The 64520-nt window shown below is 40.4% G+C and overlaps 2 long non-coding RNA genes across 3 annotated transcripts; both read right to left on the bottom strand.

The window, feature by feature from the left end:
- Positions 1-19326: 19326 nt before the first annotated feature.
- On the bottom strand, positions 19327-28098 carry LOC137300526 (uncharacterized). The gene is made up of 2 exons (XR_010958124.1): positions 27738-28098; positions 19327-20968 (listed from the first exon to the last, which is right to left on the bottom strand). It is a non-coding gene; the product is annotated as an uncharacterized lncRNA (long non-coding RNA).
- Positions 28099-29860: 1762 nt separating this feature from the next.
- Positions 29861-60688, bottom strand: LOC137300407 (uncharacterized). 2 transcript variants are annotated; one of them, XR_010958079.1, is made up of 4 exons: positions 60395-60688; positions 39618-39713; positions 33899-34042; positions 29861-33496 (listed from the first exon to the last, which is right to left on the bottom strand). It is a non-coding gene; the product is annotated as an uncharacterized lncRNA (long non-coding RNA). The 2 variants fall into 2 exon arrangements; XR_010958080.1 differs by lacking the exon at positions 33899-34042 and having other exon boundaries at positions 60395-60682.
- Positions 60689-64520: the final 3832 nt, after the last annotated feature.

Genomic DNA, 64520 nt, shown 5'->3' on the forward strand with positions numbered 1-64520 from the left:
CTGCCGGGCGCCAAACCCGGAAGAGGCTTTAATTGGCCTCATTGGGGTTGCGATCGTCACAACCCGCCTACCTCCCTTCCGAGTTTGGCGCCTGCAAACCACCCCCCCTCCCTCGGCCCCAGACTCTTCCTGCCGGCATATTAAAATTGTGCCCAATGTAACAATTGCCAGAAATGTTGCCAGCTCTGTCTCAAATGCTCTTCTGCTATAGTAAACTGGACAGTAACTCGGCTTCTCTTTGCAAGTGATAGTTGTTTCTTTGAAAGTAATATTGAAATCTAAGAAAGTGAAAGATCACTTTTATAACAGCATTAATTTTATCAGTTCATTCTGCTCCCAGAGCACAGCAAGCACAGTGGGATCGTAGATCAAAATATCCACAGAATGGGCTCCTTTGAGGGCTCAGCTGGGTAAATACACCACCCAGAGCAGGCACCGTTCCTCCTGTCCTTGTACCAGCAACAGAAAGATTCCAGTGAGCTTCGACAAGGGCATGACTGGAATTCTGGGAATGGACTGGCTGACTGAGTGATCCAACATCCACATTCCCTCCTGACCACCGAGTTGGGTTTATCTCCATCTTGGTATTAAACTTCTGAGAGTCCCTAATAAGAAAAACAATAAGAGTTCTGCCCTTTACAGCGCTCTGTAAACCATTTTCCTTTTTTGGGGAGAAAAGCAAAAATAACGCAGTCGCAAAATACACATTTGTGATCAAATGAAACGGTACAGCACAAGCATGGCAAACTGTGAGCACTCACCAATCATTTGCACATCCAAATCATATCTCCATCATAAATTGTTCGATTGTCTCCATTTGTTAATATCGCTATGGATGTTGCTTCCTCTTATGTGCTCCACCTCCTTCCTATGTCCTCACTGCATTGAAATTAAGACTCATTTTTTTTATTCCTTTATGGGATGTGGGCATCCCTGGCAAGGCCAGCATTTATTGCCCATCCCTAATTGCCCTTGAGAAGATAGTGGTGAGTCACCTTCTTGAACCGCTGCGGTCCATGTGGTGAAGGTTCTCCCACAGTGCTATTAGGTAGGGAGTTCCAGGATTTTGACCCAGCGACGATGAAGGAACGACGATATATTTCCAAGTCGGGATGGTGTGTGACTTAGAGGGGAACATGCAGGTGTATTGTTCCCATGTGCCTGCTGCCCTTGTCTTTCTAGGTGGTAGAGGTCGTGGGTTTGGGAGGTGCTGTCGAAGAAGCCTTGGCGAATTGCTGCAGTGCATCCTGTGGATGGTACACACTGCAGCCACTGTGTGCCAGTGTTGGAGGGAGTGAATGTTCAGGATGGTGGATGGGGTGCTAATCAAGCGAGCAGCTTTGTCCTGGATGATGTCGAGCTTCTTGAGTGTTGTTGGAGCTGCACTCATCCAGGCAAGTGGAGAATATTCCATCACACTCCTGACTTGTGCCTTGTAGATGGTGGAAAGGCTTTGAGGAGTCAGGAGGTGAGTCACTCACCGCAGAATACCCAGCCTCTGACCTGCTCTATTAGCCACAGTATTTATATGGCTGGTCCAGTTCAGTTTCTGGTCAGTGGTGACCCCCGGATGTTGATGGTGAGGATTCGGTGATGGTAATGCTGCTGAATGTCAAGGGGAGTTGGTTAGATTCTCTCTTGTTGGAGATGGTCAAAGCCTAGATGTTGTCCAGGTCTTGCTGCATGCGGGCAAGGACTGCTTCATTATCTGAGGGGTTATGAATGGAACTGAACACTGTGCAATCATCAGCGAACATCCCTATTTCTGACTTTATGATGGAGGGAAGGTCATTGATGAAGCAGCTGAAGATGGTTGGGCCTAGGACACTGCCCTGAGGAACTCCTGCAGCAATGTCCTGGGGCTGAGATGATTGGCCTCCAACAACCACTACCATCTTCCTTTGTGCTAGGTATGACTCCAGCCACTGGAGAGTTTTCCCCCTGATTCCCATTGACTTCAATTTTACTAGGGCTCCTTGGTGCCACACGGTCAAATGCTGCCTTGATGTCAAGGGCAGTCACTCTCACCTCACCTCACCTCTGGAATTCAGCCCTTTTGTCCATGTTTGGACTAAGGCTATAATGAGGACTGGAGCCAAGTGGTCCTGGCGGAACCCAAACTGAGCATCAGTGAGCAGGTTATTGGTGAGTAAGTGTTGCTTGATAGCACTGTCGACGACACCTTCCATCACTTTGCTGATGATTGAGAGTGGACTGATGGGGTGGTAATTGGCCGGATTGGATTTGTCCTGCTTTTTGTGGACAGGACATACCTGGGCAATTCTTCACATTGTCGGTTGGATGCCAGTGTTGTAGCTGTACTGGAACTATCTCCTACTATCTCCTGCTTTCTCCTACTCAAAGTGATTCTTTCCCTGTATTCTAAAGCTTATTTCAGTCTTTTCTTCGTTCTACAATATTAATGCAGGATTTTAAATGTCAAGTTTGATATCATTTGATATCATTTGCCCTTTTGAAAGTTACTATTGAATGTGCTTCCATCACCCTTTCAGGCAGTGGATTCCAGATCATAACAACTCGCTGCGGAAAAAAAATTCTCCTCATCTCACCTCTTGCTGTTTTGCCAATTACCTTAACTCTGTGTCCTTTGGTTACCGACCCTTCTGCCACTGGAAACAGTTTCTCCCTTGTTCATTAAAGCCCTTCATGATTTTGAACGCCACTATTAAATCTTCCCTTAACCTTCTCTGCTCTAAGGAGAACAATCCCAGCTTCTCTAGTCTCTCCAGATAACAGAAGTCCCTCATCCCTGGTAGTGTTCCCGTTTATCTCCTCTGCACCCTCTCCAAGGCCTTGACATCCTTCCTAAAGCGTGGTGCCCTGAATTGGACACAATACTCTAGCTGGGTCCTAACCAGTGATTTATAAAGGTTTAAGATTTAATTGCAATTTCTTGATTAGTAGAGAGAAATTCCAGAAAAATGTATTAAACATTTGCACACTAAAAGCTCATAACGTAATTTCAGGACAATGAACATCCATTGCCATAAGGTAAAACTTCATATGATCATGTATTCAATAAGTCTTACGATGAAACACCTGCAACAAAAGGGAATTGGATATTTCCTTGAGAAAGAGAAATTTGTAGGGCTATGGGCAAAGAGCATGTGATTGGGACGAATGGGCTGAATGGCCTCCTTCTGTGCTGTATGATTCTATGAAAAGTGTCAAATTTTACTTTCATTAAACTGATCAAATTTGACTTATTTGAAATAAAATTGCATCCAATTCATTTTAAGGAACCAGCTGGGAGTGAGTGAGAGGCGATTATTTGTAACAAACCCTAAATGTGTTTATGATTTTCCAACAAATAGCACACAGACATTTCCCTGAGGTGTTTTTAATCCTTTGATGATTACCTAGCACAATATTTGTCAGACAAAATCAAAAGGCAATTACAATTTTAATCTAAATCTGTGCACGCTGACCTACTTTGGCTTCTGGTCCACCAATGCCTCAGTTTTAAAATTCTCATCCTCGTGTTCAAATCCCTCCATGGTCTCGCCCCTCCCTATCTCTGCATCCTCCTCCAGCTCTACAACTCTCCGAGATCTCTTGTAGCCTCTTCCCACTTCCTTCACCTCACTATTAGTGGCCGTGCCTTCAGCTATTTAGGTCCTAAGTTCTGGAATTCCCTCCCTAACCCTCTCCACCTCTTCACCTGTCTCTCCTCCTTTAAGATGCTCCTTAAAATCTACCTCATTTACCAAGCTTTTGATGAGCTGTCCTAATGTCTCCTGCTTTGGCTTCATGTCAAGTTTTGTCTGATCGCACTCCTGTGAAGTGCCTTAGGACGGTTCACTACTGCTGTTGTAGTCAGAAAATAATGGAGGTGTGTTTCAAAAAGGCTGAATATGGAAGATTTATAATTCACTGGTTTCTTTTTCATGAGTGGAAACTGGCCCACTAATGTACTATTGCTAGCATAGCAATATTCTGCCTGTGGCGTAAACATTTCTTTGTCCTTTATAAAATGAAGGCAATTTTAAAACAGTAGGGGCTGATTTTCTCTCCTGTAAGCAGCAATTCTATATTTCTATACTTCCCCTGGGTGACGTGACCTAACTCCTAATGGTTGCGAATTATTCTGATGAGGTCACTTGTGAGGTTGCTGTGCTGTGCACAGTCATTTCTACCTCTGTGTAATAAGACTTTTATTTGCAACACTGCAAACCATCAATGTAAGAAATCACAAAAAACCACATTAAGGCCCATAGCATAAAGTGAATTATTTTAACATTCAAATTGGGAATGCAGAAATTCAGGGCTATCATTTTTATTGTCCTTATAGTTTTTGTTTAAGAGCAAAATAGGTTAATAGCACACATAAATTTTGTCAACACTATATTAGTTTTTCTCAATATTTATTTTTACGGTGGAAAGCAAAACCCTTATCCAACTGAATCTCCTGCAGAAACACTCGGGTAGGTTTATCCCCGATGGGTACCTGACAGGCAGGCCGCACCACCGGGGCATGGTACCTGAGAGGAAGCAGCTGCCAGTGCTCTTCCTCCCCAGCACCATTTACCATGACCCAGGGAAATCTGGGCACAGGCTCTCCCCGAACTGGGCCGTGCAACAGAAGATCTGGGAGGAAATAAGGGCACAGCTGCCAGCCTCTCGTGCCCACTTCCTAATCCACCAGGGCTTTCTCCTGGGACCACAGTCCACGGGGCTCATGGGGCAGGCCAATGCACCAAGGTTCTTCAGGAGTCTCATTACTGGGGGACCCAATGACTGAATCTGCAAAGAAAAAAAAATGAGGCAGGAATGCTTCCTTCCACCTCATTGTATTTCTAGGGCTTAAGCAGGCACAGACCCACTTAGACGGGTTGGGGAAGCCCCAGGAAAACTTAGGGCAGCAGTGGTAGGGTGGAGACCTAACATAACAGGTCTCTGCCGTTTTTCCTCTTCATTGCGCCTGGCGTACACCAAACGCCCATCAGCCTGCCTTCAATACTGTTTGATGTTCGAGTAGCAAGTGCCCGACATAAGCTATATTTACGGTGAAATAAGACACATGGCTCTAACATAGAATATAGAGATTACCATAAAACTCGCTCGTGTGAGAAAGTTGTTACAAGATCATAACAGTGATGTAATCACTGTGTTTGCATATCCGCATGGTTCCTACAATAAAAATGTAAAGCTCACAATCGGTAAATCTAGCTCCACAAACTTGTCGGGTTGCTTCGAATATTCTCACAATCTTCTTTGCTGCAACAGTGATTTAATCCTCTCAAGTCGCTATTTGTTAGAGAATTAATCTCTGTATTTAGCAACCCTCCTGGAGTATAATGCAGTAACTATGCTGCACTCACTCCAGCAGTGAGGTACCAATAAAATACTGAATGTTTTATGGGTAGTAAGGATTACAGCAGCAATTAAAATTTCCTTAGAAGCCCTCTCATATTTCTCTCGAGAATAACTCAAAGGTTACATTATTTTGCTTGAATGTGTACCAGAATTTTATTGCCTCTTATTAATACTTTTATGAAACTACAAATGTTTGATTTGGCGCATGGATTTACCCAATACTGTTTCCAAATGGAATGTACATACAGTACTAGAATATATATTCCTTATATGCATTGGTAAAAAATATTTTCACTATATTTTTATATATGTGTGCTCAACAGAGAGTGATTTCCAGTTCAACCTTTCTTCGGACTTTTAACAGTTCATAGAGGGCATTTTTTTTTGCACTTACCTAAAGTGAATCAGAACTTGGGTGAAATGTGAAAATTCGAAAGAAAATTATTCTATTTAGCTCCATAGCAAATTGATTTACTTTTGACACAGCTAAACCCAGAGTTCCCACTGGATTGCGCTGGCTTTTTTAGCGCCATCCAGCCGACTCAGCGCAAAATGTAAAGGAATTTCGAACTACAACAGGCGTAATTTACACCCAGCGATAGTCGAGTTTCCGCGATGTTTTGCACTGGCTAAAAAAAAACGCTGAAACTTGCCCCGCCCACAAAACTGGCCACGCCCTCACCCCATTCGAAACAACAAGATTGGTGAGTTTCCGCTGAATGCGCCAGTCTGCGGCCGTTCGAAGGGGGTTTTTAAAGTAAGCTTGTTTTCTTAAGCGCAAAGGCGCTAGTAGGCATGGTTTAAACGGTTTTAAATATAAAAAATATTAATTTACTAAGAAACTGACTAGTGTATACCAATGAAAGTAGTAAATGATTCAGTGTAGTTTTTTTGAGTCATTTTCAGTGATTTTAAATCAGGTTACTCACAGGCAGAGGACTGGGCGCCTTTATTAAAAATGCTTATTTTTCGTCATAAGCCCATTTTCAACTGTTTTAATAAAACTCCACCAGGTTGCCACTCATAAATTCATCTCTTAAAGACATCTCTTAAATTCATAAATGAATTAATTTATTATAAAAAAAACAAAATAAAAGATTACGCTCTGTTAAGCTGCCAAATTGCGCTGATTCATGGCAGATTTTACATTTGTGATTATGTTAATGCATTTTAGCAGAAACTCGGGGTAATTTACATTAACGCAATTTTTGGGCGCAATTTGCCGGTTCCACTCAAAGCGGAAACTGAAGGCCTGGGTGTGTTTTTCATTGCTGTTTAGCTGCAGCCATTGTTGTGATGATCTGGAATGCACTGCCTGGGCCGTGGAAGCAGATTCAATAATAACTTTCAAAAGGGAATTGGATAAATACTTGAAGTGGAAAAATTTGCAGGGCTATGGAAAAAAAGAAGGGGAATGGGACTAATTGGATATCTCTTTCAAAGAGCCAGCACAGGCATGATGGGCCAAATAGCCTCCTTCTGTGCTATATCATTCTATGATTCTATGATTCTAACCATGGTGAATACAGATTTCAAAATTCACAAAAAATCAGGCGAGAAGCTGAAACCGTCACGTGCTTTTCGTTTTCTGCACTAATCCCTTTATTTGTGTCCAAAAACGCTTAGTTTATATCGTTTTTTAAAATCTGCTTTTCCTCGTCACGGCCTTGTTAATAAGCATGCAGAGGAAAATGACTGTTTTTCCATTGTGGGCAATTAAAACTGTCAGGTAGGAATCAGCTCACTTGCTGGAGTTAATTTAACCATGGGGAAGGTAAATTCATTGGCAGAGTACCTGCTCATGAAGGATTTTGCTGCAGTTGTTCCATTGATTGGTTCAGTGTCGGCACGGTTGGATAGGGATGCATATGAATAAATGCTCTGCTGGAGACTTGAGGCCTGAATTTTCCTTAGTTTCACTGCCTGATTTCACGTGGTACAAGTGAGGGCAAGGGCAGGAAATCAGCCAGGGCCTCATTCTGCCAGCTCCCCACCGATCGTCGCACTTCTGGGATTTACCTCCAGACATGATGGTGCACTTTGAACGTGCCCAGACATATATGGGCAGCTGCAGTCAAAGTAGGTGGTGATGATGGACTGATGCCATGCGTCACATTTACCATTATTACCACCACAGTAATGTTGGACACTATGAATCCCAACATGTTACTGCCATCCAGTGTTGCTAAGGGCCAGCAGAAGGCCCTTTAAATTTTAAATCCCCTCCCATGAGACGTTTAGTTGATTTTGGACCAATTGTTTCACTCCTTCCAGCTGTGACTTTTAATTTTTTTAGGGAGAACGGGCCCCTCTGCTTACACTGCCCCGCAGACAGCTGACCCCACTCTACTGCTGTAGATGCCCAAGGCCTATAGCAGGAGTTGGTAACTCAGACAGCTGTGCAGATGCTCTTGATCATTGAGATGAAGAAATCCATGAGCTCACACTTAGTATGAGAGGTGAGGTGGAATGGGTGAGGGAAGAGGGTTTGAGGAAGCAGTTTCTTAACAGTGGAAACAAATTATGGATCATTCTTGCCCTCCAGGATGATTCTGGAGTAATAGGAGCTTTTGGAGAACGAACACAATAATGCTTGACATGATCCAGCATAATTCAGTGGTGCTTGACAAGACCATGCCAGGTGCATTCTCGTCTATATCCCTCAGATTTAAGGGTACAAAGTTGGAAGCTGTGCAACAAGGTGGGAGATGATGTGTGACTTGGTGGGGAGAGAGCATCAAGAGCAGAAGTGAGGGAACTATTTACCAGATCAACAGGAGCAATGGTATCAGGGTGGATGGAGGGTAGTTTAGTGAACTGATATATTTCAGCAACTTTTTTGTTGTTTCGCACAAATGAGATTTGACACTCAAATTGAAATGAAGTGGTGTGAGTAATGTGGATGTAAAACAAAAAGTTCAGATATCGATTGACGAGAGCTGTTGCAGTGCCTGCGTTGTACAAAATGGAGGCATGTTTTATATTCTGCTCTATTCTCCTCTGTGTCACTTTGTGCCAAGATAATGGGACTCAACAAATAAACAGCAGGCATCAGAGAACCTGATGGAGTGGGGGTGGGTTATGTTGGTCCGACGTCTGGGTATATTCGATTGCGTGGGCACAGGGAAATCAGGTGGGGAGGAGCACAGGCTTGTAAGGAAGTCCACTTGATTTTCCGAACCAATGACACAAAACCAGGGAAATCTACCTCGTTCCTTGTGACTACATTTCAGTAACTTATGTTTAGAATTTTAGTTCAAAGGAAGAAGTCTGGTATTTGAACCTGGTCAAAGTGACCAATCAACATCCTGTGTGACTGTGAATGTGATGTGACATCCCTCCTTCTTCTCCTCAACCTCTCCGCATTGTTCAACATTGTCAACTACTCCAATTACTCCATTGGTTTCTCCTCTGTAGTCTAATTCTCTGGCACTGCCCTTGCTTGAATACCTTTTCCATGTAGCCAGCATATTTTGTGCAATGGCTTTTCCTCCCATCTCCTCTTGGTCACCTCGTTGACGTACGCCAAGGTTCCATCACCGTATTATTTCTTTTCCACAATATGTGCTGCCCCTAACAACATCATCCATAGCCATGGAGTTAGCTTCCATTTTTATGCTGATGACATCCAGCTCCACTTCTCCAACACCCTTAACTCCATGACCTACAATGTGCTGTCCAACTCCTTGTCTGACACCAAATCGTGGATGAATGAGAAATGTTTTCAATTTAAGAATGGCAAGATTGAAGCCATCCAGTTTGATTCCCACCACAAACTCCACACCTTCGTCCCTGTTTGTACCCCTCTTGCGCATGCTGAACCCAACAGTGCACAGATTTGGTGTCCTGCTTGACTCTGAGCTGAGCTTCAAATTTCACATCCAATCCATCGACAAGATGGCCTATTTCTACCTCCGCAATATTGTTCTTATCTCACCTCCACTGCTGCTAAAATATTTATCCATGTCTTTGTCATATTCAGGCTCAATTTCTCCAATGCTCTCCTCCCTGGCTTCCTGAGTTCCATTTTCCAACTCGTGCAAAAGTCTGCCACCTGCATTCTATTCCACACTATGTCCTACTCCTTTATCAGCCCTATCCTCACCACTCTCCACTAACTGACCATCCCCTAATGATTCTGAATTAAATTTCTCATGGCTATGCCCACCACCGCCCCCCCACCCCCCACACACCTACCTCGGCCATCTCGGCCCTAAACTCTGGAATGCTCTCCCTAAACTCCTTGAATCTTTCTGCCCTTTTTCAAAAGTTTCCTTGATACCTATCTCATTCGTCATGCTTTCAGTCACCTCCCCAACTCAGCCACCTCTGCTCAAGTTTTGTTTTCACTTTTATGATGCATTTTTGGATATCTACTGTCTTAAAAGTACAATATAAATGCAACTTATTGTTGTTAAATTGAGTTCTGCAACAGATGTATTGCAGGTACATACGTCATGGATTAAAACAGTCCAAGAAAAACGTGTGGTTTAAGCTCTATTTTGGAAATGAATGGAAAATTGAATCCTCTATAAAATTCTTCATATTTTCCCCGAGAGAAGCACATGATGAGCTCATGGGATTAATACTATAAAGTAAATTGGTGAAGAAAGCAAAGATGACAGTTTATTCAAATCACATCATCTCCAACTGACAATGTTGAATTTATCAACATAATTGCACTTTCAGTTTGCAAGAATACATTAACACTAAAATTGGTGTCATTGACAAATATCTTGTCAACGCAGTTTCACATCTTTATTTAATGCTGTGCGCTCTTTTTAATTCGGACCATCCTCGGGCATCTTAAATTTGTGAGACCTACTGATAGCTCGAAACTGCTACCTGGCTGGAACAGTATGTACTCAACTGCTTACATCACAAGCAGTGTTGACATTCTAAATTGAAACATGGTGTACATCATCTCTTTTACTGGCATTTATGATGATCATAAAAATAGTGGCCATATATTTTCCATGCAGCCGCAGACTTTTATCATCCTGTGAACATTTGCACGAAGCCAACTTTTAAACTAACTGTTCTGCATAATAATTTAAACTTTATTGCATTTGGAGCAACTGTCAACCAAATCTCAGCCATTCGTAACAGCCTATGCTAACGTGCTACTTCTTGAAATTGCCACTTTAGCATTTCACAGTGCAGCCACCAACTTAACAAGTGTTCCCACAACACCAATCCCAAAGTACTGTGCTCAGGCAAATGGAATGGTCAATGAAGGTGGAGAGATCTGAAAGCTGCATCATATAAATCCATAGAGGTATTAAACTACTTTACACATCAATAATAATCCCGTTCCAATGCCATTTATACACTAACAAAGTTAACTTTGTTTCTTGTACCATTGTTATAACTGCCCAGTTCTGGTCACCAAGGCACAGTGAAGACATTCAAGCTTTGGAGACAGTGCAGAGAAGAGCCATGAGACTGATCCTAGTTCCAGGTTTGAATATGAGGGAAGACTGGAGAAACTTAAGCTTTTCGGCCTTGAAAGGAAGCATCTGAAAATGATTCTATGATCTTATAAAGAGATAGAAGATAGTAAATAGTATGGAAAAGGTAAATCCAAACCATTACTTGAAATTAAATCACAAGAGAAGGACAAGGGACCACTGCTTCAAACTAATTGAAGGTAAATTTATCAGGAAATACATCTTTACGCACAGTGGTCAACACTTGGAATCGATGTCCAGGTAGAACAGTTGAGGCGCAAAACCCTGGAATCATTTAAGAATCAATTGGATGCTGCACTGGCGAGGACTTTAAGATCACTCTAGATTGATGAACAAGATAGGCTGAATGATCTTTCTTATCTGTAATTATCTTGTGAATTTACATCATACTTGTGATAGAAATAGAATGTTTGATGGTAAGTTGTGGCAAAAGATCTGTTGCTTGCCAAAGGGAACTCTTTTATATATATATATATATATATATATATATAAATATATATTGTTGCGAAATGAAATTATCCTATAAATTACCCTTGAGTATTTTTTTAAAATTTTAATTGCTACATCATGACCTCAGGCCAAAAACGCATCTGCTTGCTCCTTTCCTTTCAGATTTGTGCCTAAAGAGAGAACCTTATGCTTTTATATTTCTTGTCTCCCAGTAGCCCTTTCACCAGGCACAAACCACATCTTGTTCACAGTACGTGAATTACTTATCAAGTGATTTTACTTCCCAGAGCAACTCTCATACCTGATTCTGTGCTTCATGTTTCTATATTAGCCATCAGTAGAACTATTATGTGAACATCCGCATCTACCCTCTGGGTTAATGGAGCTGTTTCTGACCAACTGCTCATGCACCTAACAGTGAAGAAGTCCCTATCAATAATTATCTCCCTCTTTTCCTCCTCGCACCCCCCCTCCCCGCCACAAATTAGGCTGGTCATAAAAACTATAATACCTTGACAGTAGATATGGTACAGTTAACAAAGAAATATTCTTTCTTTCACATTTGCCCTTTACAAAGGAAAAATTTGCAGGGCCAAGAGGAAAGAACAGGGGAGTGGGACTAACTGGCTAGCTCTTTCAAAGAGCTGGCTCAGCCACGATGGGCCGAATGGCCTCCTTCTGTGCTGTAGGATTGAATGAATCTACACAGCACAATTTTGTGTAAGGCCAATTCAAGGTTATTCAATGTGATAGCATTCATGGAGCCCATCATCATCATATATAAAGTAACACTATTTTTGAATTTTTTTTAAACAAAGCAGATCAATTTCCAAACCCGTTCAGTTATTATTAAAGTTATGGTGGACACAATAACTGCATCATTTTGAATGCCCTTAAATTATCTCCAGTGTTTTCCTGCAGATGCTTTGAGGGCTGATTTTCTTCTGTTTTGCACCCTTTGCAATATCCTTGTACTCCTGGGGTTTGAATCAAGGGAGGGCCAAGTGCTTGCTCCTGAATCAAGTGCAAACCTTCGAAGGCCCTGCAAATGAGGCAAGGCTGACATCGCCACACCTCCTGCTTCATTTTCCTGAATTTCTGCTTGGCACTGGCCCAAATACGAGGGCCCAGCCCCACTCTCAGATTGGAGGATCTGAGAGGGACAGACGCAAGGCCAGGGAGGAGCCTAAAAGGTAAGTGACCTTATTTCTAGATGCACTAAAGGATAATTGGTGCTGAAAGCCTACTGGCTACCACGGTGGCAGGCCTCTCAGGTGAGTGAATTTCCTCCCCCCACTTCTAAGCAGACACTTAGGAAATTTAGGTGGAGGTCACTTCAGGTGCATTCTACCAGATTGGAAGGACAATTGGCTCCTTGGTCTCTTGCTGACCCTTGCAAACATTTTTAAGTAAATTGATTTAACTGCATTTATCCAGCTGATTCCAATTTTTTTGTTCTGTTTCGTCTTTGTTTCCTTCCTTTAGCCAGCAGTGTGGCAGAAGCAAGCGCAAAGTTTATCATTATCAACGCCACACTGTGGTTGAACTGGCTGTAAGTAATCGACATGGAGTGAATGCTCAATCTTTGCTCTTCCAATATATGATGTTATCTGAGTCCACTGATTGATATTGTTTCTATATCTTTAAATTAATTTCACCAGTTATATTTTCAGCAATTTGACTGTTCAACAGTTATCGAGCACAAAAAATATACAGTAGTTAGTCACATGGATCTGATTTGTGGCCGCAACTAATCACACTGACTGAACTCCAGAGTAGTAAAGTATTCAGAATGGGCGTTGTTAATGTTCAGTAGAGTTGGGGCCCAAACCTTTGGAATACGTAACTAAATGAACATATGCCAATGTCAACGATGCAATGGGGCCCACAGTGCAACTTCCAGTAGACTAACTAAATATTGAAAACAGATGGAATTGGGTGTAAATGATTTACACTCTCAGTATACATTAACCCACGAAATACTGAATTCAATAGAAAGGATAATGGGTGGATGATTGAATTCCCAGAAAATTATCTCAGGTTATTAGATGTTGTCATAACTGTAAGAATGAAATTCCATCAGTTTGTTATCTGAATCCTGAGATGAAATTATTGTCCATGCATCCTTCCCGCCATCCAGTATATGTTTTTTCTGGTCACCCTATTATAGAAAGGATATTATTAAACTAGAAAGAGTGCAGAAAAGATTTACTAGGATGCTACCGGGACTTGATGGTTTGACTTATAGGGAGAGGTTGGATAGACTGAGACTTTTTTCCCTGGAGAGTAGAAGGTTTAGGGGTGATCTGATAGAAGTCTATAAAATAATGAGGGACATAGATAAGGTAGATAGTCAAATTCTTTTCCCAAAGGTAGGGGAGTCCATAACGAGGGGGCATAGATTTAAGGTGAGAGGGGAGAGATACAAAAGGGTCCAGAGGGGCAATTTTTTCACTCAAAGGGTGGTGAGTGTCTGGAACGAGCTGCCAGAGGCAGTAGTAGAGGCGGGTACAATTTTGTCTTTTAAAAAGCATTTGGACAGTTACATGGGTAAGATGGGTATAGAGGGATATGGGCCAAGTGCAGGCAACTGGGACTAGCTTAGTGGTATAAACTGGGCGACATGAACATGTTGGGCCGAAGGGCCTGTTTCCATGTTGTAAACTTCTATGATTCTATGATGTAATTTTTAGCAATTCAATTAAATCTGGCCTGTTTTTGCCAGATATTACTGTCTGTGAAAGACAAGGGGGCCAATTTTGAAAGTGTTCACAGACCTGACCCATTTTAATGGTTGGGCTTTATTACCATATTTGCAGCAAGCTACCCAAGCATTCGGATCGGTTTGCCGATTGGGGACGTGTCAAAAATCCGTCTGCTCCTCCAGAGAGCCGAGTCGGTCAAGTTCAGTTTAAAGGTGGGGGTGGGCCGTACAGGGTAAGGCATCTGGTGGGTCGATTTCTGTGGGGCCAGGAGGAGCAACATACATTGTTAAAAAACCTACTTACACGCACTCCACCCAGTGGTACTTGAAAATTACATCAGGGTCCTGTTAAAAATCATAGGATCCTGATTTACATTGGATAATGAGGCCAAGTATCTGAAGGCCATAATCAAAATGGCAGTGGGAACGGCGGAGGTGAAAATCTGACCCAATCTTTGGCTGCTGTGAATACGTATTATAGAATTTTAGCTTAATTTTATTACCTAGCTTGAAGGCATGTGGGGCAACTAAGTCTGGAGCTTTCATACCAGTTAGTGGGCCATATGGTTTTCCAGCACTGGTCCCAAAGTCACACTAACTTTCGAAAACTGGCCCAGGCTGATTTCTACCCCAGTGTCCGTGCCCCAGAGGCAAAGCCAGATTCTGTGCATTTGGACTCATCGTCTATGGTCCATCCAGGCTACTTCAATAGAAAACAGTCAGGGATGAGGAAGAAGTAAAACACTTAATAGTCAAAGGCTGAATTATCATCAAAAGAGTTTATTTAAAGGAACAGTTCCATTCGACCTTATTAGAAACATGCTTTTTTTGGTCTCACTTGTATGAATTCTGCACTGAAAAGTTTAAATTAGTAGCAGACTGGTTAAGGCATCTATGTAAGATTTCATTGTATAATGTTTTAATGCAATCATTAACTCATTTTTAATAGGTTACTACAGCATTAAAACAGCACGCAGAGAAATTTTATGTGCATTGGTTAGCTATGGACTACTGTGGGAATTAAACAGCCGAGTGTTTTATTTGTTATGGAGCCCTACATCGTGGATCTCTATAATGGTCTGTGAATATGTTCATATTTCAATGATACAAGTGCCAACCAACATCTCACAAACTAGATGGAGTTCTCCTTGGATGAAGTGTGACTTTTTGACTATCTTGTTTAACACTTGCCCAAGCACTAAATGCCAGTATGAGAACAAAATGTGGTATGGTTTGCAGCAATAAAACAAGCAGCCTGCCTTCCATTCTTGACATGGCAAACCAATATATTTTGAAATAATCACAATTTTAGCTCCAATGTGCCTCCATATCCAATCTGAAGGGAGCTGTCTGCTGTGCACACTCAGTTCTTAAGTAATTAAACAAGTCCAGAGGCTAGCAAAGGAACAAACAGCGAGGAACCTTGATGCACAAACACAAACCTTCAGCACACCACTAGATTCTGCAGAATTGAACCATTTTCCAAATATACGGCAGTACTCTGCAAGAGAAGAGGAAAGAACTTGTAGGAGTTCAGTTAGAAAAAATTATCTCCTGCTTTTGTGTTCTCTTCACAAACCAATTGTCCAAACTACCCTTTCGCACTGCTTTGCAAATGCATTTCTAATCCTTCGACAGAATACAAAAGAGATTTACAAGATCCCTGATGCTTTAAACCAAATTAGCACTGCACAGTCCTGAGGGTACAGGTGAGGAAAGATTGGATCAAGCTTTCCTTTTGTCAGGTTTTACGCCTCATGAGATTAATTTGTTCCTTCAGGTGAATATTTAAAAATGAAAACAACATTCCTGCAGAGACTTGAAATAATTTACGATCAAGATTGGTGTCCTAGTTCATTAAAGGGAATGCTTTAACTGAATACATATTGGGCCGGATTCTCCTGTGAAAATAACTGCGAGGCTAACAAGGCTCACCGTTATTTCTGTGCAAATGGCAAAGTAGCTTCCGGCGACCGCACATATGCAGTTAAATGCGGAAATCCGGATGTTGCTGGACCAGATGCAACCCTCCTCCATAAGTTCCTCGAGAACATCGTCTCACTGGCTGGCTCTCCATTCAAATGAATGGAACAGCGTGAGGTTCCTGCACTCACCTGATGGATATGAACTAATCTCAACAAAAAAGGTACGTCGAGTTATTTTAAGTCTAAGCACTCTGTTAACAGCGTGGTAAGTCTTAATGACTGCCAAACAACCATTCTGCCACTGAAAATTAACTTTTACAAGTGTGGAGTCTGATTCCTTCAGATTTTAATTGCTGTTGGACATTTTAAAAAAATGTTTTACTTTTTCTTTCTGTCTCTTTTATCTCTGTCTCTTATTTCAATATTTCTTACGCTCTCTTTATTTTGCTTTCTGTACCTGATTTAACATTGAATTCACTATTGGAACTTACACTTCCTGGTTCAGACTCTGCACGGCTTATTAACATGCTTTAATCTGATTGGTTAAGGGGATACACAGTTGCTTGCCCCGTTCACTCAGGTCCCAGATGCCCTGTAGAGGGCGTCACATTGGATTGAGGGCCGCATGAGAGGAACTTGCCGTGCAAAAGCCCATGAAAAGTCGATGGGCAAGTCCAAGTCTACCGCATGGTGGGCGTCGTTTGTTCACCGTTCACAGCAAAATCCGACCTAATGGCTTATTAAAGGAGCTTTACATTTAAATATATTGTCACCTTTTGGTGGTTCTCTGTCATCCTGTATTTTTTACCTACAGTGAAGCAGCTTTATAACAACAGTAATTGACAACTCCAGGATCATATGGTAAATTTGATTGATTTTCAGAAATAATTTTTTTTTATTCATTCATGGGATGTGGGTGTCGCTGGCAAGGCCAGCATTTATTGCCCATCCCCAATTACCCTTGAGAAGATAGTGGTGAGCTGCCTTCTTGAACCGCTGCAGTCCATGTGGTGAAGGTATGAGAGAGCAACAATGAGAGAGGGAATGCGATAGAGCGGGGGAATGCAGCAGGGAGAAAGGGGGAATGAGAGGGTGTGGGGGAATGCAGCAGGGAGAAAGGACAAAGAAGGAGAGGGAATGAAAGAAGGGCATGGAAAAGTACAATCGTTGTCTAGTATTGTCAGTGTTCACCATTTCCCTGATACGCTCCTGATGTGCAATGCATTCACTGTCTCTATGGCTTCTCTTTCAAAAGCTTTGTTAATAATAGCAGAGACTGGAGCTGCACTTTGGTATCATCCCACGGTTTACCCATTCCCTGACAACAGTCAAATATTCTACAGTATTCAGCTGTATCTTGAATAAATAAAAATGTTCCAAAAATCTACTCTTTGTGCATTTTACTCCCACTATTCAGCAATTTATGAGTTACAAATCTCTCCAATATGCCTGAGGAACCATTATCTGTTGGAACATTTCCAGTTCTGGTTCCTCAGCTGGTTTCAATCTACATTGCTGAATCAAGAGGCCTTTCTTAGAACTACACCATTCCTTTGGTGCAGATTGTGACATGCACACAGCCCAGCCCTGGCTCACATATTCTTCAGAGTGGGGCCAGTGTGTTGAGTCTCAACCATTTCAGTACCATTCAATATACACGGGTTCCTCTGATCAATTGCTCTCTAAGAGATATCGAGTGAGAAATCCTCAGCACCTTCACATACTCCTTCAAAACTTGGAGCTACTCAACAGGGACCATGCTGCACCCTTGCCATTGACCCCAGTTCAGGTTGTGAAGCATTTGCTCTGACAGTCACCCATTCTGTCTCCCACCTTATGACAATGTCCACCATCGCTGATTGTGCTGATTTGCCTTGGTCTGGTTTTACTTTTTAGGGGCTTCACATTAGCGCAGAAGCTACTGTTACATCAAAATTTAAATTACTCCTCTATATTACATTGCATTTAGTTATTCTATAGCACCTACTACACATAGACACATCCAAAGTGAACATTATATCATTACTTTACCAAACCACAGGCACGAGCTCGTTACCCCTTCTGATGCTGACCATCTTGTATTTACTGTGAGCATATCAATGTGAGACCACGTTCTGTACCCCTTAAGTCAGATGATTATTCAGTTACTGGCTGTGAGAACCTCAAGCTGTTTTGCGGGTTCTGGCTTGTTACACAATCTGTGTATGGCTGATACTGCAGGTCAGTGGAACATTTCCCTACTGATCAGTATGAAAGGTTTGTCCTCACAGTTCCCTGAGGATTGTGAGACAATGTAATATTCAGCTTTCTCAGCCATTTCACTCAGAATCTACTTTTTATTGCCCAGCAAACATTTGCATAAACTGTCTGGTATAATTTCTAGAAACTGATCCTTTAACATTATTTCACTTAAATCCTTGACAGACTCTAATTTTCTCCCATCACTCTCCATTCATCTAACATCTCTTTTGTTTAGATTTTCCCCCTTTAGTCCCAACATCCCTTATTTGGCCCAACACCCCGCATTTTATTCCAGCACCTTTAAGTCCCAGCAATAATGCCTCCCATAAAATCAATTAGACATTTGTATCTAAAAAATACAGTACTAACTATGGAAAGTGCACAGTTGAACTCTGCAAAAGACAAAGCACCTTGGAAACAAGCTCAGTTTCATTGAAATAAAAACAGAAAAAGCTGGAAAACACTCAGCAGGTCAAGCAGCATCTGTGGTGAGAGAAACGTTTCAGGTCGATGACCTTTCATCAGAACTGTCTAAGCTATTGTCCACTTTTGATTGGAGCCTTAAAAAATACAGTCATACTCCAATGAGTGGGAAGCCTGGGATGCTGAAGCCAATGGTGATACCCTTACTGCCACTTTGACAAGACATCACAGACTGGGATCCTTCTGGTCTGTCTGGTTTAGCTACTCACAAGACAAACTCACTAAACAATTGGGGTTGACATATGTACCATATGTACAGAATAATTGGCGTGAATAGACATGAGAGGCCAGCACACTAAGTCTGAATGCTAAACACTCATGCTGAGGGCGACACAGCGGGAAGATTCCATTTCTCTGCTGTATTTAGTTCCCAATCTGAGGACTGCCACATTTACAATGCGAGACACAAGCTAACATTTCCCTGGTGGAAGGAAGCAAAATCACAATGGGGGAAAGGTTTCAGGGTCGCACTGTGCTTGCGAGCACTGAGATACTGCGGCCCTCAGCAGAGGCGAAGTGAGTCCAGACAAACCTCGGGTCAATATCATTTTCAAAAATAAAACTCTTAAAAGCCATGTTGGTAGTGAGTTATTGAATCCCTTGATGGAATAAAATAATTGTGTATTTTCTTAATGAATTGTAAATGTTATAATGTGTGAATATGCACTCACACACACCTGGATTTATATATATATATATATAAAATATTAGTAGCTATTTATAATTCATTTCTTTATTTAATGTACATTGCTCAAATCAAACCACCCAACTTCCATATGATCAGTAATAGTACTAAGATTAATAACTCCCCAACTGTAATCCTGATGAATCATTAGTTTTTAATGAAAACTCTTCAATTAGTCATGAGTTCATATGGTGTGTAATGCAGTAACTTCCTTTTGTAATTATCTGACATATAACAATTACAAGCTAAATTTTCTGGAGATTTACAGCAATGCCGTTTGTCAAACCAGAAGACTTCATAATATTGTAAGTCTGTTTTTACCATAATTTTAATAGAGTAGCTTTTTTAATCGTGAATCAATGCATCAGTCAGCTCAAGAGGTCGCTCACAAGATGTGGTATGAGCTCTTGCCTCGAGTTATCATTGATGTTCCCATGTGGATAATGTTTTAATAGGATTACACATGAATGTTTTGATCTATCAGAAAATACAACTCTCTCACCCTTTTTACAATTATCTCTCAATTAGTCATTGATGGCAAATGAGTTCTGAATTAAAATGTTCTTCTGATCAGTTTCAGAAGTGGTTTCCATTATGTTTTTTGAATTAACTTTGGCTAATTTTGCATCTCCAATGCTAACTTCTTCTCATTCACCCAATGGCACTGATGATGGGGGCATTCCCAGTTTTGTAATCACTTCATACATTTCTCAAAAACAGAAAGTCGGAAGAATTATTATACGGAACAGTGGAAGGACAGGTTGTTTTACGGACTGTATGGGAGTCCCTCATTGGCTCTGCTACTGTGTATTATATCTATAATTGATAATTTATTGAACTGTATGGTATCCTATGCATAATCTGCTGAATTCCAACTGTATTATTGCAGAACAAGTGTGATATCTCTTGGTTGCAGCAAAAATGATTAATTCACATTCAACTACATCCAGGGTATCAAAAATGTAAATAGAAAGTATCAGATACTCTGTCTAAAAATATATCATATCCTTTGAAATAAATAGCAAGCAGAAAATTGCTCTGGAAGTTATAAAAATATTGCTCTATTGAACATTATTCAATTTTGTTGTATATTCAAGATCTGCGTATTTGCCACAGAAATATATTCAAGAGCAATTTTAGGTTCAGAAATATATTTAAGAGCAATTTTTAGTTAATGAAAACTTATTTAAAACAGAATGTAGTTTGTACTATCAAATATAGTAAATGGTGTAGCATTGTGCTAATGCTTTAATGTGATCTACTGAATATCTGAGGATTTTGTTTCAGATGATTGATAGTGGCTCTGTTTTCTGCTTTAAGAAGGAGCTATGTTATTTGTGCATTAACTTTGCTTTCTCAAAGTGTTTCGCTTGGACTGAATTCTTATAAAACGTTTGGTACGGTTCATGCTTTTAGTTCATCCTGTATTGGCAGGACAAGTATTTTTTCAATCATTGAGTTTGTTTTTTCCATGTCTTCCAGTGGAGATGTTAGATCCTGAGGGGGCGAATGGGAAATTGGTTTCAGATATGACCCAACATTGATTGTTGTCATTTCTCCTGGTGTTTTGAGTGCTGAGGTTGGCAGTTTGCTGAAATGAAGAATTTGTGCTGATGCCGGCCCTTTTGTAAACTGCAATCCTACGCTTGGGCGATTCACCTCGTACAATGACCTTTTTTGAGAAAAGAAAATAGCTGTATTACCAGGCTGCAATGGTACTTATTGTTTCTTGCTAAAACAAAACCTGGACTTGTGCGCCCAAAAATTCCTGGGGCAGGAGAGGGCATAAGTCACATTTATGCTGGGGTTGGGCCTTGAATATGGACTGGATTCCAGCCCTGCTGGGATTCTGCCCTGTCTAGACTGGATCTTTAAATTCCAGACAGAGGGAGATGGGGCTGTGGGCAGATCTTCCGCCTCCACCTGTTATGTCAAGGGGGTGTTTCGAGGGTAATTGTTAAGTGTCCCTGGGGAATTATTCCCTTTATGCCTCTAAAAAGCCTCAGTGGAACACACACCACCTGGGAGTTAGCATGATTCCCTTTATGGCCTTCTAAAGGACTCAAACCTTCACTAGAGTAAAATAATTGACCCTGGAGGGAGTCAAATACCTTTTTTGGTTGGAGTTGATCCAGTGGGAGCCGAAGAGATTAAAAAAAATCTTCAGCCCATCTGCGCTTCTGAAGGACTCCACTCTGCCTTAGAAGGGTGAATCAGCTCGAGCTGGGTTGGCACTGGTGATCCACCCTAGCAGATGCCAACAACCTGCCCTGGCTATGCAAATGACCTGTTGCCGGAATTTGGGACAGTATCTCTGGCCATGGGTGAAAGCGGGTGGGGGTTCTGCTCTGGGGTCTGGGGCTCCATGAATTTCCAGGCCATGTTTTTTTAGGTCATACTCACAAGTTTGACCATCGCCTGAAGAATTCAGTACTGTGAGGTTGATGAAGGATGAATGTTAGTTTGTTATAACTTAACCCAGCATCACAAAACTGCATTTTTAGATGCAACATATGCAATCTGACAACTAGATTTTGATTTGTGCTTTAAAATTGGAAATTTTTTTATTTGCCCAGATTCTTTTCAAATTTGCTCTCTGAGTCCAGAGCAAACACATACAAATCCCTCATTGAAGTTAATTAGCTCAAGTATCGTATGGCAGTTTGACATTGTTGTGCAATGTGAGCCTTGATTGCTTGAGGAATTTGTTGCATTCAAAACCTGCAGTACAAATCCCAGTTCACAATCCAGGTTCTACTCTCTGCAGTACAGGTCTCAACATATTGATAATCAGCTGGTCTTCTTGGGCTAAGATGTTGCAGCAAAAATGTCTGTCAATTCCTCACTGTCAACATTTTCAGCCTTCTATTTTTAGAATGTAAATATTTCAGCACATTTCAAATCATAAAAAATGCAGTGATTTGTGTAACTGGGTCACAACTTTCTTCCAACCAGTCACATATTATTTGTGAAAAGATTATGAAAAATGCCCTCCATTTGCTGGTTTTCAGAGTATAAATACTTGTTCAATGTAATGTGAATATATTTCTAACCACGATTCGGTTCCTGCCTTAATGCTTTCCGTCTCTTCAACAAAAAAATATTTTTATGACTTTCCTTTATCTCCTTCTTCATTTTCGAAGCAAAAAAATGTTCAGATTCTCCGTTTCTTTCTCTTTCCCACTAAGTTTGAAATGTTTTATAGGAAATAAATGTATACATTGGTTAACGTATTGAAGCATTACATGTAGCATTTAGACTGGATGAGTCTGTATGATTCATGCATGCGGATCTCTCCTTTCACCATGCTGAGTGACCCATTAAAATGCTGAATTAAAAAGAAAAATGGAAGGAGACCAAAAACTCATAATTTGGCATGGCACTGGGAATGGATGGATAAGATAAAAAGACAGAGACAAAAGAGACAGAAAAAAAAAACTTTTTTTTGAGTGTCCAACAACAATTAATATCGGGAGGAATGAGACTCCACATTTTTAAAAGTTAATTTTCAGTGTCAGAGTGGTTGTATTGCAGTCATTAATAATTACCATGCTGTTAAAAGTTAGTTTCGATCTGATATAACTTATTGTACCTGAGCTGGTCCATTCATTCCAGCCCACTAGATCCCTTTACCACGGAGCTTTCAGATCAGCAGGGAAAATGGAAGAACAATTTCTGGATTTCCACGTTTGACGGTGCATGTGCACTCTCTGGAACTTGCTCTTTCATTTTCCCTGAAATAACAGTGATGCTATTCAGCTCTCTGTTATTTTACAGGCCATTATCTCTATCCATCTGGATGTTTGGATTCAATATAAACCAAACAGATGGAATTATTATAAGGATCCCAAATTCATAGAATCATTGACAGTTATGCACAGAAGGAGGCCATTCAGCCCATCGTGTCAATGCCGGCCGAAAAAGAGCTATCCAGCTTAATCCCACTTTCCAGTACTTGGTCCGTAGCCCTGTAGGTTACGGCACTTCAATTGCACATCCAAGTACTTTTTAAATGCAATGAGGGTATCTGCCTCTACCACCCTTTCCGACACTGATTTCCAGACCCCCACCACCCTCTGGATGACAAAAATTTCTCCTCAGGTCCCCTCTAATCCTTCTACCAATTACTTTAAATCTATGCCCCTTGGTTAGTGACCTCTCTGCTAAGGGAAATAGGTCCTCCCTATCCACTCCATCTAGGCCCCTCATGATTTTATACACCTCAATTAAATCTCCCCTCAGCTTCCTTTGTTCCAAAGAAAACAAACCCAGCCTATCCAATCATTTCTCGCGGCTAAAATTCTCCAGCCCTGGCAACATCCTCGCAAATCTCCTCTGTACCCACTCAAGTGCAATCACATCTTTCCTGTAATGTGGTGACCAGAACTGTACGCAGTACTCAAGCTGTTGCCTAACTAGTGTTTTATACAATTCTAGCATAACCTCCCTGCTCTTCTATTCAATGCCTCGGCTAATAAAGGAAATTCGGCTAATAATGCCAGCATAGAGCATGCATCTGCCAATCCTACCACACAATGGTATAGTGCATTGTGACACTGAGACAACCCAATGAAAAATACAGTGAAGCTTGGGAGATTGATAAGTTAGGTTATTTTCCAGTTCTTGCACATGGACAGCAAAAAATGTTAATGCTCCAAAGAATGGCATCAAAATGTCTGCAACAAAGGCTTATTGATAAAGTAGACATTTCTGTGACGGCTGAAAACTTGCGGTTATTGAAGCAGGGAAATCTGTTAAAAGAAGGATCCCATGACAAAGTATGCCTGACATAGCTGGCACACTTGATACGTTACAAGCCACGCCTTTGTAATTGACTCCTATGGTACTGGCAAATTGTTAGTACTATTTGTCCGATACAGGTGGCTGCCCATGATAAGTGTGGATGGTATAAGTGGTGGGGACTGTATTGGTGTAGGCTGTCCATTTAAAGTGTAAACATCTTTGTGACGATTAATATAAGTTTCATGATTTATCAAATCAGTTCCCAAGAGACTTCTTCCATTGCCCCAAATGCCTTAAATACAACAGATGATACAGTCTCACTCAGAGGGCACAAGGATAAGCAATTGTAGAAAGCAGATACATTGTACCCTTGTTAAATGACTTTCCCGTCATCTTCATATTTTTGTCAGAGATATGCTTAAAGTTCCAGAAAATAAAATGTGGTATATTCTACTTTATTTAGAAACAAGCCTGTTTCATTTTTGCAATAAAACCGCACTTCAACAGTTTAAAAAACAATATTTATATTAGCACTCTGGCACATGATGGGGGTCCACGCTGGCCATATTGGATGCTTAGGCGCCAGTCTTGTGCCTGATAAACGGGCGTGGCATCATCAAATTTCGTGGGCCAATATTCCTATCTGTCTAATGGGGTCTGTAGGACCCATCCTCTCCAGGAGAAACAAAGAATCTGAAAGATATTTAACAAATAGAATTCAGGGTTTTTGTTTACTTGAATACATTATTGTGCAAGGTGTGGTCAAGTAGATTTAAATCTGGAATTACATCGGTCCAACTATTCCTACCTTGCTCCTCAAATAAAGCAAACAATTCCATTGATCCTTCATGTTGAGTTGAAATTTCCACCAAATCCCAAACAAACTCATTGCCTTTTCCTTTTTGATCATGTCGCCCTGGCCTCTTACAAAATAAGGATGCCTGCTACCTAATTACTTTTGCTGGAAAGTGCACAAATGTGCACATCAGGTCAGGACAGAAGATGTGTTGTCTGACATGGTCAAATAGTCTGCCAATATTCTTGTTGTTCGGTCTCGCATAGGCAAAGAGACCACTTGGGAGAGGTACTGGATAACTGTTGCTCGTGAAACCATATATCAGCATGAGTTGCCACTTTCAGGAGGGGAGGAGTTTTGAGAAAAATTAGAGTTGGAGAAACAGAATTGCAAGACATCTTTTCAAGATAAACCATCCCATTAAATCTTGATTTGTTTTTTTATCTGTGAGTGCTTATTACAGGCTTAAAACTTTAAGCCATGTTTCCGTTGAGAAGTTAAACAGTACATTGCACCATTATTCTTCCAGTTTGCCAAACTCAGCATTGATTAATGTCTATTTTTAACACTGATTCTTACAAAACAATAGCCCAACTATAAAACTTTGCTTTCCAAAAAACCAGCAGCATATCACTCACTCCAATTTGTGAATTGTCCAAAATTGCTGTTGATTGAGTTTGATGAGAATACTACACTGTGTAAATTACACCAATCTGCAGATATGATCGAACAAGAATGTTTTTCCCGAAAGCTACGTTTCTCCCCTCCTGGAAAGACAGTCTGTGGGACTGTCTTCTACATAAATCAAATAAAAACCCTGCTACAATTTTAGAGGTCATCGTGATTGCGACAGAACTGCAGCTAGACATATTGCTACAGAGAGGTAACTTGGAAAAAGCATCTGGGATTTTTAAAGCCTTTTTATCCTCCGTAACAATTTATCTGTTAATCAATCGGCAAAATAAAGAAAAGTGTATTATTCAACAAGTTTACCACAAAGTAATCAAACTTCTGGCTACAGTACTGCAACCATTGATCAGTATCCTGTATGTTTTCTATTTGTGAGCTAATTTCAACTTCCTCCTTTATCCTAAGGTCTTTAGGTTACCATAGGTCTCCTGTGAGGGACCTCATAAATTGATGTTAGCTTAGAATTATTGCATGTTAACTGCTTAAATTACTTCCTTTATATAATCGTGTGCAATATCTTTCCCAATACAGGGTTATATTACACAGAATCATGCTTCTGAGTTTTGTGTAAAAATTGGACGAATATCAGTTATTTTTCATTCTTCTGTTCCCAACCCCATGCAAATTGAAGTGTGAAGATGTCCTTTCACAGCTCCCTTATTTCTATCCTCATTTTATTTAGTTTTGGATACAGTCCCTATGGCTCTGAATATTGAAGTACTCCAGTTTTTTTTAATGAAATTCTCCAGGCTTCCTAAAAGGTCGAATTCACAGGTCTTAAATACAACCTGGGGTTTTCAGCACAATGCTAATTATTTTGTTTTGATAGGAAATGCTCTATTCCTTCTTTGTCTGCCATTTTCAGTGAACTTGACCCAGAATAGACCTTGGGGGAAAAAAATTGGATCGGGCCTATTATTGGGCGGGCGTAGCACAATCCGCTATTACCCCGCGCCCAATGGCCCCTGCGCAGACAGGACGAGACATTTGTCAGGCCTGAGGACTTACCTGCAAGCAGCGATCCGAATCAGCATTGAACGAAGATTCAATGTAATTCAACTTTCCACCAGCAGGGGCCTCCCAATCTCTTAAAGGCAGGCTGTCTCTTCAAGGTAGCTGGTCCCTATTATTTGCAATAACAGTCTGCTGTCTGCAAGGAGTCTGAACGGAGATCAGGCATTACACATGTAAAGCACAGATGCAGGTCCCTTCCCTATGTTTACAAACTGATGAGTTATGTTAAAACACTGAATAAAGGTTGCGCACTATTGAATCCCACATCCTCCAATCTGCATGCCAGACCTCACTAATCTGCCGATCTGAGTTTGTACCAGGCCTGCAAGAGAGCATGCACCAAGGTTCTCTGCTGATGCACTCGAGGCCTTGGTGCAAGAGGTGGACAGAAGGAGGGACGACCTATATACGCAGGGGGCAAGAGGCCCTCCAGACATATATCCAAAAGGAAGTGGGAGGCAGCGGGGGATGAATTCAATGCCAGGTGTACAGCACCATGAACATGGATCCAGTGCAGGAAGAAGTTCAATGCTTTGACATGAGTGATCAAGGTGAGTGAACTGTAAAGTGGCGTCTCCTACCAACTACACCACTAGCCGCATCCACTGCTCCACACACTACACCCCCCATCACCCACATACCAACAAACTCTTTCCATCAGTACTCAACTCTTCCAATCAGATGCTTCCTCTCACCCTTACACATTATCACTGTTGCAAGCCACCCACCCACAGCTCACAGGCCACACACACTGGCAGCTATTCAACCATGACAGGCACATCACCCAGACACACGTCCCACTTTCTTGCAGGAGAAGGTGGCACAGATCAGGAGGCAGCAAGTGGCGGTGGCATTTAGCCCCTCGAGCCTGTTTCGCCATTCAATGAGATCATGGTATACCTGTGACCTCACTCCATATACCCGGCTTCGTCCCATATCCCTTAATACCCTTGATTCACAGAAATCTATCAATCTCAGATTTAGAATTCACAATTAAGCTAGCATTAAGTGCCATTTGCAGAAGAGCATTCCAAACTTCTCCCACCCTTTGCGTGTAGAAGCATTTCCTAACTTCACTCCTGTACGTCCTGGCTCTAAATATTTGGCTATGTCCCCTCGTCCTAGTATTCAAGCATAAGAGACCTCCAAAAACAGTTACAAATGTCTCGCAGCCAGAAGCAATAAACCAGCCACTAACCTGTAAATCCTGCATGGTCCCTTTAAATAGCACTGGTGGGGGTCCTCCAGGCACTCTAAGACACATTCAGATGGTCAGGGTTAAGACTGTGCGTTGAGTTGAACGTTAAGTCCTAAAATGGTGTCTATCACTTTAAATCAGCGTTGCACACAGATTGTATCCATTTTCTCCCTACTTTACATGCTTCTGACATTCGGTATTTGCGCAAGCGCTAACTCCTATCCCAAGATGGCGTCCAGCGCACATCACACTGGAAACGTGCATGCGCAGCCAAGACACCATCTTGGATGCTGGAGAGGCTGTGTAGCGTCGAAACAACGGGCACTACACGTCCCAATTTAGCGTCGCTTGTGCTCAAAGGTTAAGTTCTAACTTGGTACTAGTTAAATTCGAGTTGGATCCAAGTCCGTACCTCATTCCTCTCTGGCATATTTGGTCAGGTTAATTATATAACACAAAGAGCTCTTTGTCCCTTCAGGGATGCAATGGAAATCATTGTTCCACAATATGTAACTACAAATTTTATTTGCTTAAGTTTATTTTATTGTACTCAAATAGTTGGCTTCGTCAGTCAAAATCAGTGAAAGAGCAATTACACAAACTAAAATAGGGTTTCGATTCTAGATGCCAGTAACAAACTGGTTCATAAACTTACTGTTACCCTCACTGTGTTTCCAACTTTCATTGAAAGGTAAACAACTGAGGCAGAAAAAAGGTTATTTAACCCATTCCATGCTGGTGTTCAGTAGGTTCTTTCCCCTCAAATACTCACTCTTTGGATATTTATTGTATTGTAAGCTTCTCCGTGATTATTTGTAAAATTGTTGGTTTGTTTGGGGGTCATTTTAGTTCCTATCCACATTTATTTCTTATGAGGTGGGGGTAGAGGGACTTACTGCTTGTGATCATTCAGGCAAGGAATGTTTAGCATTGGGGAATTAAACACTTTTTTTTTGATTTAGACACCCAGATGCTCAGTGAGTATTCCCAGGACAAGTAAGGCACAGCCAACTGCAGAGTAAAGCTCTTTCTACTCTGTCCTTACAATGTAGACCAGAGTTGTTCCAATGTCATTAGCAGTGCTGTAAATTGCAACCCCCCATTCCCCCCAGTATTAACAGGGCAAATGGACAATAGTGCAGTGCACCATGCTTCATAATATTAATGGAGCATTACACAATTCCTATCATCAATTCCAGCTGCATTGGCAGAGATCTAGAAGCAGGGGGAGATGGGCTGATTTTGTTTTACTGGGTAAGGCATTATAAATGGTATTGTTTTAAGCTGAGAAGAGAAGTGATATCATAAACCACTAAAAAACAGTTGCAGCAATACTGCAGAAGTGGTAACGAGATGAGAATGACAAAACAGAAGGCGTTGAGGAAAAATGAGGTGAGATTACATTTAGACATGTGCGGATTAAATAATGCCTTGAACAAGAAATTTATATTGGAGCTGGTGAGAAAAGCAGTTGGGTCAAAATACAGATTTATTTGAAGTGTTGTAACCTTTCAGAGTACAATGAATTTAACTCTAGTGTGGTTCAATTCAGAGTACAACATCATGATACATCTCAGAAATGGTCTGGTATTTATAACAAATTTACTAAGCCCCATAACAAACTAGATTGTAAAATTATTTTGTATTTTAAATACTCAATTCTGAAAGTCATCCGTGCAAGTATGTTTGAAGTGTTAAATAAATAGAGGACAGAATGTCCTGTTCATTTTTCTATTTAAACTCTCTTTCTTCCTTGACAAGTAACTTGAGTAATTGAAGATACATAATTAAACGCATCAATCATAGTAGTTAGAACATCATTAACCCAGGTGCAAAGGTACATGATATTTTTCTTTTGTAGAAAATAAAAAAAATTTATGTAGTGGCTTATCGGGTCTTGCTGATGGTTTACGCAGTAAATTACTTTGAAGTGCAATAACCTTTGTTATGCAGGCAAATACAACAGCCATATTTGGGCGGTGATGGTTGAGGGAGGAAAGTTGGCCAAGACATTGGGATAACTCCCTACTGTTCAAACTGTGACATGGGAATACTATTGTCCGTCATCAATCTCTTCCCAAGAACAATTCAAAGCCCTCATTTCAAATTCAATTAATGCTTTACTTTTTATTAAAAATTGACAACAATATACATTTGCGAAGTGACCATCTAGATAACTTGTACAGAGGGTCAAACTTTACTTTAGCCTATTAATGCCTTTTTTAATCATTATCTGGGAACAAGCAGATGCAACTAACAGTATTGCCAGTCATAATCTACATAAATCATGCTAACATTTTGGTTTACCTAGAAATCTTAGTATAGTTATAAATGTTAGTTTAGTATTGGAATAACTGTCTTTCAATGTGGCATGAACTGGAGGAAATTGCTTTAATTGTTTCATATTACCTCAGGGCCGGGCAAATGATTTCCTCTTTTCAGAAATCAAGCTTACTTCTGTAAATTTTTATATTTTTCATTAATTCACACAGATGAATATTTAAAGCTTTTACAGTTTGCTGGAGTAGTGCATCAGTTGCTAAAAGATCTATAACAGACAATGTAAAGTTTTATGAAGCTGCCGTTTTATTGAAGAAATTCATTAACAACGCGCCTGTTTAACAGGCTTAAAAGGGGCGCTGAAGCTTCCAATATCGCTGGAGTCTTTACCGATATGGCGATCGATGCACTTCCTGTGTAAGTAGAGGACATGTCAGGCCATCAACATTTTACCTGGCAATCTCAAATCACCAAAATTCACTCATTTGACTTTTTGAGACATGTTTCTATTAGGATTCAATGCTTGTCCACATTTGGATAAAATACCTTATTTAAAAAGAAAGAAAAGAAAGACTTGCATTTATATAGCGCCTTTCACAACCTCATGATGTCCCAAAGCGCTTTACAGCCATTGAAGTATTTTTGAAGTGTAGTCATGGTTGTAATGTAGGAAACACGGCAGCCAATTTGCGCACAGCAAGGTCCCACAAACGGCCAAAACCGGATAATCTGTTTTTTGAGGGATAAATATTGGCCAGCACACCGGGAATAACTCCCCTGCTCTTCTTTTACGTCCACCTGAGGGGCCTCAGTTTAATGTCTCATCCAAAAGACAGCGCCTTCGACTGTGCAGCACACCCTCAGTACAGCACCCAAGTGTCAGCCAGTGTTCAAGTCTCTGAAGTGGGACTTGAAACCACAACCTTCTGACTCAGAGATGAGAGTGCTGCCACTGAACCACACTGAGAAACAGTGCTGTTGTCTGGTCTAGAGCATACCATAAGAACCTATGACGACTGTAACACGCACTATTCTTGGAATTACATATTGGCAAAGGTTTACTGCCTATCCTTGAGAGAGTCAAATTGTTAGTGACCAGGGAACAATGGTTTGGGGATGAGAGAACAACAGGAAACCAGACAGCAGATGGAAGCTGACAGGAAACCAGATCATGAATCAAGGGCATTGAAACTGCTACAAAAATGGCCTGGTATATCGCAGCTGAATTTATCCCGGGGCATTGGGGCTTTTTTTTTTGTTTCTCATAATTGTTAGAAAATTCACAGATGCTTTGAGCTAATTACTCAGAGGCTCTGCAATCTGTACTCTAAGCCCTGCCGATAAGTGGCCATTCTTAAAAACATGATTCATTTTCGAAAAGGCAAATTTGTCAGTTTTCCCAATTCCCGTTGCTGATCCAACTGGCAGCCTTCCCGCCAATTGATTTCCATGGAAGTAATTTAATCTTGAGAAAATTAATTCTGTGCATGGGGGACATATTCCAAAGGCATCAATCAACAGAGCGCAATTCACTGCAGGCTAAATTTAGAATCTTCCCAATGTAGAATCAATATTAACTCTCTGCACAAAAGCACAAAATAAGAAACGGGTAAATCTCCACACAATGGGGTAGATTTTGACTTTGTGCGAGAGTGTAAAATGAGTGCGAGCGAATCGGCAGCTCGTTTTACATCTCTCCCAATTTTTATACAAGGGTTCACCCACAGGGAATGTCATACCAGCTCGTGAGAAGCATTCACTGTGGGTAGGGGGGCTGTGGGCGAGGGGCCCAAATCTGCGGGTAATCGATCCTTTCAGAAGCAGGTGCAGGTGCCTGTAGGCAGAATGACAAGAGAAAATAATTTCCTAGCTGCACAACTCGCCATTTAAACACTGCAGAATCTTCAGGCTCAGAAACTCCACCCTTCTGCCTGGACCAGCTGATCCTTTTAAGTCTCAGTCTAAGTTACGCAGAGTCCATTCGGAGTGGGAAACCAGGAAACTCAGAGCTGCTGCGCTACTGGCCCTCATTGTGACATATTCAAATGAGGTCAGCCGGGATTCGTCGAGGGGGGTCGTGGGATGGTTCAAAAAGCACCAGGTAGGTCGGGGGAAGCATTTTAATGGCGGAAATTAGGCCGAATTGGGCTTCCTGAAACAATTTCCCCCAAAAATTATGTACCACTGACGACGTTGAGGTAATTCACCCTCAAAGTTTCCACCTTACTTATGCAACAAAAAAAATCTACAGTGCCATGTTAGATTTAACTCTCAAACTTGTATTCCTGTACTAAATATAAAATACAAGGTTGGACGAGCTTTGAACAACGTAAAAGGAAAATACTGAATTTACGTCAAGGGCTGCCGATCACTCAATCAGGGGAATTTTGTTAGAATTCTTGAGTAGACATTGTCCCACTTTTGATGTCAGTTTTCTTTTCCTCCATTTTATTTATCTATCTCTGTCTATCCATCATTTTTTTTCTGACATCCCTATTTCATATTCTACCCAAGTCCAGGTCCTTTGCAAGATCATCGTATGGTGCAGCGAGATTCAAAACCGTCATAAATTAAGTTTACCAGAATTTACAAGAGTTGAGCAACGAGCTATTAAATATTGTCTCGTCATAGATTTTGAAAACTCATAAAAAATATCTTTTTATGTCCAAGGCTTTCTGCCTGTTGGCTCAGCAAATAATTAAGCCGACATGCAGTTTTCTTATGCCCTTTTCTGCAGATTTTGAATCAGTATCATTTCCTTTATCAACTCGTACACTGTTCCATAATTATAACTGTGATATGAATTTAATTACCACTTCTTACAGCCATTTCCTTCCAAAAATATCTAATAGTGCAGCAAGGAATTGTTAAGCCAATTTTAGACACAGTCTGGCGCCCAAATTTTCAGAAATAATAATATGTGTTTCCTTCCTGAGTAAAAGCAAATTAGGTGAAAATCCAAAAGTGCCTTTGTTTCTCTCAATTTTAGAATACTAAGACATGGCGAACTTTCTTTTCTAAACCAACCCTTCAGGGAGCACAATAAAATATTTCAAATCAAACCACAAATTCAGACAAAGTACATCATTGAAGTTTCTTTCAGGGAATACTGTGACCTCTCTTGTTCAGTACATTCTTTTAAATTGGCTTGTTGGCCTCGATTTTGCTCTGAACAGGAAAGCTTCAGCCTGATTGGGTCTGGGATTTTTTTTTTTGTACGAGCCACAATCAATGGAAAAGCATCAAAATAGTGGTTTTACTTAAGTCAGCAGAGGCTGGAAATCTGACTGCAACTTGTCCATTTATATCGGTTCAATATAGTGTGCGATGGTACATTGTCCCAGTAAATCACAACTCCCACTGCCCAGATCTTGCCGTGACCATCACTGTCTGAAAGGATTTTCCTCAACGACCTCCTCTTGAACATCTTTCCTCAAACTGGGCGCCCTTCAGCCAGCTACTTCCTTATCCTGGATTTACTGTAGAAAACAATAAAACTATATAATTAGTGCACGTTCCTTGTGCATGGGAAAATTACTCTTCCCACTTCAAAGTGTCACATATACAAGGTGACCATTACATTCAACTGATTGGCTCAGATAGCAACTACCTGTGAAGTTAACTGTACTAATTGGCTGAAAAATACAGGGTAGGAAAAATTCCCATTCGCAAACCACCTCACCCACACACAACCAACCAAACAAATCACTTTTAACATTATTTTTCCGAAGCTAATAATTGTGGACCAGCTATTATCACAATATAAACCAAACAATTGTTCAAATAATTTTTTTTCTGTTTTCTTTTGGCTAACCATATTTCTCCGACTAGTTAACCTAATACAGAAAACTTAAGTAATTCACAAACATATGTAAACTCACCCATGGCCGAAGTCTGGTCGCAAAGTCATCAAATACATTTTGCCCCCAGGGGCCCATCCTCTTTCATGCCTGGACCTTGAGTTATGCTGCTTTTCTGAAGCTTGCTTTGTACAACCAGTCACGGCATGTGCATCAGCTCAGTTCCTACACCCCAAAGAAATGCAATGGCTATTCTTTAATCACGGATATTTCTCTCCCTCCTTAATGCTGCTGCTTCTCTTTTGTTCACTGCTGCTTCCCAGCAACAATGTCTCTGCAGCGTTCCATTGTTTGTGCTCCATTCCCTGCCCTGTTCACACCCAAACGGTTGTTACTTGTGGTCCTGTGCCCGTCTCCTAGATTGCCTCCACAATCCAATACCTCCCAGGCCTCATCTTCCCCTCTTAGTCCTCCCAGATCCCCTCTGGGCTCATAGAATCCAATTTCCCACACCCCAGGACTGCCACATCCCAATCCACTTCCCATTGCTCCCACAACTCACATTCCAGTGTTTGTCAGTGCTCCATACTGTCAGCCTTGCAAACACTCCAGTTCCTTCCTAAGGGCTCTCCTCCGAGTTTTACCAGACCCCTAACCTCCTGGATCATCACATTCTTCAGCCCCCAATCACCCCCCTGCCCCCCAAGTACACATTGCAGATCCTCTCCCTGCCCAATCCAGCTCGTATTTGTTGGCACTCATGTTGCTGTGTGCCTTACGACTTTTAAAAAGGGAGACATAGAGCGAGACAGAAACAGGAGCACAGGCCCCAAAATTCCTAGGGCTGGAGAGTGCACAAGTTACATTTATACATGGGTAGGGAGCCGGAATATGGGTCGGATCCTGGATTCCACCCTATTTGGTCCGGACTTTTAAACTCTGGTCCCAAACATCCCCAGGAAATTCCTCCCTTCACATCCTTGAAACAGCCTCAGCAGATCTCACACCAGTTATAACGCAGAAGCCTTCTAAAGGCCCTAATCCTTCACCAGAGTAAGGTCAGCAGGGAGCGGATCCCGTGGGAGCTGAAGAATTTCAAAAGCATTTTCTTCAGCCTATTTGGATCTCTGGAGGACTCTGCTCTGCCTTAGAAGGGATGATCGGCTCGAACCTCACAGGCAACGGTGACCCGCCCTCATGCGCAAATGATCCCGTTCACAAAATTCGGGATGCGGTTTCCTGCCTTGGGGAGAGCCCATCACACCTACGCCAGCAGAGTGGAGCTCCAAGAATGTCTAGGCCACAGGCACCACAAAACATGAGAGATACACTGAGGAAGAGAGATGCAATGTTTTTTCATCTATGAGTCAGTGGCAATCCACTATGTTGCAATACCTGTGCTTGACATGGTATAGGATTCCTGTCACTATAAAACAGTATATCCCCTGACTCGCTGTCAACAATGCCTTTACAGATCAATCAGTGCAATTCAACAAAATCTATAGTATTGCAAAAGAGCAAATTGATTCCTGGAGCTTTTCTGTCGCCCTCTAGATTTCTTCAGAATTCTTGTAAAAGCTAAGCTGCTAAAATGCTGCAGCATGTTAAAAATATCCATCCAGAAAGCCATTCACATTAAATGTGTTTTACTGCTTATATTTTGGTATTATTTGCAATCTTTAAATTAGGTCTGAAATTCAAAAGGCTATGGGGGTCATATTAACCTAATCCGTCGGCAGGAAACTGACGTGACCAGATCGACCGGCCGTTTTGTGCCCTGCTTGATTTTACTTTCCACTGACTTCAGTATAGGCATCTATCACCAATCATCATTCTGGAAAAGTGTTTTCTCTGTTATAGTGAAAAATAGAACACTTGAGCTGGGACCATTTCTTCCTTTATTTTTTCTCTCTCTCTCCCTCGTCTTTGTTTTGCTCAGAACGTTCTATTTTGCACTTCGAAACATGTGGGAAGCATGGAAGGAATTGCAAAGTTGATTAAGTATCTGTGACTTCTAGTTTGCCAAGAAAATACCTATTCTCGAACCATCTGCTTATTCAGTAACTGTAGCGCGGCCAGCTCAATGAAACCAGATCGGTAGTAAATAAAAGTTAGCTAACTCTTGCCTAACCAGGGTAGGAAGAGAAAGAAAGAGGCTGTAGCAGAAGGAAATGTAACAAATGCAGAAACCCTCTGCACAGTGTCCATTAAACCTGGCTTCAATTGCACTGTAAAGTCAAAGTCCCTAATCCCCTCACCTCCCACTCCCACCTCCCCACCACCCCCAACCTGACACTTGCAGGATTACTTTGTAAGGACTTTTTCTCTTCTTGAACTCTGGCAAACTGAAAAGATGTGGTTGGGACATAGCGTCTCACAGAACATATCATAGGCTCAAAAAACAATCTGTGATTCAGAACTGAGTTATGTATTTTCACTTGTAAAATAAATGCTGTTGATATGACTAAGTTAACCAGATAATTTCATGGATAAACTAAAATACTTGTGCCTTATACAATTGTACCTTTTTCTTTTTGTACGATATGGTTGCACATTGAAGTAAGTGACCTTAGATCCTTAAAATGGAAATTAGAATCACATATTTGATGCTTGTAGTGTACGTGTCTGTGCATGGATATAGTGTGTGTGTGTCTGGGTGTAGTGTGTGTGTGTATGTGTATGTGTCCATGTGTAGGGTGTGTGTACGCGTGTGCGTGTAGTGTGTGTATGCATGTGTGTGAGTGCATGGTACATGAGCATATATATTTGTGACAATTAAATTCAGTTTTGGACAAAAGACTGATCATATGGATGAAGGCTGGACAGATAGATCCTCATCAAAATTGTTATTTTGATTCCTATCTATAATATACGTGAGATACAGTGTACTTTTAGTTCAAAGTTGTTCCATTCAAACTCGCTGATAATTCAGTTTATTCGCACCACATTCCCATGCATTTACATTACTTAGTTCAAATTATTGGATAATTCAATTTTTTTAGCACAAGAATGACTGAATTATTAAAGTGGACTGTATTGAAGGAAGAAAGGCACCTAATGATTTTTGCCTTTCTTTTGTGGGTTTGGTTTATAACACTGTGAAGAACATAGTGATGTGGCAATGCTGCATTTTATTTCAGTAAATAAATAAAAATTACCCATAGACTTCGACTGCAGTGCAAATATTGGTGCCAGTATCCTGTCACAAGTGTATGACAATTTGTGGAAAAAGTGGCAGGAATCAGCAACGTATTATTGAAACTAAAACGGTTCCTGTTATTCTTTGTATGATATATTGCATTCCAAACCACAGAAACATTCTAACTTCCTGGGAACCGATAACTCCTCACCTCAATCAGTGGTATAATTACTGTGATAACCTCAAAGCACAGTTCTAAACAGGTATCAGGTTTGAAATTTGAAATAGAGCCAAAACTTAGAGGATGTTCTCAATCCCTCTCCCCCCCACCAAACATACCAAATGCAGAACAGGCAGGTACACTGAAAGAGCATTGAAACACAGCTGGAAACTACAGGCTATAAATTCGGCTGTGTAGCGCCCGATATTTAGGTGCTACGCAGCCTTCTAAGGTCCCAAAATAGCATACGGAATGCGCGCGGAGCGTGACGTGCGTCGGACACCATCTTGGTAAAGGCGTTTGCGCACGCACAGGTAACGAACACCAGTACCATGTAAAGTAAGGAGAATATGCGTTAGATCAGTGTGCAATGCTGATTTAAAAGGATAGATAACATTTTGACACTGAACGCTCCAGCCAATGCACTGCCTTAACCATGAACAGCTGAACATGTCTTAGACGGCCTGGAGGACCCCCCATCAGCGCTATTTAAAGGGACCATGCAGGATTTATAGGTTAGTTGCTGGATTATTGCTTCTGGCTGCTAATGGATTTGTACCTGTTTTTGGAGGTCTCCTTCACTTGAATACTAGGACTCGGGGACATAGCCTAAAATTTAGAGCCAGGACTTGCAGGAGTGAAGTTGGGAAACGCTTCTACACACAAAGGGTGGTAGACATCTGCAAACAGCAGTTGATGCTAGCTCAATTGTGCATTTTAAATCTGAGATTGATAGATTTTTGTTAACCAAGGGTATTAAGGAATATGGGACTACGGTGGGTATATGGAGTTACGTCACAGATCAACCATGATCTCACTGAATGGCGAAACAGGCTTGAGAGGCTAAATGCTACTGCCACTTGCTGCCTCCTGATTACGTGTTGCCTTCTCCTGCAAGAAAGCGGGACGTGTGTTGGTGAGTGTCCTGCAGGATGTTTGGGTGATGTGCCTGTCACGGTTGAATAGCTGCCAGTGTGTGTGACCTGTGAGTTGTGGGTGTGAGGCTTGCAACAGTGGTAATGTGTGAGGGTGAGGGGAAGCATCTGATTGAAAGAGTTGAGTACTGATTGAAAGAATTTGTTGGTATGTTGCTTATGGGGGTATAGTGCGTGAAGCAGTGGATGCGCCTAGTGGTGTAGATGGTAGGAGACGCCACTTGACAGTTGACCTCACTCACCTTGACAACTCATCTCAAAGCGTTAAACTTCTTCCTACACTGCATCCATGTTCGTGGTGCTATGCGCCTGGCATTGACTTCATCCCCCACTGCCTCCCACTGCCTCTTGAGCATATGACTGGAGGGCCTCTTGCCCACCTGCAGATATGGGATGCCCCTCCTTCTGTCCAACTCTTGCACCAAGGCCTCTAATGCATCATCAGCGAACCTTGGTGCATGTTCTCTTGCAGGCCTGGTACAAACTCAGATCGTGAGGTCTGGCATGCAGATTGGAGGATGTGGAATTTAGTAGTGCGCAACCTTTATTCAATGTTTTAACATAACTCAACAGTTTGTAAACATAGGGACGGGACCTGCATCTATGTTACCTGCATCTCCGTTCAGACTCCGCGCGGACCTGTATCTTATTTTTTGCAAATAAGAGGTGCAGGCTGCCTTTAAGAGGTGCGAGCCACTCATGCAATATCGGCCCCCCTGCTGGTAAGGAGTCACTGAACAATGCAGCTAGGCCTAGCTGCTCACACTGGAATCAGGTAAATGAGCAGACAGCACGAATCTCATGTGCTGCCTGCATCGGAACGACTGGGCGCGGGTTAATCGTGCACAGCGTCCCCCACGCCCGGATTAGGGGGTTATCGAATTTAACCCCCAACTTATTTTATAAGCACCGGCTGACTACTTTTAGAGATGTTTGGATACACACTTATTATCAATGTGTTCAAGAATTTTAAATAAAACATGATACCTAGGTCAAAAGATGGAATTTTGGGAGACAGACAGGGCAGTTAATACAGGGTATTAATTCAGTCTTGTCATAGAGCGATCAAATTAAAGCTGCAAGCTTGTTTTGTATGAATCAGACGAAAACTGCTGCTAATCTTAGTTTTACCTGAAAAAGAAATAAATGAACAGAATGGTATGGGTACCTGATCTGGGGAGTGGGACGAATTGGATAGCTCTTTCAAAGAGCCAGTACAGGCATGATGAGCCCAATGACCTTCTTCTCTGCTGTATGATTCAATTACATGGTTAAACAAATGTCAGGAGGCACAGCAACAAAAGATTGCTGGGTTTGCTGGACTGTGCCTGCGCTGACCTTAATAAAATGAACATACCCAAATTTGTTGGATGTTTTCACACCATGCAATTTCAAAGCAAAAAAAAATAGGCCAATATCAGATGTATGGATTTTGTATTTTCTTTCCAGCTCTGAAATGTTCAGGAAATGAGGCAGGGACTGCACATCTATCATTTGTTAACTCACCTGGCCTTCAAGTGAAGAAATACCATCTTAATGTCATATTGGTGTTGTCAAAATCACTGAGTGATGTCACCAGATGATCTCCTCCAGTTTCCTGGCCTAAAATATGAAAAAAAATACTCGAGTGATTTTTTTTCAAGGCTCATAAACAAACTCTGATGGTTAAAACAGAATCTGGAAATTTCTGGTTCTAGCCTGTTCCTGCATCTCAATGCTCACTCGCTCTCAAGAGACTATGCTTTGACAAATGGTTGAATAAATCGTCCTAAATTTTGTTTGCACAATTTAAGTGCTGATCCGACAATTCCGTACCCTATGGCACAGAAAAACCTTTCTTCTGAATTGAGAGCTGCTGTGTGCTGATTGATAGCGCCAACTTAATATCCAGTACTTGAATCTAAATGTATTTCTGGCCCAATTCCACGTTAGTGCCCCAGAATTATGACAGGGGAGTGGGGGAACAAATCATTTGACACGGAAAATGTACATGAACATTTTCTCCCCAAGGATGGAACACAAAATAAAAATAAACACCCTCAGAATGGAACAAAAAACACAGACTGTGTCTGGTCAGAAAGAGTAAGTGTGTTCAAATATTTGCAGCTTTTTCAGTTTGCACTGTGAATGACAGTGCTGTGTTACTGCTGTCCTGCCTCCAAGGTGACCGTTTGGATGGCACACAGTCAAGGAAGTGTCTCTGCCTAAATGTTTATTGCCACTGTGATATCGTAGGGTATCCAATACAGCAACCTTCAAATATGTTAAGAATGAGGTAAAGATCAGAATTCAATGTGTGATTTATACACCTCTAAATAGTATCTCTTGGAACTGTAATACTGGTGCTACATAGCGGTGATATAACTACAATAAAATTCAAACTACAATATTACTGTTCCATGAGGAAGAACTTTCATACTCACTAGACTTTCAAAGTTATCATTCATTTCAAGAATCGACAAATGTCTGTTCGTAAAAAGCACAACAAAATGATTCGTTAAGTAATTAAGATACCACTGATTTTCCCATTTGACAGAAGTAACTTTGTTTTTGGTGTGTATTAAAGAATAACATTATAGAAATGGACTTTCAGCTTGAAACATTCTGATTGTTTTACATTCTAGGGGTTAAATAGTAAATTGTGGCAGGTGAGATAAAATACATTTTGCAGTCTATACCCTCAGGTACTTCCACAATGTAAATGGCCTACCTGGAAGTACTTTGTAAGCCTTTGGGGGACACTGGAGAGATGCAATAAATACAATTTTAAGTCGACAGTTAGGATTTTGTTTTGAACAAGGGGTTTTAATAATTACCTGTTTAATTTCTTAGAAGCTGCTACTAGACAAAAAAAATAGAAAATGGCTCTATAGCGGGCATATGAAAAGGTCATTTAAACTATTGGAGCTGATCCCCACTAGTACATTAACTCTCCTACAAATGCATCCAATTGTATTTTGAACTACTCCAGTGTTTTGGCCTCTATTACTTTGCCTGCTGGATTGTTCCAAATATTATTCTTTGAGTAAAGAAGTTTTTTTTCTCGATATTTTTGAATGTACTTTTCATAGATTTCCATTTCTGTTCTCTTGTTCCATTTTCTTAACATATTTCAAAGTAATTATCTGGGTTTATCTTGTTTGCACCATTTAATATTATATACTTCAGTGAGGTTCCCCTTTTATCTGCCCCTTTTTACAACTATAATGCTTAAGCATCTCTAATCATTCCGCAGAGCTCATCCCTTTTACACTTGGGATCGATCATGTTGCTCTTTTCTGTACTTTGCCCTGAAGATGAATATTGATTGCATCACCATAAAATGCCCATGAGCATGTTGTCAGACTAACCGATCTATAATTCTTCCAATTTGTATCCAACTTCCTTTTTGAACATGGAATAAAATGTTGCCCTGCTCTTCATGTAGGCACAACCACTGGGGGAAACAAAGTGAATACATACTGCCCCCCGCCAAAAAATATTGGCATTGGTTATGTTCTCTTCTCTCAATTCCCAGAATTTCAACTGCTGTCTCCTTTGTTCGTGTGTGGTTATGCCTCTGACTTTTCAGTTACACCCCCTCCATTTATGACACTCTTGGTTTTCTGGTGTGATAAATGCCACTAAAGCTGTGAACAAGGTGATTTAGACAGAGACCCATCATCACCACATTTACTGAGGACAATCTCATTCATTAAACCATAATTTCTGTGATAGATCTGAGTCTAATAGATTTGCATTGCTGGTTCCTATGGCTTTGAGGACCCCTGCTGGACCTTCCAGAGAAATGCCTATTTCCTTCTTTACTTACTGTTAATATTTTCTCAATAATATAGCAATGTTTTTGTTTATTACCCCTGCCTTACAAAAAGGGGGCCTGTTGCAGTGATTCTGCCAAATGACAAATGAAATAAATGGAGAATGGCTTCATAACCCTCACATTGTTCAGGCTGAAAAGTTCTTAGAGGATCGGACTGACAAAAAAGTATGTTAAAAATCTGATTTTACTTGGTCCAAGAATGGGTGAAAAATATGCACCAGAATTCATAGATGAACCTCTAACGTGCTAGTGGGAGAGAGCAGGGGAGTAGGACTAATTGGATAGCTCTTTCAAAGAGCCGACACAGGCACGATGGGCTGAATGGCCTTCTTCTGTGCTGTATCATTCTATGATTCTAACTCCCGCAGAAGACAAGCTTCATCATTTTTTTTTAGCTAAAAATTTGGCATCAAAAATACTTTTAATCTTCTGACCCTAAAAAGTAGATACTGTTGAAAACTGACATTTCACTGCAGATGTGATTGATGAGTATGACCTGAACTCGATGCCTGTGGTAGTTGGAGATGTCATATCAGTTTGGAGGAATGGAAGATAAATGCATCTGGTGGTTTTAATTTTCTTCCATCTTGTCCCATGATGAGTTATTGTGCCTCTATACAAAGTTTCTCAGCTGGAATAGCAGTCCGGTTCATCCTGCAGATGCTTTGCTCTGATTGGAGTGTGATGTGACTGCCAGCAACACCCAGCCAAAAGTGCTTGTAATGGGGTGAAATTGACAGAATTGTCATGACGGGCTCCACCTAAACATTCAGTAAGGACTGACAGAACTCAGAGTAACAAACAACAGCAAATCAATGCTGTAACTGTTAGGTTGTTGAATTATTAGCCCAGAATTTGCTGAGAACGTGCACCATAATAATGCCACCTCTATGACCTAAACCATTATTCTCGCACAGAAGTTCCAGGGAATTATGGTGTGAGTGACTTATACCATCACACACGCCGCTCCATAATTTCCTGGGACTTCTGTGATGCTCCACCGTTACCCCTCGCCTAAAATAGCCAGAAGATAATTATCAAAACTCTGCCCACATTCAAACAATGGTGATTATGCATTTAAGCCAGCCTTCATGCCGCTGTCACTTGAACTGAAAAATAATGGCGCTGGAGACCTGGCAGCAGCATAATTTATGTGTTTATTTGAGATGGTTGCTTCTGATGCCTCATTACCCACACTTAGTGCACACAAGCTCAATCCGAAGAGAATTCCCAGACCCATTATCGTAAATGGAAGCACTTCTATCCGCAGGAGCATTGAGTTCAACTTAGCAATCAATAAGTCTTCGGTCAAAGCACTCTCATTGAGATACATCATTTGGCATCGTAGTAATTCCCACAGTATTCAGCATTAAGGTAATGGAATATTTCCTGTTACCTTATTGCTGTTGAGTTCAGTGCTTCACTATACCCACCATAACCAGGAAATAGCACCGTTAGATTATCTCCTATCGATGTGCTAAATTCTAATTATTCCCACTTTGATATCCTGATGATGATTCACGATAAGCATGGATTCAAATCAGACTGCAGCGTATAGTTATATTCCTGACCTTTACAATACTGTTAATATAGTCAGGTAAACAGATAACAATAATCTGGTTCGCACTGTGTAGAATAGCAGACAGTGTCTCCCTCAAGAAGCTAATTGTGGCCTGAATAAAGTATAACAGAATAATGACAGTATCAGAAAAATGGTAAGTGCTTATATGTCCCATTAACTTCCTCCATTCCATTTATTATCTACCTATAACACTCTGATGGCTCTTAAATACACATTGAAAGACGAATCGATTGATTAAGAATCACGTTAGTGCATCGCTACACATTTTGTTACAGATGGTCCTTGAAGTGGGTTTTACCTTAACGAATTAAACGAATCTCAAAAATCTGTGTGTTAATTTAGGCAACTAAACTTGAAAGAGGGTCAATATTACATTCTACCATTAGTAAGTATCTTTATAACCAGAATCTATTGATATATTAGTAGATCAGGGCTTATGGAAACTCGATGGTAATCAGAATTAATTACAAACTAGATTATCGGCGGGATCAATACGTTGGCCATTGAAGGCGCCATTTCTAATTCTCCACGTTTGCTGTGACATGTTCCAATCACTTCTCCAGCAAATGTGTCGTAAATTCACCACTGGAGGATCAGGGAGCGCACAGTCTAAATGATGGTGTTTATTGCCGATGTGTTTTTCTTTTATTTGAGAGAGGTTATGTGAGTCAGTGCTGGCATAGTAGAGGTGTCATTAAATTCATGCCAGTGCATTCTCATTGGTTTCAAATCAAAAGTTTAGGATTAGAGCAGAGAGGAAGGCAGCACAGATCTAGCACTACCCAAAATATATCACTTAAAACTATATTATCCATTTTGGCAGCTATATGGTGTTTGAAGCAAAACTGCCTTTACTTTTCAATTACATAACAGATTTTCACTGCTTTTGTGATTTCTGCCACAGGTGTTTTGTACAAATCAGGAGTTTATGCTTCAACTGAGAGTTCGAGGTTCAAGACACGCTCCAGGAGTTGAGCTGAGAATCTAAGCTGACACTTCAGTGAGGTACTGAAGGAGCATTGCATTGTCAGAAGCATCATCTTTCAAATGAGATGCTGAAAGAAGGCCGTGCCTGTCCGTTCAAGTGGACGCAAACGTTCCCACAGCACTATTCAAAGAAGAGCAGGGGAGCTTTCTCCGTCTTCTGGCCAACTTTTTTCCTTCAACCATCGGCACCACAATCAGATTAACTGGTCATTCATCTCATTTGCCGTTTGAGGGATTTTGCTGCACACAAAGTTGACTGCTGTGTGCACCTACATAACAGCAGTGACTGCACTTCAAAAGTAATTCATTGGATATGAAGTGCGTTGGCATATCCTCAGGGCATGATGAGGCGCTGTATAAGTTATTTTCTTTCTCTGCTCAAACTGCTGGAACAGGAGTGGTGGACTGTTACTTTTAGCCACCATCCACTCCCAACGTGTATTTAATACATCCGTGACAAAAATTATGTTTACACCAATGCCAGTGTGATAGACCCAAAGCTCTATTCTTCTTATAATAAAGGTTCTGTACATTTTTAATATGAATTTTCAGCTGGGCCACTTGTATTGTGAAGTCTATTAACTGTACTTTGATTGGATCTCCTTTGGCTTGGACCCTGAAGATAGAGTAAGATGCACAATACTGTCTGAAGACATTACATGTCAATTTCTCTCGGTATGTGAATCATGAGATATTAGTGATAGCTCAGAGGGTGTCTAAGAGCCAAGCTTCTGATATGCAAGTCAGTTGATTCAGAACCCATCCAAATGTTAGTAATAAGCAGTTCACTCTCGATCTTAAAAGAAAAAAATCAATCATTACCATGTTTACATACTTCATGTTAGAGGCCTGCTTTGATTCTTCCAAGAGTTAGCCTCTACTTCAATGGAAATGGGACATATTTTTACAGCAGTTCGAGGTTGTTCAGTGACATTAGTTCAGCTGTATATTCACACATCACAATTGCGAGATAGAAGTCCTTGGGGTAGAGGCTTGCACCACATAAAGAGCAATGGAAAGAATCCATTTAGAAATTCCAAGAATGAACTCTGAAGCCCCAATTTTAACTCTGAGTGGGAGTCATGCGGGCGGGTGACCAGGTGGATGACAAACCGTCCCAACCTGGGCAACAGGGGTGTGGGAGATTTCGACTCCTGTGCTTCATCTACATAGTCTCCTGCTCAAAACCGGCGGGAAGCAGCAGCTTGGCAATGGACAGGAGTGGAATGTTGAGCAGCAGGAGGCCATTGCCAGGAACCAAAGGAATGGTCCCTGGTCCTCATGTAAGTGGTTGGGAGTGAGCTCGGGAGGGCCTGACAGTTGGCGGGGGTAGGGGGAAGTCTGCTGCTGGTGAGGCCTAAATTTTCCTTATGGGGATCAGAGGAAATCCACTTACTTTCAGCCTCTTCCGGCCCCGGCTCCTCTTTCTGGTAGATTGGCCTGGTGAGGAAGCCATAATGGCTTCCCCACACAGACTTCCAGTTAAAATTGCAGTCGTGCCCCAATGATGTCATCTGAGCCCAATCTGCATATTTAAAAAATTACGCTGCTGGCTTCCGGCAGGTGTTCCTCTTGCCTGCTCAGAAGAACAGGTTAAAATCAGAACCTGTGGGAAGATAGCAGGACCTTGGCAGGTAAGTCCCCTGGGCAATTTTAACTGCCCGTCTGCCAAGCTGGCAGAATTCAAATTGACCCTTAAGATTCTGGAAAATTTAGTTGCTTTCAAATTCAGAAATAAGTGGTGTGTGTGTTAAATATTGTTATGCTGCATTCATTTTGTTTTTATGCAAACATCTTTCCTGTAATAAATTTGACTGGTAGCTCAGCCTGAACTATATGGTTTGACGTTGTGGTGTTTTCCCATCTATTGAAGGGGCCCAGAGGAAGAGTGAGCATCCTGGGTGACATCTAATGCAGAATATCTCAGTAAAAAGTGAATTGTTATTTATGAGGTACGTTAAGTTCAATCACTCCATGCTTAAGGTCATAAGTTTCAGATCATAGGAAGTGCAGATCTGTCCATGAAAACTGCCATGTTACTCAGAAAATATTGGGGGGAGAACCCAAATTATGAAACACTGCTCATTTCACATTGTCATCATGTGGTCATACATGAACTCAGTATTGATATGTCTCCCCAAAAGCAGGAAAAATGCACAAACCGAATGTAATGAACATGTGTAGCCAAAATTTGCAAATAATTATACCCGATAATTAACAGGACCAACTTATTTCACAAGTATTTAATTCAAGAAAAACAGGAGCACCTCCCACGGTGGGGTGGCTAAATGCACTGCTCAGCGTGGTACAAAGGTAACAGAGTGCTCAGTTAACTCAGCTCAGCCAGGGTAGGAATTGGGCTCCTACACTGGCCCCAGTGCCGCTGCACTATGGAAAGAGAAGAATCAACTGAAGCTGTTGTTCCCGATTGCTATCCAGTGGCCCCAGCTGGAAATTGTGTGTCTGTATTTTGCATGAGAACAGACTGTGATGTCTTCCACAGTCAAATAGCCCACTAAAACTCACATTGCCTGTGGAACCATAACTTTAGGGAAGAAAGTAAAGAGAAAGAGAAACTTAAAAATATAAAAGTGTCTAAGCAGGTAGAATTAAAAGATTTTTTATAAACACACTGACTGGAGAGTTCTGAGACTGAATACTTGAAGTATCCATGACCAGCGTTGCATGACCCTATTTGTGAATGTTCAGTGACCTTAAAGACACAAGTGAAGATAATTATTTCATAGTTGCCAAACGACCTGAAATGTTCTCACTGAGAGAAGTTTGTGCTGAGAGGAACTGTAAAGTAATGTAAGGTAAAAGTTTTTATTTTCCTTCGTTGTTCTGAAATTGAGCAAGCTCAGGTACTGTCGTCCAGTGTACTCTGTGTCGGACACTAAAATATGCATTGAATAAACAAAAGTTGTGCAAGTGTAAAATGGTGTTTTTACAATTTAAAAAAAATGAAAAATTATTTGTGAAATTGGTTGTGTTATTGATAGTCTGGCAACATATACGCCAGTCAGTTCATGATGCAAACACATGTCCATTTTATGAGTTTCAAATGTTCTTGTTTTTCTATTCATGTCTCTAGTAGCAATTGGCAAACAACAAACAATACTTTGAACTGGTCATCCACAAAAGGATTAATAATCCAGAGGACATGTGTCCAAATCCCACCATGGCAGTTTGAGAATTTGAATTCAATTTAAATCTGGAAAAATAAAAATTGCTACCAGTAAAAGTGACCACAAAGCTGTCAGTTGTCATAAAAACCCAATTAGTTCACTAATGTCCTTTAGGGAAGGGAACCTGCTGTCCTTACCCGGTCTGGCAAATATGTGACTCCAGTCCCATATCAACATGGTTGACCTTTAACTGCCTTCTGAAGTGGCTGAGCAAAAACCATACAGTTGTACAAGGCAACTAGGGATTGGCAATAAATGCCGGCCTTGCCAGTGTCACCTGCATCCCAAGAATTAATTTTTTTTAAATTTAAGACCTGAGCTCCTTGTAGTATGCTTCAACCATTTTAACACCCAGTTGGGTGTGTGAGTGTTACTTGGATTGATTATATACCTCCAGAGGGAAGCTGGATGTTGCCATTAACACTGTTGTGTTTTTTTAAAGCAAAAATGTCAAGATTTTGGAACGGAGAGAAAAATACCAAATAATTTTAGAAACTGAGCTATAATGGTAGAAATGAAAACTTGCTATTGCATCACGGCAATTGTTGGAATTTGCTCTCCATTATTGGTCATGAATAAAAATTGGATTCTCTGACTTTCAACTATTTGCAATATATTTCAGCTGGGCATTTAAGTATGCCTAAGAAATTTCTCAGTTTTCAATCAATATCTTTCCAATGTGAAAGATTAAATGCTTAAGTTCCACCCATCTGAATGGTGATTAATTGTACGTATTATTCTTTGTTAACTTTTTTCACCAGTTTCAATAATCTAAAGAAACCATATTGTACTAAGGTGTCACTTAAAAAAAAACAGCAAGGGATTATGGCTCTATAGATTATGGCTTCTGGATTTGAGATCCTGCATCCAATTTGTAGCTATCCAATAGATAAATCATTATGATTGTTCACTGCAAGATTGATGCATTGTAATTTCACATTGCTGGCAAGAAACATATCTTTCCACTTTATCCAATCAAACATCAGTTATATGTTACAGCATCTTAAAGACATAAGCTATATATGTTGTGGTGAGAGATTTGTTGTCACGTAGATCCACTCGGAAACCAACATTTTTATTGTCTCCAGGACTTTCTATGTAAAATTGTCGAACACAGACATTATATTGCGCTGCACACATTGGGTTAGATCTTGACTTTGGGCAATAGTGTAAAAAGGTGACAGTGCGTCGCCAGCCCGTTTTATATCTCTCCCGACTTTTATATCCGTTGAAGAGTGCCAGGTTGAATTGAGGGGGAAGAGGACAAAGAGTCTGAGTGCCCTTTGGCTCTGCTATTAGCAAAGCTTCATGTATGTGTTCAGTGCAATATGTATCTGAGTGGCCGTTCACAGCCTTCTGACGGTATTAAGATCTAGTTTGTTAGTCTTAATATTGATGGTGTTTGACGTTGTATTTTAACATTTTCAGCTGTCTTTTCCTTAGTTATTGATTTATGGAGAATTACATGGAACGTACAGCACAGAAACAGACCATTTTGCCCAACTTGTCTATGCCAGTGTTTATGCACCACATGAGCCTCCTCCCACTCCTCTCACCACTCTCCTGAATTCCCGATTGGATTTATTAGTGACTACCTTATATTTATAGCTTATAGTTTTGGTCTCCCCCACAAGTGGAAACATCTTCTCTACATTTACCCTATCAAACCCTTTCATAATCTTGAAGGCCTCTATCAGCCTTCTCTTTTCTGGAGAAAAGAGCCCCAGCCTGTTCAATCTTTCTTGATAATTCTCACCTCTCAGTTCTGGTATCATCCTTGTAAATGTTTTCTGCACCTTCTCCAGTGCCACAATACCATTTTTATAATATGGAGACCAGAATTGTGCACAGTACTCCAAGTGTGGTCTATCCAAGGTTCTGTACAAGTTTAACATAACTTCTCTGCTTTTCAATTCTATCCCTCGAGAAATAAACCCCATGCTTTGTTTGCTTTTTTTATGGCCTTATTAACCTGCATAGCTACTACATCACAGCTGCATGTGGGAATATAGCTATTATATTTCAAATCCTTTTGATGATTGTTTGAAGCTATTTATGGAACAGAAACCGTTGAGTTATTCATTTATTTCCCCATCCCTATCAATGTATAGGGCTATTCTATCATGAGAGGTCAACATTGTTGTGACATTACCAAGGTTTTCTCAATTGAGTTCAGCTACTCAGTCTAAAACTGAGGATACCCTTCAGTCAATAAGCTCAATTATTTATGACATGGTTTTCTAGTACATGATTGCAGTTTCATATTCAGCATGTTACTAATGTCTAGATTATGACACGCTGTTATTAGTACTTCCTAGCAGGCTTCCTTCCTTACATAATGCTCGTGCAGGTATCGTCCAACTGGCAAGGTTAAGTTACAAAATAACAATCACATATGTCAATCACTTCTTCAATGCCAAGCCCTTGCACCATAAAATGTGACCGACTCAGTAGAGGAGCACTCGCTTGGAGTCATTCAGTCGCTACCATAACAGTCAAACAAAAAAGTAATGATCATCTCAATTGACACAGTGTTTGGCTTCTCTATGCCAATAGGCATGCATCAGATTAAAAGCAAATACCAATTCATTCCAATCATGCTCTATAACGCAGAGTGTTGCCAATTAACTCTCAAGTTGAAAGCCGCATTGTAATTTAGCAAAAACGTTGTGATAAGATCTGACCTCTGTTTAAAAGGACTCTACCAAATTAAGTGGAAAATTATAAATTTATGATGTGATACTAAACTGCTATCATATTTCATTAAGAGTTAAATCTTTAAGGGCTCTGCAAAGCATTTTTGTTTCAGAACTGACTTATTTTAATTTACACAGAAAACTCAATGAAGCTTATCTAATTTCTGAAAATCAACACCTGACAGATCTTTAATCTTATTCTAATATTGGTATTCAGACTCTCATTACTTTACAACAAATTTGTCATAGCCATACAACAAAGCATTGCACTTGCTCCCTCTAACGGATTAATAATTACATTCAGTGCTCAGAGCTAAATTCAGATATGCCTTGCCTTTATTGCTTGTTACATGCTTGGCTAAGATGCACGTCAGTGAACTTACAATTTATTACTGTGTCAACTGAAGGAGCTACCACATTGTGTAAAATTTAATTTACTTAGACGTGACATTTAATAAGCTGCATTCTTTTCTGCATAATCTTAACAATTACATCATTCATTTCTGGAAACAGAACACATTTCCGAGGAAAAATGGATTGTCTGAATTTGATATTTTTCCCAGGCAGGATTGCCTGCAATTTTTTTCTAAACCCAAAGAGCTGATTTTTTTTTAAACAGCAGATTCATTATATACATTACATAGGATGTACAGCACAGAAACAGGCCATTCAGCCCAACTGGTCCATGCCAGTGTTTATGCTCCACACGAGCCTCCTCCCACCCCTCTTCATCTAACCTACAGCATACCCTTCGACTCCTTTCTCCCTTGTGTTTATCTAGCGTCCCCTTAAATGCATCTATGCTCGTCGCCTCAACTACTGCTTGTGGTAACGCGTTCCACAAACTATCCATTCTCTGGGTAAGGAAGTTTCTCCTGAATTCTCTTTTGGATTTATTTGTGTTTATATGTGGAATAACGGATACCCGTGATTGAAGTACAAGCTGAAATCTAATCGAGGGGCTTGGGAGATTCCTCACAAGATCAGTTCTTCTATAACAGAAAAATGGGTTGATTTCACTAGGCTTTAGATTTTTCCTACAATACTGAAAATGAAGTGATAGTTCATTAGGTACGTATCGTCTGCCACTGGATGCTGCCAGCTCATTTAGTCTGTACCCCATGCTGCTTTCAAACTGGGTGTCATATTCTGGCTTCATATTTTGTTGATTTGTGCAGAGTAAAATAGCACAAGTCTGAGCTGAGTAGGTAAGCAACATTTGAATTAAAAAGCAAGGAAAGATTACTATAGTATCCTGAAAATGTTCAATCCTGAATCACCCGTCAGGAGAACCTATGAATCAAATAAATGAGGAAGGCAAACCAATGAAATTACTCAATGATACTTTTGTAAAAAAAATTGTCTGCAATTTTTTTTGGCTTCACTCTGGTGAGTATGAGCTAAAAATAAGGTTTCTAATATAATAAAAACATTAAAAGCTTCATGTTTCACAATAACAAGATAATTTTACCAATTAAGTTGTCTTTTGTGTGTTTTGAATGGCTTCATTAGTGTTTTTACATGAAGGCCTCAGTCTTTCTCTAAAGGCTGGGCTTGAAGTTATTATTTTGATCAGCAGTCACCACTCCATTGCTTCAGGGACATAAGAGAGAAAGAACTCGCATTTATAAAATGCCGATCACAGCCTCAGGATGTCCCAAAGTAACTTCACAGCCAATGAATTATTTCTGAAGTGCAGTCACTCTTGTTCTGTTGGCAAATGCAGCAGCAAGGTCCCACAAACAGCAATGAGGTAAGTGGCCAGTTAATCTGTTTTGATGATGTTGGTTGAGCGATGAATGTTAGCCAGCACACCGGGAGAACTCCTCTCTTCTAAAATGGTGCCATGGGATCTTTTAGGTCCACTGAAATAGGTAGACATCTCATCAAAAGGGCAGCAATCCCAACAATGCAGCACTCCATCTGTACTGCGCTGAAGTGTCAGCCTTGATGATGTACTTAAGTACCAGGAGCTGGGTTTGAACCCATGACCTTATGACTCGGAGGCAAGAGTGCTACCACCAAGCCACGCCAAGCTGACACTGAGATGACTACATCATCAGTATAATTCTGTTAGTGGTAGTGACCGGCTGGCATACCACGGGAAGGGTAAATATCCTTTTAGTGTAAAAAGATTTTTACATTTTTCCAAATTAATTGAAAGCAAGTTTCGGAATGATTAGTTCAAGTAAAGTTTCACTGTCAACTGTTAAACAATGTCATTCCTCAGCCTCATTTGAGTTGTTTTTTCTTTTTGCAAACAACAAATGAATTAATTTTTGAAAACTTCTTGGGTAAACCAAAGGTTTTGTTTACCATCACACCCATATTTTGTTGCTAGAATATTAATCACAACTATTCTATTTGTGTACCTTGAAGCAATGAGTGAAGAGTATTCTGTTACCTTCCCCCCACCCCAAGTGTCAACTGTCCACTGCCCCATATTTACTATCCAACTGTCTGAAATACTTACTACCTCTGGACACATTACCTTCCTCCGAATACTAACTATTACTTTTCCAGTTACTCATTATTTCTATATGTGCAGATGTCTGAGCACAAACCTGAATTTTGACCTCTCCACAACCTGCACCCTAAGTACTCATTGCTCCAATCCCCTAAATACTCACTGCCCCAATACTCATTACTCCTTCAATTAAATCACAGCCCTTTCTTGCTCCTTCACCACTCACCTTTCTACCCAGGTACTCACTACCTTCCAAATCCTCACTATTTCCTTCACTCAGCTACTCTTTACTTTCCCCAAAATACTCACTATCCACCCACAGCTGCTTGCTCCCCCAATTCTTACAAATCCAGCACCCCTCTCTCAAACACCATAGCAGATCCACTTCCTTACAAACACCACCTTTTTTGACATCCTGTGAGCAATGCCACACAAAAGACATTTGTAGCAGACATTGAGGGGCCAAAAATCCACAGATTTGCGGGGATCGTTGGGAAAGACCGCCAATTATCACGGGACAGGTGGGCACTGGTACCACTTTGGGCACATCTCCATGAGGTCAGAAGCTCTAGCACCCGCCTGCCCTTGAGGCTGGGGGAGGATTGCGTAAGCAATTTGTCAGAATTTGTCTGAATTTACAGATCATTTTACGTCCTTTTTCAATAACAAATGGCTTCATATATGCAATTCTGATTTAAACTTAGTTCAATTGGACAAGGTAAACGAAAGCCAATTGACTTAATAGTGCATAAATTCATCTCAGACGGTAGCGCAAACGGTCAATAGTGAATCAGCAGCCCGTTTTGCACTCTGCCCGATTTTCTTTTCACTACCGCCCAAGGCAAATTTATACCCCAATGTTTCTAAAGAAAATGGATGGCACTGGGGCACTGTGAAAGGACAATGTGAGTTTGTATTTTTGCTCAGAACTCCCATACTTAACGTAACAATATGTCCTTTGGCATATCTGATGAATCAAATAAATCTTTCCCCGTTCCAGTTTGCATGGCAAGTGGGCAAATATGCAATCTAAATAAATATCTTGATTTAGCCAGCTCCAACTTTCATTTTTTTTCTTTTAACTAATAGAATTTGCCCACATTCCCATTTAAAAAAAACAAAGACAAAACTGAGTTTCAGCAAATATTTGACTTTTTTTTTGCTGCATTTTATTGGACCTATTGCATGTTTTTGACAGCAGAGGGAGTACTGGAGAAATCCTGAGCATCGACATTACTTCAAATGTGAAAGGACCGTATATAAAGCAGACTTTAAGTTCAGTTTAGTTGGAAAGGTTTCTCTATCTCATGATAGAAGAGCAGTAAGAGGTTATAAATGATGCATCAGTTGTACTTATATCAGCGATGTGTAATCTTCATGTACTGCTCAAACCTAAGCTGCTACATTGACCTCCTGATCTTTCCCACCCTCCCCTTTAAGGTGCTGCTGCAGCAGGCACATGATCAGTGTCAGTCCTGCCAGATTTTGTGCCTTCCCAAATAGCAAGCTGCCTGTAATTATCGCGATGGGTGCTGGCAGCTCTCCCTTTCAATGATAATGAGGCCTGACCACCAAAATTGATCGGGCCTCCTGCCAATGTCTTTGGGCAGACAGAGCAATCACGCCACCAACTGTCCACCCAATATGCGCTCCATGTCAAAATCAACCCCCAGTCTCTGTGTTAAGCTCTCTGAGGTTAAAGTTAGCATGAGCAGGTACAGTGTAAAGGTCACACTGGTCCATTTCCATTTCCAATATCACTGATGCTTCTAGCACCTAAAGACATGTGACCCTACACTGAAGTCACAGCATTGCTTACCAGATTAGTTATCTGGGTTATATTTTCAGACTATACAAAAACATATTTTCCTAACATTTTTTAAAACTTACAATTTGTGTATAGCCCGAAACCAGGGCCTCTGATCATTGAATGGCATCATGATTGAAATATATTAAACCTATGAGCTACATGTTATTTATTCACTTGACTTTATCTTCAATAGTACAGTATCCTCACCTAAAACCCTTAAAACAAACCAAAAGGTGTTCCTCCCCACGTGAGCCTATCAAATAAAGACCAGACTTGAAGAATGTGTCCAAAATCATTGGTCCAAGACTGGCATGTTTACTGGTCCATTGATCTGTGCTACTACATTATTCCTTTGACCATTCAAACAGCAAGCAACTGCCAGTATTGTGTGTTAGATAAACTATAGCTGGAAGAAGACAGCTTCCAGTCGATGTGGTACATTGAACCCAAGATAGTAACCTTTATTCTGTAGAGAGTCTGACAGATCTAGACTCACTGGATTCAAGATTTTTATTGAGATTTTGAATCATAACATAATTACATATGACATGTAATTTATACATGGTGAAATATATACTTGAAGCAGCTTCTCAATTATTCCTCACTCTGATCCAAATTGAAAAGAATTCCAAACTGGGTAGAAAATTCCTTTCAGTTGCATTCAGGCTGATGTGTGATGTACATGCCATCAATCTTTAACTGGGCAGGTCCTTTACACTGGCCAGGGAGTATGCTCACTGTCTATCAACGGTTTCTCTTCATCCAAATGCTGGAGAATACTGTGCACTATATAACAGACATTCCCCCTAGTAACCAATTAGCAATTCAACTTCAATGATCTCTGAATTCACAGCCATGACAACCACAGAACTAACTTAGGCAAACTAAATCACGGACAACCTGATCACTAGATAATGTAAATTAAAACCCTACTCAAATAGAACAAACATTGGAGTAATTATAAATGTGCAAAATAAACTTCAGAACAATGATCAATAATTCTTACAGGGAACAATACAAACAGAGAGTGAGTGTGCCTCACCAGGAAAAAAAGTTAAATAATCACTGAGATTATGCTGCAAACTGATAAATCTGATAAAAGAAAGGCAGCGAACTCCCAAAGCACCACACAAAATAGCTGTAGGTAACAACTCTGAGACTCCGTACAGTGTCATGTTTCAAATATATCCATATTTTTTTTTCATATGAATTTTAGCTTAGGACAGGGCATTGAGATGTTTTAAATTGAAGCCCCGGCTGCTGTTTTTGGTTAAGATTTCCTTTGCCCTTTGGTCTGAAGAGTTTGTAGATAGACCAAATATAATTGTGTCTAGAGGAACAGAAATTATCCCTAATATCTGCGATATTTGATGGTGTACAATGGCTTGCTACGCATTAAAGTTGGGAGGGGGGGTGTTGGGTGGAGAGAGCGGAGGTGGCAAGCCAGGAGTAATGAGCTACTCCCTAGATGGTAAGTACAGTTTCTTTTTTAACTTCCCATCCAACTAGGTGATAGAAATACTATTTACTGGGCTTTTGAGAAGAGTAAGTTTTTTCAGGAAAATTGGTAGAAAGCAAACGTAGATGCTGACACCAAAGATCCCTCGCAAGCCAATCTTAACATGACATACAACGTTTCCCATTCTGTCCTTACCATTTCCATGCAAAAGACTATCAATATCTTCATGAGGAAAATAATATTAAAAAACTCCAACAAAAACTTACATTAAAAAAGATTAAATTATTTTCCAAAATATATATTTTTTTGCTATTCACACCCAGGCTATAAACAGGATAAACAGAATAAATATTAGATTGACATTTATTCTTTACTTAACTTGTTAATTAAATTATCAGAAGACTAATAATAATTTTTCCCTTTGAATGCTATGTTGTAAACCCAGAATCCTATGAGATTTTGTGTGTTTTTCCTCTTTATTAGACAGACCGAATTTACACACCTATCTTGTTATAAGCTCGTCAAACATTCAGCATTAACGATGGAGCTACATGCATTCTATCCTCATGCCATGCTCTCAGAGTTAATAATTTTATCTCTAGCCACTTTCACTGGTGCTTCACTCGAGAACTTTTTTTCACCAAGAAGCCATTTGTTCAGATTGAACCTTCGATTCTGATGACTGCGAACAGTTGAAATTTCAGGAATGAATGAGGGAATCATTCTACAAGAAACAAAGCCATAGGATGACAGGAATAGCAACAGTAAATAGGAATGGAATATAGAGAGCCTCCACTTGCTGCCCTGGCAGAGAAGGTTGGATCAAGGCTATCACAAAATGTCAAATATTTCAGGCGAATTTTACATTCCATTTCTTGTAGCTGCTGTGATTTCCAAATGTAATTCAAAGATTTCCCCTCCTGCGAAATCTCTAAAACTATTGTATCCAGCAGTGGTACATTGTAGATAACAAACATTAAATAAGCAGGTAAAGTTCATACAACAAAGATACATGCAATTACTAATACATTTCTGAGGCCCTGAAATTTATTTGGTTTGATTTAAATTAAAATTATGAAACAGAAATAATTTGCCAGAAAATGTGGTTTTTCATTTTAATAGCATTCACTGAAACCAGCAGTGTTAAAAATTAATAATAGACCAGGAAAACAAAGCTGCCTCTGTAAACTGGCTTATTTGTGCATCATCAAGCAAATTACATCTTATCATTTGCCTTCATTGGTCCATCCTTCCTAAATTCCTAAATTTGTTAAATCTATGTGTTGTCTACAATTTTGTACAGCAATTATAATATTGATTAATGACAGTTTGACCACCCAACCCAAAATCTCTGGTGACAATAGGTGTTGTCATGCTGACTATTTTTTGGAATATCAGAACTTTTTCTCTTTTTTGTGAACGTTTCATGCTAATTAAGGTGACAGGTGTCAGGCATACCGTTTATCCCATGTCAATCAAAGACAATCAAGTCCCATCTCCAAAATCAAATCCATTCATTGTATGCGCAACCCCTATTATAGCTATAGTGATGGGTGGAGACATTTCATTTCGTTTAGCTTTACTTGTTATTCATCTCACTCAGGAGACTCAACAAGTTAACATCTATGTTAAAACAAAATAGCGCAATCAGAAATTTAAAGGGAATGCTTAAACAATGTATGAGGAATAGCACACAGAGAAAGCTAAACTCTTGTGGGTATTTATAAACTAAAGTCGCTTAACTTTATATGTTTTATAAATTCCGATTCGTCTTGCTACCCTCCACTCAGACTCTGATTGAATAAAGACTTTCTATCAAATTCCCATCCCTCATTTCATCTTTCAGCCTTCACTAGTTTTTCATCATGTTAATCAACAATGACAGCCATTTTTATAGAGCTCCACATACCAATTGCAATGCAGGCAATACAGTGCCTCCAGTGATTTCTCCTCCTTGCCTGTGTAGTCACCTCCAGGGACCCATCCCTAGAATCCTTTTCACCATCTACATGCTACCCCTTGATGATATTTAGTTTGAAGTCAATTTTATGTTCAGGAAAATGTTTCAAAGCAGTAGATTTCGGTCAAAACAGTGGACACTGAGGAGGTTTCTGGAAGCAGAGGAATGTGAGCAAAGGGTCCCAGGGAACAAGAGTGTATTAGGTGAACAATCAGCTACCAGTGGTGGAGCAGAAATGAGTGAGTGATAAGGAGAAGCCTAGTATTTGAGGAATGAAGATCATGGATGGACTTGAAAGTGAAGATGAGAATTTTAAAGTCAGCTAGATGGAGATTAGAGAGGATGGGGATGATGGGAGTGCAGAACTTTTGTGGATGCAGCATTTTGGATAAATTGAAACTTATAGAGGATTGAGGAGGGAAGCCAGCTAGGAAAGAATTTGGAAGTCAAGCTTCAAAGTAATGAAGGCATGGACTAGAATTTCAAGAACAGAGGGGGAGAAGGGTGGAGGCAGACAATGTTGAAGATAGGCAGAAAAGAGAAAGGAAGCTTAGCTCAGGGTCAAGCAATATACCAAGCTTTTGCTCCTCCTGACTAAGTAGGCAGTCAATGAGGCCAATTGTCTTAAGGCCAGAGATGCGTAGGTGTCAATGGGGGCCAAAGAGGATAGCTTTGCTTTTGCTGGCATTAAGCTGCATGAAATTGGCATAAGCGGGTATTGTTGTTGATCAGGCAAATGTAGAATAGAAAGGTAGAATTGGATATCGTTAGCATACATGTGAAAGCAAGTCCCATTCTTCCAGATGATGTCACCAAGGGGTAGTATGTAGATGGTGAAGGGGAGGCTAAGGATGGGCCCCTGGAGGTGACTACAAATGGCAAGGAGAAGTCAGAGAAGGCAGTGTAGTGCCTGCATTGAAATTGGTATGAGTAGCCCCACACAGATGGAGTGCAGAAGTGAGAAAGTGGAAGGGAATGGAATGGTCAATGGTTTTGAAGGAGGATGAACAGAGATAGAGAACATAGATTTAAATTTTGATCAGTACAGTCTCAGTGATGTGGGTGGGGTGCAAACCAGATTGGAGGGTCTCAAATAGTACATGAGTGGTGTATGAAAGTAATTTTTGCGAACAGACTTTTTAAAATTTCTTGTGTTATCGTTCTCCTCCTAAACTGGCAAAAGTCTTTTTTCTAAATTCACCTCTTTGTGTTAAATCAGACAACAGGCACAGATAAGAAAACATAAAATTCACATTCACCTAACAAAGATGAAGTTCCTTTTTCTAATCTCGACGGCAATAGCAGCACAAATATACTGATTTGATTTTACCAAAGCAATGTCCCTTGTGGTTTGAAAGCCCTGCAGGAGAGAACATGTTATTTTCCAATTCTTTGATATTCTGATTCAATGTGACAGCAGATCTGCAGCTGTTATTGCAGATATGTTTAATGGATAGAATTTCAAAGATCATTCATCTTCTCATAATCTGTGCGCATAGGAACTTTGCAGAAAGGTGCAAAATAATAGTGAATAAGAATTTAGTTTCATGTCCCCATTTACAACAAGTGCACACCCCATTCAAACTGAAATTCTGTAAAATAAATATCAATTTTAAATGAAGTATTAGAAGTGAAATTTCTCCTTTTGTAGATTATTTACTTAATGTAACTTTTAAAAAACCAAAAGCTTGAGTAAAATCTAACCAGAATGCTCAGCACTATGAGCTTCCTGGGGCAAGTATTGTAGGGGGTGGTGGTGTGTGTCAGCTTCACCTCTGATTTCTGAGCGGTCTGAATCGCTCCCACTCCCTGGGTTCTAGACCTTGGACTTATTTGGGGGTTGTGACAAAGTGCAGCAGCCAACTGGTTTTGGTGCAAGAAACTTTGACCTTTATTCAAGAGAGGAAATACAACACAACAATCTTAACACTCTAATAAAATGGGGAACACTTCAGTACACGCGAGGGAAATTACAGTAGAAGGATTCCTCACCCCTCCCAATCCCACTGTACTAGTTAGGTTGGACTCTAAAGGGCCAGAGATAATGCTCACCAAACGAATCCTTGACAGTAATTCACCCAGAAGTAAGTCGGAAATAGATTGTAGAGTGGAAACTTTGCGGATCTTCGGTTTTCTCCCGAGTTGGTTTTCTTTGGTCGTGGTGGCTCAATATTACCCGGTTGGTTGGTGGTAATATTCAGTTGGTTGTTTCGTAAGGCCCTGACTTAGACTGCAGTAAACTAAACTGTTTGGTAGTCATTAAGGCTTACTGCACTGTTAAAACTTAGTTTAGACCTGGTATATTTAAGCGTACCTGTTTTGTGGCGATATTAGTTAGTTTCCAGCTGGGCAGAAGAGCAAGTTGGTGCTAGCCCGTTGATTCTGTTGATTGCAGCTGGTGATATCACTTTAAGGTGAACCTGTCAGGTCGCTGGTGAACCAGGAAGAGCAAATTCCAGATTTCGGCATTTGTCTGCGCATGTGTGAACGATCAGAACTTGCTCTTTCGTTTGGCCACTAACAACGGTGAGCGCTGTTGAGCTCACTGTTCTTTTTAAAGCAATTTCCAGCCCATTGTTTTTGGCAAATCAAGTTGCCACATATCTCAAACCAATTGAAGGTATCTGGGGACAAGAAATGAGAGAAGCCATTAGAAAGCAGAAGACTGGTCACACCATCAATAGTCTTTTGACTACATTCACTTGAGATTGAGGGGGTGATCATTTCTGAAGCTACTGTGGAAAATTATAACATCAAGTATCTAAATATGGTTTTGATTGTTCCAACAAACTGGGTAAAGTGATCTATTTAAAGGGGAAATTAAACAAATCAATGACAATTATTAAAGTAGATTAACCTGAATATTTTAGCACGAATTTGACACAAGTCTTTGTAATCTTAGTCTCTGCCTTTGTCTTCGATCTAACCCTATCTCTCATTTTGCTATTAAACTGAATCAAAATAGTTTCTGAGTGGCATGCTGTATATAAGGTAACCATTTAAGTGCATGACACCCAAATTCACAGCCACATAAACACAAATGCCTTTAAAAATTGTAACGTTCCTTCTTTCCTTCCCCAAGAATTCCTTGAAGAGCTTAAACAGGTGTCCAATAAAATCTGTATTGGAGGTTGCTGGTTTTATATCTTCATTTTAAATATGCATTATTCAGAAGTAACGGAACGATGAAGTGACCTCTACATGAAATTTTAATGAGACACTTATTCATTCAATTTCTTCTATTTAAAAGATTCTTTTAGGACTTCAAAGAGCCTAATTGGAATGCGAAGATAAATGAACTTCATTATATAGTAAATGGAGCAGGACAAATTAAAGCAATGTAAACAACTAAGATTGCACTTTAACAAGGACATTTTCTAAATGAATAATATCAAATCAAATTTTGGGATTGTGACTTTGATTTTCTGAAGTTAATTATTTCTGGATTACTTAAGGAATAATGGATATAGGAGTGTTAACAAGGCTGTACTCTAACGGGGAGTGGGATTAAATTCAGTTCATTTTCTTTCAGTAAACTGAGATTTTCATAGCGCTTAAATTAATGAATAATATGGGAACACAGCTGCTAAATTGTAAATCTATAATCTTTATCTTGGCTTCTTTATAATCTAGGTATTCAATGTGTAGCTGTTGGTATGTTCACAAAAGGGCTGAAAACATTAGCCCAGATTTTGCTGTCAAAATAATGGTGAGGCTAATGACTTGCTATTATTTATGCGCAAATGGTACAGCAACTTCAGATGAGGGGCAGATGTGCAGTTAAACTCAAATATCCAAAGATTGCTGTCCAAGTTGCGTCGCTCCACCGTCTGCTTCGCGAAAATGGCATCTCGCTGTCTGCCTCAACTTCCAAATGCATTGAATGGAGTGAAGTTGCTGTATTTATGCGGTAGATATGAACTAAACTCACCACACAAAGTTAGAGCTTGTCCATTCCAGTCGAAGTCTCCTTTTAATGATGTGCTAAGTTTTAATTACTGATAATCAACCTCTCTGGCACTGAAAATTAACTATTACAAGCGTGGAGTCTCATTCCTTCAGGTGTCAATTGTTGTTGGAGATTTTAGAAATGTAAAATTTTAAATTTTAAATTTTTCTCTCATATTTCCTTTCTCTCTTTTTTCTCTCTCTCTTAATCCACTCTTTCTTTCTCTCTCTTTATTTCTCTACCTTTACCTGATTTGACATTGAATTCATCCACTCTCATTTACACTTCCTTCTCAGTCCTTGTTAATTTCACATCCTTCAACCTGAGTGGTTAATGAGATGCACAGTTACTTGCCCTGTTCACTCAGGTCCCAGATGCCCTGTTTCCCTCGCTGCGACGTTAGCAGCTCGCACTTTCAGCAATTTGGCATGCAAAAAATGTAAAAACCTAAACATGCAAGGACAAGTCTAACTAACAGCAGACTCTGTTAGATGCCCTGATACAGCAAATTGTGGCCCATTGTGTACAACTTGCAGAATTCAAACTGATCTGTCTAAATCAGGGTGAACTTGTTGAGCTGAATTGCCTTTCCTTAATCTTTTTTTTGAACAACTGGGTATCTGACATGTGCAAAAACCCTTTCCTCAGTCCTACATTGTCTCCTTATTATAAAAGCCATTAGTGGAACTTTGCTGGGGATGCTTTTTTATCATGTAATTATTGATGGTCAGTACTAACCCAAGATACAGCCATTAACCCCACCGTTTCAGTTACCCAAGTAATATAAAGACTAGTGGACATGTTGGAATGATTACTAAGCATAACCTAATCAAGGATTCTTCAGTGAAGTTAGGATTGTCTTTTGATAAACCAGCCTTATTGTTGTATTCAGTCATGTGTGGAAATTCTCCCAGGAGTTTTTGTTTTCCTGCCTCAGGACTTGAAATGAATCCTCTTGTTTTAATGCTGCTGCTAGATTCAGATGGCTAGTTGATATGCCCCTTCCCAAACTCTGTATTAGCATTCCTGAGTCATGAGGTGTTCATTCTTAATGCATAATCTTGATATCTGGTTGTACATGGTCTTAGATTAGGTTATGAATGTTCAGTTATGCTGAACTTCTTTAGATTAATGTTGCCTTGCGAGCACGTCCCTGGGGATATTTGGGAGTTGCAACTTTGAATCTCTTGCTGTTTGTACTGTTCCTTCAATTTATTTTTTGAATTATCATTACTATCCCATTGCATTACTTTGGGATCTTTTCTCTGATAATTTGGGAGTCATTTCTCGATCTTATTTCTCTGACCATCATTTTCCGATCAACCCTGGCTACAGGATTGGAGGACTGCTAATAATTGTGCTGTTGTTTAAAAAGGGAGAAAAGGATAGACCCAGTAATTACAGGCCAGGCAAATTATTGGAATCAATTCTGAGAGACAGTATAAACCGTCATTTAGAAAGGCACGGATTAATCAAGGACAGTCAACATGGATTTGTTAAGGGAAGGTCGTGTCTGACTAACTTGATTGAATTTTTTGAGGAGGTAACGAGGAGGGTCGATGAGGGTAATGCATTTGAAGTAGTGTACATGGATGAGGGTAATGCGTTTGATGTAGTGTACATGTATTTTAGCAAGGCTTTTGACAAGGTCCCACATGGCAGACTGGTCAAAAAAGTAAAAGTCCATGGGATCCAAGGGAAAGTGGTTAGTTGGATCCAAAACTGGCTCAGTGGCAGGAAGCAAAGGGTAATGGTTGACGGGTGTTTTTACGACTGGAAGGCTGTTTCCAGTGGGGTTCCACAAGGCTCAGTACTAGGTCCCTTGCTTTTTGTGGTATATATTAATGATTGGACTTGAATGTGGGGGACTTGATCAAGAAGTTTGCAGATGATACAAAAATTGGCCATGTGGTTGATAGTGAGGAGGAAAGCTGTAGATTGCGGGAAAATATCAATGGATTGGTCAGTGGGCAGAAAAATGGCAAATGGAATTCGATCCAGAGAAGAGTGAGGTAATGCATTTGTGGAGGTCAAACAAGGCAAGGGAGTACTCAATAAATGGAAGGATACTGAGAGGTGTAGAGGAACAAAGGGACCTTGGAGTGCATGTCCACAGATCCCTGAAGGTAGCAGGACAGGTAGATAAGTGGTTAAAAAGGCATACGAGATACTTTCCTTTAATAGCCAAGACATAAACTATAAGAGCAGGGAAGTTATGTTAGAACTGTATAAAACATTGGTTTGGCCACAGCTTGAGTATTGCATACAGTCACCATATTACAGGAAAGATATGATTGCACTAGAGAGGGTACAGAGGAGATTTACAAGGATGTTGCCAGGGCTGGATAATTTTAGCTATGAGAAAAGATTGGATAGGCTGGGGTTGTTTTCTTTGGAACAAAGGAGGCTGAGGGGAGATTTAATTAAGGTATATAAAATTATGATGGGACTAGATAGAGTGGATAGGGAGGACCTATTTCCCTTAGCAGAG

The sequence above is a fragment of the Heptranchias perlo genome, chromosome 31 (genome assembly GCF_035084215.1).
Source record: "Heptranchias perlo isolate sHepPer1 chromosome 31, sHepPer1.hap1, whole genome shotgun sequence".
In the NCBI taxonomy this organism is placed as follows: Eukaryota; Metazoa; Chordata; class Chondrichthyes; order Hexanchiformes; family Hexanchidae; genus Heptranchias; species Heptranchias perlo.